The sequence below is a fragment of the Cydia amplana genome, chromosome 7, assembly GCF_948474715.1.
Source record: "Cydia amplana chromosome 7, ilCydAmpl1.1, whole genome shotgun sequence".
Lineage (NCBI taxonomy): Eukaryota > Metazoa > Arthropoda > Insecta > Lepidoptera > Tortricidae > Cydia > Cydia amplana.
The window spans coordinates 20,355,239-20,416,186 of NC_086075.1; the positions used below are offsets into that span (position 1 = coordinate 20,355,239).

The window sequence follows — 60,948 nt, forward strand, 5'->3', positions numbered from 1 at the left end:
CTACAAGGAGTTTATATTACAACATTATTTCCAAGAAATAATCTCTCATTGTTACGAAAATGTTGGTAGGGTGGCTTTAGGTTACTTTTCGTTCATATCGTCTTGGATATGGGTGAACATGGTGTTAATACACTCAGTATCAATCAACCTGTAAAGATATTGTAGCCTGGCCTTTTCTCGAAAAGTCTTCTAGAAAAATTTACGCTCATGTCGTCTCGGATATGAGTATATTTGGTATCAGTGCATTCAGTATAATATCCTGAACACAAATATATGAGATGACAAGCGCGAAAGTGGTGAGGGTAGTTGCTATGACGCAAAGTTTTTACCATTTTTCTTTTAAACATACCATGTGGGGTACCAAATGAAAGGGCCTTGTGAGTAGATCACAAATATATAACACACTGTAACACTTTTACTACTTAATCCAACAAATTATTTGAAAACGTTCAAAAATTTCACAATGAGTTGAATTCCAACTGCTCTAAATTGACTAAGATAACTTGATCCCAAGTTTCCTTGCAATTATACGTAATCGAGGGCCAGGCTCATACTAGTTCTCATGTCGCGATGCGCTAACGCTAACAAAAACTAAGCGTTACGAATTGCTGACATTTGCTTCTTTTAGTTTCACTCTACTCAAGCATCGGATGACAGGATCGTTGAAAAGGGACAAACATATCCTTTGACGTTACGTTACTCTTCTCGTGAATTGTCAAATTTTAAAATTCGAAATTAGCTTTGGAATTTGTCCGGGTGGCTATTCGAAGTATAACTTGGTGGACGGTACTTACTAACCAAATAAGCTTGAGATCCAGTATCATAGATAGTTGTAAGACTTCAAGGGTCTATTTATATCTGACTGTGCATCCTGTATTCTAAACGTTTTGTGAATAGATATAAAAATTGACACCTATCATTTTTCACATAAACACAGACACTTTATGCATTGAATTCTTAAACCTTAACGCAATGCCATAAGTCATAAGGTATATTTTCCTAATATACCTTGATGCTAATTCGAACTTTGTTATAAAAGATGTAATTTTATATCATTCGCGCGTGCATTTCACTCGTACTAGATGAAATATGTATTGGTGCGAGCGAGACGGTTGGGCGAATGATAACAAAATGATATCTTTTTGACATCTTAAACAAAGTTTGACTTGGCCTCTGTGGAAGCCTGGAAATACAGCATACTTCATTGACTTTTTATGCTGGAAATTGATTTAATAATTGCGAGAAAAATAAGTATGTTATTCTTCAATAACTTGTACAGTTACTGTCAAAAAACTAGAAGTGTCCATTAATTGTGTAGAACATTATTTGCTGTTTGTTTCCAATATCATGCTGCTATTCTGCGAATATAGCAGTTCCTCAGGCAGATAAATTAAACATGATCGAAACAAATACTATTAACCACAATAGTAAACTTTTCTCTCAGTGTGGGATATTCTCGGTCATGAAAAACTTACAAAGTTATTGTTTTTTTCATTAAATCTATAATTAATATTATTGTCGGGAGAAATTCTGACCGTGTAGTCGTGTAAGCTTCATAGCCCATTCTTCAAAAAATCTCTAGTGTGAAATTACTGTTTAGGTAGTATAAAATATAAAATAAAAAAAATGTTATTTCTCAAAAACGGGAACAGATATCAAGTTGTTAATTCGCAGCCGGGTATTCAATATGATATATAATTCACCCGTGTAGAAACATTTGACTGTGCAATTAATGTAACTTTAACTTTATATTGACTCCACTAGTTCTACTGAGCATCTCGCTGGCATTATCGAAGCGGCTGGAACAACTCCTGTAGCTTTAGTTAAGTAAGTAACTCCGTACAATGCAACACGGAAGTTTGTCTCGTTCGTTTGTTCGCGAGGGAGTGGGAACGAACATTCTAACGTTATTTTAAGTTCAACAAGTAGGATTACATTTTGGCTGCAGCCACCCGTGTACAGACTATGATTTGGATTTCAAGATTAAAAATTGCTTTGCATAACGTGCGTCACTGATATATGCGTCATAATTAGAACTTGATAGCCACGGAGCTATACTTATAGGATAAAGGGGCTAGTCCTTCAGGATGGCGTAAAAGCAGTTTTTCAAGAAATACATCATAATAGCCGGGTTCGAGATTTCTCGTGGTAGAATAGTGGTAAATAATCATTAAATATTTATCAATTTTACCTTTCTGGATGCTTTCTGGTGATAAAGGGGTATATTATCAGAAAAAGACTTGACTAATCCAGTTAGGTCATTCAACGTTCAATGAACACAAATAATTAAATGTTCTGTGATAGAATAAATTAAACGTTTTATGGAAAAAAATTGCTGCGTAAAAACTTTGCACATACATATATTTTGGAAAACTTGCGCTCGCTTGTTATTTAACGCGTTGCCAATTTCACTCAGAATTGATTCAAATTGAGATTGATTATGAATTAAATTGTCTGTCGCTGAATACAGTCTAATGAGGGTTACAAATTCAACGTTCAAAGTTAATTTACGTAGTCCTCTGTCAGTTACGGACCGAAGGTAAACAAAAACAATTGAGTTTGTTGCATGTTATGACAACTTCAGTCTCTGGCGGCTTGGAATAGTTAATCACCTCGCAGTGTACGTCAGGCAGGCTGGAACATGGATTTTGGAAGTTTTAGCAGGCATTTATAGTATTAGGTATATAAGTACTTTAATTATAAACACTCGACACTGTTCTAATTTTTTAACGAAGAAGGAACATCGCAAGCCGGAGTTTGAAACCCTTTTTTAAAACCAAAATACTATTTTATTTAACCTTTTGGACGCCAATGACCGATATAATATCCGCACCGTAGGTTCAACGCCAAAGACCGATTAATCGGTCACAGACCACAGAGCAACATAGACCTACGTGCATATGCATAAAGTTCAATTTCAGTTTTGACACTTCGGTGACGTGGCGTCAGCGCGACAGCTTTTGTGTTTGACACGGCGTCGAAAAGGTTAAAGTTATGTACCTAAAGTTATGTATGTAAAGAAAATTTCTAGAAAACAGACCAAAATGCCAACAAAGCCTAATAGGTTTTTTTATTGGCCAGGTATAAAACAATACTTTTTTATTTAAATGTGTGATAGCGTTCTTGGGAACTCTTGGGATGAGATTCTCAAGCCGACCTGGGGCTTTTAGGACGTAAACAAAAACACGGTAAGATTAGAAAATTCGTCAACTAATTATTTGTTCTTAATTTAGCTGGACCACGCAAATTAGGCGCGTTGCAGAAACCTGGGTATGCTACAATACGATACCATATGATAACTTTACCACGTTCGACCACCAAAGCATTGAAAATCCCACTTCGATCAGCCATTCCTGACGTTTACAAGTTTTACAACTCGGACGCCTCCGACCTACGCTTGTCTGACAGGCACCGAATCAAGAGCGCGAGTGAATAATTGGCACGAGAGGGTTAACTCTGTCGCGTGTCGCGTTATCGCGGCGACGCGACATGACGCGAGGTCGACAGCGGACGTAGTAGACCGAGCGCGCGCTACAACGATACGGATACATCGGGTAAGTACACAAATAATTGGAATGATCAGGATGGCGATAGCCGTACTGCAATAAAAATGTAACACGACCCTTCCATACCGTGGAAGCTAGCCAACGTATTACTTTAAATAAATATGTAAGTAAATATCGTTCACATACCTATTCTACTTTAAAATGGCAAATTCTGCCCAATGTTTCCTTATTCATAAACCCAGTGACCTAAATCACATTACGGCGATCTTTCAGACTACAAGATGTGATTTAAATGTAGAATGGAATCCTTTTGAAGTCCCTCATGAATATGCCGCCACCATTTCGCTATCGTGACCAAGAGCAAGGAGCCCTGCATGGGCTCTTGATGTTATCTTTTTGCATTTTTTATACCTGCGAAAGATGGACTTCTTTTTACCTTATTAGCAGGCACGTTAGAGAAACCTAACCTTTCACACTTGTAGCTATTTTAATAGGGTTATATTGAATTAGTTAAAACTTTGCCTTTATACGACTATTTGTAAACGTCGAGATGACGTTTTATCCTAAATGAAATGACTGTCGTATTATGCGCTTCCTGAACACATCATATGGAGTTCATAATATGGGTATAGATAAAGAAATGTATGCAACTCTACATAATTAGGCAGTATGTGACTCTATACTCTATGTAGCAGTCACATAGACTACTATTACGGTAAAATATCGACTTACCTATACAAAATTTCTGATAGTAGGTAGCAACACTCATAAACTAATCTATAAACTTTGTTTTTGCAATAAATTGTACGAACTGCTGGTTAATTATATAGACGACGGTATATACAGGAGTTTATAAATCGCTAAGCAGGATTATTTATTATATTGGTATATGATAATACTTCGTGAAAATAATTATTGAAAATAGTTGTTTAATTAAAGCAGCACTGGTTTTAATCTCAGCCGGGACTCGGCACCTACAGAATTTACTCGCACTTCGCTCTTTCTATAATGTTTTTAGTTCCAGTGCTATGGGTTTTCCAACTTTTCGCGTAATTTGCTGTTTTTCACAGAGACTGGTAAAAAAGCTGGATTAAAGTTGTAAAACTAGCACTTTTATGTGGTGGCAACTCGCACGTCGGTCGGTGGGCTTAAACAAACATTCGTTTTATAGTGTTGCGGTTTCAATTAATTCGGCTCAGTCAGCAGCTAAAGTTATCAAACAAATTAAGGTAGGTATTGAAAGTTTAATAAAATAAACCTTTTATTAAAATATTTAAAATACACTTCCTGAAGAATCGGCTCATCCGTTTGAGAGTTACGCAGAAAGGCACACTTAAATATTAACCAGTTAACCAAACCAAATTATAACCAGTTAATTTAAGTCGTGTACCATTATCATCTGACCATTTGTATCTAACCCTGATTACAGCGAGGTGGTATAGTAATTATGTTGTTAGAATTACGGGATTTTGAGCCTGTCACGCCGCTAACATTAAGCCTTAGTTAGCACTCTTGTGAAATTAAAATTTTTAGTCATTCAATCGAGCAGAACATCGAGCATTCGCAGTTTTTAAGCAAATTTGGATTCGGCGAATTGTTATACGAACGCTAGTAGGTACCTATATTGCCCATAAGTTGAACCCTTTAAGTCACGCGGAGTCCATTAGAGGCCGACTGGACGTTACACGTCGACAGGCGCTACTAATCACAAGCCTCGCCATTCCGAGGCACTAATGCGGGAGGCAAGTGATGGCTCTCGACTCATTGGCACGTTTAGTGCTACCTATTTTAGATACATATTCTACTCTACCGTCAAACTAGTTTGAAACAGTACATTTTATCCCAACAAAAACATAAATGTGAAATGAAAGCCAAGTTCAATAGGTATTAAGAATATGTGTCGTTGTTGACTCGCCGACAAAAGAATTGAGATCTATATGGGTGCCAAGTTCTGTGCTGTGTAGAAAATCCTGAAATTATAAAGGATTTGTCTTGGCTAATTTTTACGTATAGGCATATGGGTAATATATGTTATTTTTCAAAAATTTGGTTCTTTTTAAGAACGAGCCAAGACAAATCCTTTATAGAACTTGGCACCCATATAGATCTCAATTCTTTTGTCGGCGAGTCAACAACGACACATATTCTTAATACCTATTGAACTTGGCTTTCATTTCACATTTATGTTTTTGTTGGGATATCATTACTTTTTGTACAGAAATTACTAAGTATAGAAATCATGAAAGCAGTTTGCCTAAGCTGAAAAGGAAACCCTCGCTAACGCGCGGTTATTTGTCAAAAAGTTTCAGTTTTCAGATTTTTCCCTTTATATGCACCTAATAGTCTACCTTCATGCGAAATATCAACTTTCTAAGTCATCTAGAAGTGGGTTAGGTTTTTGGTCTATAAGTATTAATTATTTTTTTTCCACCGAAATATTAATAAATTCCAGTTTTCAGATTTTTCCCTCTATATGCACCGAATAGTCTACCTTGATGCCAAATATCAAGTTTCTAAGTCATCTAGAAGTAGGTTAGGTTTTTGGTCTATAAGTATTAATTTTTTTTTCCACCGAAATATCAATAAATTCCAGTTTTCAAATTTTTCCCTCTATATGCACCTAATAGTCTACCTTGATGCCAAATATCAAGTTTCTAAGTCATCTAGAAGTGGGTTAGGTTTTTGGTCTATAAGTATTAAAAAAAAATTCCATCGAAATATCAATAATTTCCAGTTTTCAGATTTTTCCCTCTATATGCACCTAATAGTCTACTTTGATGCCAAATATCAAGTTTCTAAGTCATCTAGAAGTAGGTTAGGTTTTTGGTCTATAAGTATTAATAAAAAAAAATGCATCGAAATATCAATAATTTCCAGTTTCAGATTTTTCCCTCTAAATACACCTAATAGTCTACCTTTATGCCAAATTTCAAGTTTCTAGGTCATCTGGAAGTGGGTTAGGTTTTTGATCTATATGTCAGTCAGTCACAAAAATGCCGGTTTTTAAACGTTAATTTATCAATAACTGTTTGAGCTATGTTTATGAAATTTTGTATTATGTACAAGCTAAGGGACTTGAATACATGTGCCAAATTTCATGTGTGTAGGTTAAGTAGTTTTCAAGTTGTGAAGGGGTCAAAAGTAGCTCGAAATGGTTCGTGTAATATTACACACGGTTACTGCGTCGCCAGTTCCTTTTTCTTTGAACTTGGCTGGACACGCTACCGCGTGTCTAGATTGTATGTGTGCAAAGTGTGTCATTATGTAAGTACGATTCCCGAGGTCTCTTTTATGAGCCGTAGGTCTGAGCAGCACTTCAGCATATTCTATAGTATTAACGGATGAAACAATGCGCCAAAATTATCTGCCACCATCGAATAGGTACTTTTCGGAAAAGTATTTTCCAAATAAAGATTTATCTCGACAGTTCGTGTTCAAAATTATATGTAACAGTGTAAATATTTTATTTTATAGTGACATATTTATTTTTGTTAAGATCACTGCTATCAAAGATAATGTCTGATCCGCTACATATGATGCGGACTGTTATGTGAAGTATAGGACTATAATAAACGTGACAATTTGATACATTGGGGACATCACAGGTATTTTAACATTTCAGGTCAACGCCCCAATAACTTTCGGTGGGATTTATCTTGGCTGGCCCAGAAAAACAAGTTTCTAAGTTAATTATAATGGTAGATGGCGCTGGCGCGGCGCCAGCCGCAAACATCTTCGCACCTGCAATAATAATGCCATTCCAAACTACTTAGCTTTTTGTTGCTTTTCACGAAGTTTTCTACTCAGAGGTAATGTGTTGGGATAAAACATATTAATATCACATTCTGTATTGAGGTGAGATTAGTGATATTATTCTTCTTCGAGTACCTATCTCGCCACTACGAAAGTCTTTAGTTTACTACTTTCTATTATGTTCAATGTTTAGACACAGTAAAGCACTGTGCACCAACAGCGGGCGGCACCGTGGGATGCGCCCCACCTCCCGAAACCAGACGCAATCCGAGCGCGGTCACGTTGACACACTCATTACCGATTTATTGTAATTTTCCTAAAAACGTTATTAAAAATAGTTTGTATCATCAATGGTGTTCAAATTATTGAAGAGCTCCTCGTAGAAGATTGTACATAATTTTTTGGCGACCGAAGACATGACATTGCGCGGAGGCGCAATACCTAAAGACGACGTAACCTGCAACCACGAGGTCCACGAAGAGGAGGCGTGAGGTGGAAGCAAAGCGGACTCCTGCCTGCAGTGCCTGCTGGTCTACATATTTCAGGGGAGTGCCCGTTCCTTCTTTTCCACTCATTCCATTTCCTTTCCACAGAAAGTCTCAACTGAGCAAGTACCGTTAAGGTTGCATATGACACGTGCACGTGGCCACTTAGGCAAAAAAGTAGTTTAATTCTAAATTGCGTCTCATCTCATTTATATTTAAATTTAATTTAGCTTTCCCTTATTGAAATAATTAATTCAGTTATAAAATTTAGTGAAATTTACACCTTTTTGTGCAAACGTAAGGCATAATACGTAAAGATCGAACCCCTTTAATTACTTATAGCCATTTAGCTATCAATAAAAATAAATTTGCATCGTAGTTGCATAGGTACTTATTGCACTCGCCGACTATTCCAGGTTTTGCGTAAACAAGTCGAGCGGCCGGGCTGTTGCCACGCGGAGAACAAAAGATCACGCGCATCGGCCACTCCGTCGGCGTGATTGCACATTCTTAAGACTATCAACGCTGCACGGGTTTGAATCTGAACTGCAAGGTTTGCCGGATTAAACGGTATTTATAACATTTTTATTACTAATAATTGTTCATTACAATGACTGAAGCAGAGTTAAAAGACTTATTAAAAAAGCGTAGTGTAATTAAGGGTAAAGTAACTGTGTTTAAAAATAAATATGCGGAATTTGAGAGCAAAACAGATATTACTTCCAGTCAAGTTAATGAGCTGGCATTGCGGTTGAGCAGATTTGAAATTGTTTTCAATAATTTTGATGACTTACGGGAAAAGATAGAATCGTTAACCAGCGATAACGATCAGCTGAGAGAACATATACAGATTGAAAACGATTTCTTCGATCTTATCAATTGCGCGCAAGAATTTATAGACATGCACAAACAAAGGTTCGCTGATGCTGACGATGGGAGTGTTAGTGGCCGAAATTCAAGCCAGCAAATTAATATTAAACTTCCCCAAATTAAGCTGCCGTCTTTCGATGGAAATTATAGCAAATGGCTTGAGTTTCGAGACACGTTTAAGTCTATTGTGCATAATAATAGTTCTTTAAATGAAATAAATAAGTTTTATTATCTGCGCACCTCCCTTGAGGGCAGCGCCGCGCTTGTAATTAAATCGTTGGAAATATCTGCCGCCAACTACGACGTCGCTTGGAGTTTATTGTGTGATAGGTACGACAACAAGCGTCAGTTGGTTCATAACCATTTGCAGTCCTTATTCCGCATAGAGTCTTTGACAAGAGAATCAGATAAGTCTTTGCGTAACTTAATTGATAATGTAACAAAAAATTTACGAGCTCTCGAGAGCCTCGGCGAGAAGGTAGATTGCTGGGATACGCTTATTGTTTTTCTTTGCTCCTCCAAGCTAGACCCGATCACATTAAGAAAATGGGAGGAAAAAAGAAACAGTCTAGAAGACTCGCCGAAGCTATCTGAGTTCACTGACTTTCTTCGTAGCAGGGCCGACATACTGGAGTCATTGGCTCGAAGCGGCAGTAACTTTGAAAGGCCTGAAATGAAACAGCCTCAAAAGAAATTAGATAAAACTCAGAAAACATTTGTCGCAGCCGCTTTGAACCCAACGACAACCAGCTCGCCTCAATCGTCGTGCTTGATATGCAAAGGTGACCACCGTATTTATACGTGTAATAAATTTCTCGAAATGACACCAGAAGTGAGAGGTGACGAAATATATAAGTTAAAGGTATGTCCAGTCTGTTTTCGAGGTGGTCATCGCGCATTTCAATGCCGATCGAATCCATGTAAAGTATGTGGACGTAAACATAATTCATTATTACATCGAACGTATGTACCAAACAACGCGCAGGCACCTATTAGTACCTCTCAGGCTAGTACCTCAACAACAGGTGATAGCCAAGTAAAAAATGCATTTCCGATATCATTATGTTCGTCGGTCGCAACACAGGTGTTGTTATCAACGGCCATAGTAGATATTGTGCACAAAAATAATCAATGCCATCGCGTACGTACGTTACTTGACAATGGAAGTGAATCTTCTTTTATAAAAAAGTCATTGCAGGAAAAATTAAATCTTCCTTGTGTTGAATATCAGACAGAGGTATTTGGTATTAATAAATTATCTTTTACAACGTTACGACGGTGCACAATAGAAGTGCAATCCAGGGATAGGTCTATGAAAATACCTATAAATTGCTTCGTAGTCGACGATATAGGCAACGAAGTCCCGGAAAACGAGGTCGATATTTCATCATTAAAGATACCTAAAAACGTAGATTTGGCGGATGAGTCATTCTATCGTCCCTCTGAAGTAGAATTGTTACTAGGGGGCGAAGTTTTTTGGGGTCTTCTTATACAAGAACAAATAAAGCTAGGTAAAAATAAACCGTTCTTACAGAATTCGCAGTTCGGATGGCTTGTTGTCGGTCCAACCACTTTTATCTCAAATAATAATAATAATGGGCTAGGCAATAAAGTTCATTGTAACTTCAGCCACGAAATCAGCGTCCAGTTAAGGAAGTTCTGGGAACTAGAAGAGCTGCCACAGCAGGAGAAGTGGACAGCCGAAGAAGAAGCATGCGAAACTCATTTCGCCGAAAATACCTACCAATTGCCCGACGGCAGGTTTTGCGTGAGTTTGCCTCTAAAAGAGTCACCCGAGAAATTAGGTGACTCCTATCATATTGCTAAAAAACGATTGCATTATTTAGAAAAACGTTTTGAAAGGCAACCTCACATAAAACAACAATATTGCGATTTTATCCGCGAGTATCAAGATTTAGGGCACCTTACGCCAATAGAAAAACCGGAAGTGGCCAATTTTCTTGCCCACCACCCTATTTTACGTGAAAAATCGTCCACGACACGTTGTCGTGTCGTCTTTGATGCTTCAGCAAAGACGTCGTCGGGTCTGTCGTTGAACGACATTTTAATGGTTGGACCAACAATACAAGATGACATTTTTTCAATTCTCACTCGTTTTCGTCAACATGAATATGTTTTGATCGGAGATATTGAAAAAATGTATCGCCAAATATTAGTAAACGAAAATGATAGATATTTACAGGTCATTGTATGGCGCGAAAATAGTACGGAACCCATTAAATATCTGCGCCTTGATACCGTTACCTACGGCATGTCGTCATCGCCGCATCTAAGTATAAGATGTTTATATGAAATTGCTAAGACTTGTGATGATCCACTAATAAAAACTATAATTGAGAGAGATATGTATGTAGATGACTTAGTTACGGGCTCGGAAAGTCCCGACCAGTTAAAATATATTTTAACATCGGTCTCACAAACCTTAGCAAAGGCGCAAATGAATTTACGTAAAGTTAAATCTAATTGCATTCAACTCTTTCAAGATGAGGAAAACTTTAACGAACAAACGAATGTCGACTTTAATGACGAGTGTTCTACGCTCGGAATCCGTTGGAACCCAGCGGCAGATAAGTTGTTAATCAGCTGCTCGAAGGGCGTTAAAGATGTAAACAATGTCGATACTAAGTGCACAAAACGTACTATCTTATCCACGATTGCAAGCATATTTGACCCTTTGGGTCTATTAAGTGTTTGTACAATTACATTTAAAATACTTTTAAAGAATATCTGGGCATTGCACTTGGAATGGGACGATGAAGTGCCTTCAGATATAAAGCAAACGTGGAATAAGATCGTACGCGGATTAGATATTTTGACTTCATTCCAAATTGATCGTTATGTATTGCAACCTAAGGCGGAAAATATTGAGTTGCATTTTTTCTCAGATGCTTCCTTATTGGCCTACGCCGCGTGCGCATATATTCGCTCGATAAGCGATAAGGGAGTAGTAGTTCGGTTGCTCTGTGCCAAGGCCAAGGTCATGCCTGCTCGACCAGCTGTTACTATACCACGTGCGGAGCTACTGGGCGCATTGTTAGCCAGTCGACTTTACGACAAAATAAGGAAGTCATTACGTCAGAATATTGATAAAGTATATTTTTGGGTTGATTCGAAAATCGTACTTTCGTGGTTAAATATTTACAAATCAAATAAAATGCAACTCAAGACCTTTGTATTACATCGCGTATCTGAGATAACGGAATTATCTCGCGGCGCTCAATGGAACTACGTTCCGTCTGGTCAAAACGCAGCTGATGCGGCTAGTCGCGGGTTGTTGCCCGATCAGCTGACGTCTGACGGTATGTGGTTTCAAGGGCCGTCTTTTCTAAAGTGTAACGAAAGTGACTGGCCTCCTCAAGACAATTCAATTGAATTAAATTCAAATATTCCGGAAGTTAAGTCCACTGTTCAAGCAATGAGCGCGAGCCTGAGGCTAAACGCGTCAATGGATTTCATTAAAATAGAAAACTTTTCGAACTTTAATCGCTTGAAAAGGTCAGTCGCGTACATGTTACGATTTATAAATAATTGTAAACAGCCTAAGAATAAATTTCAAGGGCCATTAAGTGTTTCAGAATTGCATGCGGCTGAAACTAAGCTTGTAAAATATTCGCAAGGGACTTCATTTCCTGACGAATTAAATGTATTAAAAAATAAGTTACCTATAAGCAAAAGGTCAAAGCTATTGTCCTTGAACCCATTCATAAATGAAGATGGTGTTATGCGAGTTGGCGGCAGATTATCCAACTCGGATTATATCTATGATAAAAAACATCCAATTAGACGGTAAACATTATTTAAGTAAGTTGATCTATGAACATTTCCATAGACAATTAAAACATACTGGGCCACAGCTGCTGCACTCAAGCGTTCGCGAAGAATATTGGATAATAGGCGGACGATTGTTAGCGCGTAAAACTTACCAATCGTGTATAACTTGCAAGCGCTTGCGAGGACCAGTTGCGACTCAACTTATGGGAAACCTACCAGCTCAGCGCGTGACGCCAGGGTACCCATTTCAATCCACGGCCATTGATTATGCTGGTCCGTTTTTAATTTTAAGTAAAAAAGGGCGTGGAGCCCAATTAATAAAATCATTTTTGTGCATAATGTGCTGTCTGAGGACAAAGGCCGTTCACCTTGAACTCGCCAGTGATCTCAGCACTCAAAGTTTCATTTTGGCTCTTAAGCGGTTTATTGCCAGGAGAGGCAAGCCTTACGAGATTTTTTCGGACAATGGCCGAAACTTTCTGGGGGCTAGCAACGAAATAGGCCAGGTTATTCATAGCTCTTGTAACTCTGTCTCAGAAACGTTTGCTAATGAACACATTCAGTTCAGATTCGCACCCGCGTATTCGCCTAACTTCTCTGGCTTAATAGAAGCCGCAGTTAAATCCGCGAAATATCATATTAAAAGAATAATTGGTAATATGCACTTCACATATGTCGAACTGGAAACGATATTTGTCCAGGTTGAGTCTATTCTAAATAGTAGACCTTTATGTCCCTTATCATCCGATCCTCACGACCTGTCCCCATTGTCCCCAGGGCACTTCCTGATCGGAAGACCGTTGACTTCGCTGCCATCGCCAAACCTCGAGGAAGCCAAACCGAGCCAGTTGCACCGATACGCACAGATGGAGCAAGTGCGCCAACACTTTTGGGCTAGATGGAGCCAGGAGTATGTCAGCCTACTGCAGCAGCGTACCAAGTGGCGCTCTCGACAGCCTAACCTTCAGCCGGGTCAGCTCGTCCTGGTGAAGCAGCCCCACGGCCCGCCATTGACATGGCCGCTCGGGCGCATCGAGAAGCTACACAAAGGCTCTGATGGACTATGCCGCGTTGCAGACGTACGAACTCGAAAGGGCCTGGTTCGACGTGGTATTTCCTGCATATGCCCTTTGCTGACGGACGGAGAGGATCCTGACCAACAACACTGTTGAAAGCAGGAGCTTTCAAGGCGCGGGAGCATGTTTAGACACAGTAAAGCACTGTGCACCAACAGCGGGCGGCACCGTGGGATGCGCCCCACCTCCCGAAACCAGACGCAATCCGAGCGCGGTCACGTTGACACACTCATTACCGATTTATTGTAATTTTCCTAAAAACGTTATTAAAAATAGTTTGTATCATCAATGGTGTTCAAATTATTGAAGAGCTCCTCGTAGAAGATTGTACATTCAATATGGAGCGCCAATAATCTAGCCAATTACTCACAACTTTTAGCCATATGCCATATTGAGCTTACTGTGAGACTGGGTCAATTTGCGAAATATTTAATAATTTTAATTAAATATATATAATAATCTGCACCACTATACTACTCCGAGCGGAAAGGATGTGATATTAGAAATGTAACGCTCACAGAAAATGTTTCGCTATTAAATATCTAAGCGCATTACAAATAGCGCAATGTCCATTAAATTGACGTGGTAGGAGATTAACACAGACAACAAATAATATGTTCGTTCATTAGTGCCACCAGCAACGCCGCGTTCATATTGCCAATCCCTACGCCTACGGAACACTCGACTAAAGTAAACCACTCTCAATCTGGAATAATTACTATGCATAATCGTGAAGTTAGTGATAACTAGGAAGGGGTCGGCAAAGAGCGGCTCTTTGAAAGGTACGATTGCGGCTTTTCGAGGCTCCCAAAATATGAACACGCTCAGACCACTGAAAACAACATTTGGAACTCTTTAAGATGCCTAAAACTGCTGATTTTTACTGCATTTGGCTTCGATGAAAAGATTGCCGACCTCTTACCAAAGAGAATTTCTCTTACATGTTACATGTCTCTTACATGTCTCTGGGCCCGATTCGGATTTTGTAATAGACATCTATTAGATATCTTTTAGACATCGCCGAGATATGATAACGATATGTTTAAGATTTAACCGAAAATAACTCATTTATTGCATAATAAGTGTTATAAAATGAATATAAAACTAAAATTAAGTACAACTAATACTAAAGCTAAAAAATTAAAAGGTGCCCATCACGCAGGCAGCGTTCCCGCGCTGGATTGCTATGGCCAATCTTTGCGCGAGAAAGCTGCCTGCGCGAGGGTCACCTGTGGCCTGCCTTAGGCGTTTGCTGAGCGCCTTGTGGAGCCCCCGAGCCCCCCTTCCCCACGGACCTAGTGTCTCGACGCCAAAGGCTACAAATTCGTAGTGTGCGCCGAGACAACTATATTTATTCGCCTTGAAAGATTTAACCTGTCTAATTTGACATTGCCGCGATTCTCGAGATACTCTTGAACGATTTCCACAAGATATTACTTAGAGATCTAATTCACATCTAATAGATATAACACGATCTATCGTAAAAGTGACATTGGTTGCCCGAATTGCGCTGCAAAAGAGAACTAGTTGAAATAACGTATCTAGAATGGATCTAGTACGTGTCGTCTCTTGTGAATATCTTGAAGTTCGAATACGGCAGTCTGTCATATTATGAGAATAAATTACTAAATCTAAATCTTACTATATAACATATTCGTAATACGTTTAATTTAGTTTGTAATTTATCCAGTTGCTCCTTTTGGATGGACCTGGGCCGTGGTTATAGATACGTATTTCAACGAAATTATAAATTGCACACAACCTCCAAGAGACAAGTTAGTAAATCTGTTAAATGTGCGGAACATATTATGCAGCCTTGTGTCGGGGAGAGATATATTATGACCAACGACGAGCACAAACAAGTTAAAGAAGAGGATTCAGAGATCACATCCATATGCCTTCCTCTTAACTCTGGGTGATTGGAAAAAGTTGTTATGGTCGACCACGCTGTGCTTCAAAGTTTGTAGTTCTGACTTGTGTTGTGCTTAGTAAGTAAATGTACGACTATAGATACATTGGCTCGGCAGAGGCGGACTTTTAAAGGTGGGTATAACAATTCTGTTCGCGGCGTGTTGCGGCCGCGTACATTACATGACCTCGTGGGCTTGGCGATTACCACGAACCATATTCACAATATTTACCAAAAAATCCTCTACGAGAACCACTGTAAAATCTGGCCTATGATTATGTATTGTTGTAGTAAAAATAGGGCTCAAGGTATGCTGGAGATGAAACAGACACAATGTTGAGACTAGGTTAGCGGGACGGGGAGTAATACTCTGCAGTTAAGCTTAAATGCATGTTGCAGCGCTTAACAAATGAACCCTCGCTTCCTTGTGATGGATTACAGGCACCCTGTATGGGCGTTTTTCAATGTCTGTTAAAATTGGGTTTAGAGAAACACAAAGGTATTGTTTGGCAGCTGGGTCAAACACATATCAGATAAGGATTACTTCACGCTTTTGTCAACTTCCTTAACAATGATTACTGTAGCACTATGGGACAGGTATAAGATGATCAGCGATATCACCTCATTTCACAAGTCACAATTGAAATGTGCACGTAAGTAGAATACAGCTCCTGTAACATACAAACGTCAGCTAAGTAATTACACGTATTCGTACTCGGAACTTTTAATGAATATTAGTGTTGGTTGTAAGACGAGTTAGCCGCTAAGCAGACAGCTAAAGTATCAGCGCTAATCCAGTTAGCTACATACCGACACTGATCTTTCGTGGTCCTTAATACCAAGACATAAGGTCTATTGTTTACTTGCCTGATGTATTTGTTTAGGCGAGCCACGGGGGGCCAGATGCCACGTTGTGTAATAAATAACCAATATATCTGTTGTTGAATGTTGTTATGAGATAAATCTAGTGAGCGGGAATCTTGTTTGTTTTCATTGTGACGAAGATAAGTTAAAGGAACAAACGGTTTCAAAGGAGATGGTCAGTTAAAAAGTACATAAATAAGCGTTTTAATTTCAGCTAAACTATGACATCATTGATGGGCAATTGTGGACATAATTATCGTGGTTTTATGAGAATTGTGAGTTTAATCTTAGTAGGTAGGTATGTAGGAAACTACAAGTAAAACCTTGGAAATCAATTTTGAACACGAGCCATAGGAAAAAAAAGCGGCCAAGTGCGAGTCGGACTCGTCCATGAAGGGTTCCGTATTTAGGGGATTTATGGCGTATTAAAACAAAACTATTTACTAGATCACGCTCAAACCAATTTTCGGTGGAAGTTTGCATGGTAATGTACATCATATATTTTTTTTAGTTTTATCATTCTCTTATTTTAGAAATTACAGGGATAGGGGGGGGGACACATCTTACCAATTTGGAAGTCTCTCACGCGCAAACTATTCAGTTTAGAAAAAAAATATAGGTAGGTATTAGAAACCTCAATATCATTTTTGAAGACCTATCCATAGATACCCCACACGTATGGGTTTGGTGAAAAAAATATTTTTGAGTTTCAGTTCTAAGTATGGGGAACCCCCAAAAATTTTTTTTTCTATTTTTGTGTGAAAACCTTAATGCGGTTCACAGAATACATCTACTTACCAAGTTTCAACAGGTTCTTATAGTTTCGGAAAAAAGTGGCTGTGACATACACGGACAGACAGACAGGCAGACAGACATGACGAATCCATAAGGGTTCCGTTTTTTGCCATTTGGCTACGGAACCCTAAAAACAATTTATCTTTCCTGTGGGTCCGTCCGCGCCTCTGTATATTGAACTATTAAATTCGTCCTCCACTTGGAACTTGGAAGTCAAAAGACCTACAATATCAAACTCATCGTCTGGCTTTCTTGAAATAATTTTGCGGTACTTCTTATTGCCGCTTGGAAATCAACTGTAAGACCTACAAGACCATCAGATAGCAACGACTTATACCGCCAAGATTCTATTCGTCAAGTAACAGTGTTCAATTGTTCATTGCTCTGGAGATTAGGTATTATAACTCCGCCAACTGAGATACCGGTGGAATGTGCCGCGCCGCCCCCGATATAAGAGCTCATAAAAATATTATCACGAGAGTTAGCGGGTAATAGCCTTTTATATAATTAATTAGATAGTGTTGTCATACATACTGATTAATCTTTATTCAAGTAATGATAGATTACTCATACAGTTACTATTATTATGTACCTACTATACCTATGCCTAACCTAGTACCCTATGCGTACCTAGGTTTTAAGTTTTTTTTCGTAGACTTGAAAATTAATACATATTCATAATCACTGAACCTTATCATCGCGTAAATGCAACCTTTGTTCGAGTAAAGGTTCCGCTCTATAGTTCGTTCATCATAAACTGCAGTGCGAAGAGTAATTTTGATTCACGAATTTTGGGAAAACGGGTTAGTTTGACGCCGAACTTTGTAAAACAACGAACACACAACTTGTCTTTAACAGATATTTGAATATATTAAATTGTTTTACAGCAGCGATAAAATCAGTTTTACGAAAATATATGTAGAATATCGTAGAAAATACAAGTTCGACAAAATATACGAAAAATAAATTTCAGAATAAACTACTTGTACAGTGAGCTGCGAAATTGCATAGAAAAATTATTAATTAATAATTCATTGATAAATTCAGTATTACTCAATGATCCATCCCTAATCTGAACGGGAACTTGCTAAGTGGAAAGTTACATGGGAGTTTTCTCATAAAAGTTTCCAGATATTGCAGACATATCGAATGTTCTGCAACTTACTCATTGCTTAGCATGTCAGCAGCGTCAGCACACTAAACATTAAGAATGATACAGTGGAACGCTTATCGCGTAAGTCATCTTCACCACGGGACAGACCCCACGCCCGCCCCCGCCCTCGCACCCGCGAGGCGGGCCCGATGGACCTTTAATTACCGCCACAGGAGATAGCGGAAATGAACCGCCGATCGCCGGCTTATCAATTAATGGGCCGTACTGGCGGCGTCTTATCACGCGATTGATAGGCGACTAACCCCTCGTTAGTGGGGGGAGGGAAAAGGATAGACTCCGATTTATTTATACCATCAGTTACTGCCTAGCAAAGCCTGCTGTTAAAAGTCAACGATTTAACTAATAATGACGTACGCCCACGATACCTTTGTTGTTTAATATACCATTCATATTTAATTTATATTTAAATTGAATCAGTGCGTCGCATTATCCGTTAAACGGCATTGTACAATTTTATGAATAACACGGTAACTAGGTAATAAAGTAGGTAACTGGGTAATACTCATAATCTATTTGGGTTTTAATTAGTATTTCCAAAAGTTCACAACATATTAAGTGAAAATGTTGATACAGGGTTATCGTAGGTATGTTGGGAGCAGTTTTGATCAATTGTTATAAGAGGAACAACCAGCACTTTGGCTCCAGTATTTACTTGTGGAAACAGAAGAGGTATTGTTCGTTTTTCTATTTCCTCGTAAGTATACTTAATCGTTCTAGGACGTTCATAGTACTCGATTCCCCCCCGGCTTGTCTAGTTTTCAAACTGACGAGCATTTTTCTTACAGCTCGTGGAATTAGCTTCTTCAGCTGAGACTTGCCGTAAAAAAAATCACACGCCGCTACTGGTAGGTAGGTATGCACCAAATAATTAACTAGGTAGTCTGTTAGTTCATGAGGATATTGGTTTTCCTTATCCCAAAGCGTTTTAGACAAAGACTCTTTATAAGATCGCAATTGAATGTAAGTTAAAAGTGTACCTCACGCGTATGATATTGAAGAGCGCTGGCGCTGCAAGGCGCGCGTTTAATATCGTTTGATTAATAGACATGCCCTTCCACTCACGTGACTTTCTGCCGTAATATACACCATATTTCAAAGCAGCAAGGTCGATGGAAAGTCAGCATAGTCTCTCAGCGTGCAGCGCTACGTCGCACGCAATTTATGAAGCTATGTGTGGATTGATTTATCTACAGAGTGTCTGCTGTCGCGAGTGTTCGTAATTTCAGTGTCTCGTCTAGATTTAGGGCTCAGCAATTTTCTGCCATCTCAGCTGCAAATAACATACCTATATCCCAGACGCACACGGCTAGACACTCGTACTATTCAACGCACTGCATCGTTACATTCGGGCAGCATTGTGTCACATTTCGAACACGGAGCTGAATCTATTCGTCATGTCTTCTTCTACGTAGAAAACCCTCAGAGTCACTCTGAAATAAACATAACATAACAAACCCCAGATGTTACAAAAGAAAGTAACAGAACCAGGAAACTCGTCTGAAAGGGCTATGCGTTATTTATACCTTAATAATACCGTGTGTTTTGCGCGCACGTCTCACCTAAATAGTGAACAAAGATACGCCAGCCCGGGATTTAACTAGAAACAATTGTCACTGAATTAAATCGTAATGAAAGTCGGGCGTCTGGCAGCGCGCGCGCGCGGGCGTACCGCACGAGTAGGAAAACCGAGCTTCAGCATTAAGGATAAAGTGATGATGTTGTTCACAAAATTAGCCAGCTGTGCTTTTAACGTCCCATCATAATAATCTGACATCCATACATACTTCATTACGATAATGTACGATGGTTTTGGGCTTGTGTTAGAGGTTATATGAAACGACAAGGGAACATGCAAGGGCGACAGGGAAGCATAGAAGAAAAAGACATGCAATATTGTGTAATGCAGTCGGATAGTGTCTCAGCGGATATCCTCTAGATTCATCTCCGGCGGGATGTGGTTGAAAGCGTGGCAACACAGGAATACCCCAGTGGTGTTCTGATACAAATACTATAATACTAAGCGACCGTATTATGCACTGCAAGTCGTGTAATAGTGTCATAACAATATCGAAACTTCAACTTAATGGATAAATCAGAACAGGTGTCGCTTTTCACAAACTTCATTGATCACAAACAACAAGCATGTGAGCGAGCTGCAACAGGGTGCACTGAGCCTGATTGATGGCTTGTCTGCATGCAAGACGGTGTTCGGAAACCCAATTCATATTAAACAACATGTTACAATATTGATCTTATTTTAAAACGACCTTGAAGATCGCTCACGCAGATTAGTACATGCGAAATGAAGTGAAAGTAGTGCGTGAGATGCGCTCCATCGCCAACCACCAAGACCGTATCCAAACCAGATCAAAACCATGACAAACTTATAAATCAGAATCTGCCTCCTGTTTTGTGTTTGATAGCTAATTTCGAGCAACTAACAAATTAATGTTTAATTTGATCTCATTTGACATCACTGCGCGTGCGAGAGGCGCGACGAGTATCAAATTCTAATAACAAATCAATAAGTAACAGGTCACACAGACAGAGACACATAGGTATTTAGGTATGTATATGTTCCTAATATTGTAGGTATTGTTGACGTGAATTATATACCTCCCAGTACCTACACTGAAATGCAATAGGTAAGTATGATACAAATATTAGTTATTTTATACATGGTTCAATATATCTGTTCTACTTGTGTTAACAGCTAAAGACAAAGGAGACCGCTTTGTCGCCATTCATCACAAAGCAGCCGGTTCCGTATGGGTTCCTCAAGAGGTGCCTCACATAATTTGTCACAGCTCAACGAGTGGCCACCTGCTGCCGGCCCACGCTCTGAGCTCGCCTTCTGCAACAGAATGCACTGAGCCTGATTGATAGCTTGTCTGCATGCAAACCGGTGTTTATGTTTGTTTCAAAGTTCGTCACATCGCCAAAGAAACGTTTACCAAGTTAGGGATAGGTATCTACATTATGTCTGACGAACAAATCTGCCATATAACACTTTAAATCTGCCATGCCAGGCAGACGATTTGACGGCTATGTCTGTGAGTTCAATCCAATTGAAGCAGTGAGTGAAACAAGGAAGGGAAAGCATTTTTATAAATAAGAAAAAGGTAGCATGTTTTTATGTTGTAGGCTCTCATAAAATATTAAAAGCTACGGGTAATAGTATGTTTTATACGAGCCATTAAGCCAAGTGTACCCTTTCCCGCGAGACCGAGCGGACACTCATCCATCAATTAGATAGTGCCGCGTCACGCGCCGACCGAATCTAGGTGCCTATACTAGTGATCTAGTGATGTATCAGTAGCCTGCCTTGACCTTTGCGTCTATTCCAGACGATTTATGGTGTAACACCGGAGAAACACCTTTTATGGTGGCTGAATAGACCGATGCGAGTCCGACATGGTCTACCACAGGCCTGACAAGAGAGTTCCGGAAAACGGCACGAGACGCCTTGTCGTCGTGTTTGCTCTTGTCAGCGAGTGCGGCGAACCAGGTCTCATCACAAAACTTGCGAGTAGAGTAGTACATAATCAGTCGCCGAGGCTGAAACCGGCCTGGACAGGATGATGATGATTGATGAGTGGTGTACCACTGGTATGTAGGTATTGTAGATACAGTTATCTGCTTGTAGGTAGCTGTTGTAGTGTACCTACTACGGCAGGAGAAGTAGCAAAGCAGAGGAGTTCAAAGTGATCTTGGTACAACTTGGCGTTTAAATTCTCTTAAAATAAAGAATAAAATCATAATTATGAAAATCATTCTGAACACCCGGTAGCAGTGCCAGTGTGAGGTGTGATAGCCGACTGACGCAATGCTGGCTATCAAGATAAAATTAACCGACTTGTATTAGGGTAACTTATACTTGAAGATTTAAAACGTTTAGATAGGTACGTAATATTGTGAATGCCTGTGGAGCACCAAAAAGCACAAATCAGTAATTGGCTCAGAAAGATCACACCTCACTCACACACCCATACTGCTGGCTACTGTAGAGCAAGTGGCAGCAGGAGGTCAACGTAAAAATATGCCTTAAACATTTATTTAAGGTTTTTTTTTATCGCAATTTTCTCGTTTATGGAATAATCCCCAACCCCAATAGGGTATATGTGTAGCGGGCAGGATAACTTAATAAACTAAGGGCCAGTTGCACCACCCACAATTAGCGGACTGATTAACGTCACTCAGCAGTGAACTATGAAACTTCCCGTACAATTAAATTTAGCGAACGCTTTAACGGTGACATACGGTTTGGCGCAACCGACCCTTAAAGATGTTAAATAAGTCATATATATATATATATATATATATATATATAAAATGATCGAAAAGGACCTAAATCTAGACTTTTACCAGCCTTGGTTGATAGATAGCGTCAACGGGAGTCAGAGGAGCCGCAGAGCCGAGCGTGACCTAAATGATAGATTAAGACAGTTAAGAGTTCCTGGGCACAAAGCGGGCCATTCCGCGCAAGCCGGGACATTCAGGGAACAAAGCGATGCCTTTGTGCACTCCTCGATTAACTGCGATGCCGAGGAGGCCGGGAATAAATGTTCGCCTTGATAGTGGCAACTTCTGCTGCTCATGCTTCAATAAATAATATATGTATGTATATACTTAACTAATATTTTGGTAAGTATTATTATTTATTTATTTATTTACATAAGGAGATCCAACAGCTAACTAAATGACAATGGAATCTTAAATAGATATATAGAGCCAATTACAGGAACTCACAAATAGATACGTAATTTTTTATTTTATTTTTATTTTATTTATTAGGCACACAAAACAGATAACATTTGTTACATGAAATAATTATTTTCAGTACAGGTTTTGGTTGGGAATGCCATCCAAAGCATGTATGCACATCATGAAAACATATTGGAGCGAAAACTACAACTATGCTAAGGCTACAGCTAACTAACTTAATAAAAACATATACTTAAGTAACACGCATCACATACACACACACGCACACACACACACATTGCATACATGAAAGAGATAAGACTCAATCCAAAACTAAACAGAACTAACAACATTCACTTACATAAGCCAAACCTACTACCGGTGACAGGACACCAATAGTGTAAAAACTAAGAACAAAATAAGGATTGGATACTACATATACAAAGCACTCGCTTACGAGATAAATACAAAATGCCTAATTGAAACACATTTCCGTCAATTTGCGCCTCACGGAGGGAATGTCGCAATTAAATATATCAATATCTAGCTCTTTTGTTAGCTTATTCAAATTACGGCTCGCATGGTTAAGAAAACTATTACGTCTGTAGTTGGACGATGTTCGCTTTAATGAGATAGGAGGAAAGTGTCTTTTTGACCGAAAAGGGGTTACGAATGAGATCTGCTGGAGCAATTCCGGGCAATCTATTTCACCAGTTATGATTTTAAGGAGGAAATTATTAATTTATATAATTATTTATCGCTATGCCGATGGACCTTCGAACGTTCAAAATTTCAGATTACCTACCCTTAGCCACTTAGCTGACTTATTTAATTTAGAATTATAATTATTGGTTCACGCCATACTAGTAAATAAACTAGTGGCTCTGTGAGCTGTAGACCTCGCGAGCATAGCTTATTGGGACCGTGCACGATGACAGCGCCACACAGCGGTTTGATCAATCAACAATACAAAGATTTTAATTTATTTAAAAAAATACGAAGTTTAAGTGAAAAAAAAAATACAGAAAGTTATGTCTTACTGGGGATCGAACCCAGACTTTCTATGTGCAAACAAAAAAAGCGCTTGTTTACAAAATGCGCCATGATAGTTCTTAGCTAAGTTGATGAAATTCGGATACTCATTCTCGAGTACAAACTAAATATCTAAATACCGCCTAAACCAGCAATACAATTTTTCTGCTTTTGCCATTTACTATGTAAATATGTCACAAAAAGAAAATACTCTTATGATATCGATACGACTATTTGTTTAAGCGCGAGGTATCACAACTCCTCCATTTTTGAACATTTCCAAAAACGGGATCGACAAAAAATTTTCATTTACTCATAGAATCTGGTCACAAAATTTCACAAGAATCGGTTGAGAATTGTGACCTGTAGAGGAGAACACCCGGACATACAAAAGCAAAATGTCCGAGTCAAAACGTAGACCTTCGCTACGCTTCGGTCAATAAATTTCAAGATATCTGTAGAACTAGTTCATCAACATCATCATATCAGCCCTTTATCGCCCACTGCTGAGCATAGGCCTCTTTTCTAGTACGCTACTTGTCCCGGTCCTGAGCTAATCTCATCCACAAGTGAACCATCTCATCTCATCCAGAACTAGTTACACAACCCGTAAGATGTGCCGTATTCGTCGTTGTCATGCAACTAGACTAGGAAATGCTATTGAGGTTAGTTTTTCTCCATGTAATCCTCCCGCCCGGCGCTGATTAAAGTTGATATAATTACTAATTAGCTCGACAAATAGTACATTTTAAAGACATCTAAGTATAGAACTTGCGGGATCACCCCTAAAGCTAGGTTTCCGTTAGATTTCATATACCATGGCGGGATTCCATTTAATTGAAACTGCACAAAGAGAACCATAATGTTGATCCATTGTTTCTATTATAACGTATTCGTCGTTGTAGGCAGCTAGACTAGGAAATGCGATTGTGTTTAGTTGTCTTGTCTCCATGTAATCCTCCCGCCCGGCGCTGATTAGCACGCGCTGATTGGTGGGAGATTGATATAATTACTAATTAGCCGCAACTAACGCCCGCATTCGACTAACTACCTAGTAATATTCATTTTAAAGACGAATTGGTTACATTTTATTGACCGAAGCGTAGCGAAGGTCTCCGTTTTGACTCGGACAATTTGCTTTTGTATGTCCGGATGTTCTCCTCTACAGGTCGCAATTCTCAACCGATTCTTGTGAAATTTTGTGACCATATTTTATAAGTAATTTTTTTTTGTCGATCCCGTTTTTGGAAAATTTCAAAAATGGAGGAGTTGTGATACCTCGCGCTTAAACAAATAGTCGTATCGATATCATAAGAGTATTTTCTTTTTGAGACATATTTACATAGTAAATGGCAAAAAATGCAGAAAAATTGTATTGCTGGTTTAGGCGGTATTTAGATATTTAGTTTGTACTAGAGAATGAGTAGCCGAATTTCGTCAGCTTAGGTAAGAACTATCATGGTGCATTTTGTAAACAATCGCTTTTTTTGTTTGCACACAGAAAGTCTGGGTTCGATCCCCAGTAAGAGATAACTTTTTGTAATTTTTTTTCACTTAAACTTCGTATTTTTTTAAATAAATTAAAATCTTTGTATTGTTGATTGATCAAACCGCTGTGTGGCGCTGTCATCGTGCACGGTCCCAATAAGCTATGCTCGCGAGGTCTACAGCTCATAGAGCCACTAGTATTACTTATATCTAGATGCCCTAAGGAAAGGATCTCCACACCTTTTGACCGCAACCGGACCTATTGTACGGAATTCGACACTTTTCGGAAACTGAACTGGCAAGATAATTGGAGGATATTTATGGAAAAGCGGTGGTTTCCAGAACAGAACTACAAACACTGTTATTAGGTAAACGTTGGTAGTATCCAATATGTATTTTTTTTTTTACTTCTATTTTATTTACAGGTCGTCAACGCTGAACGTAATTATTTCACCATATTACTGCCCAGCCAAGCATAACAGCAATAGGAAAGCTTACGTGTTTTTTTTATACGAGAATACATACTTCAATTAAATTTTCCAAAAGGTACCTACCTACCTGGTAATAGATGTTATGTCTGATGAGGCAGATCGCCTTCAGGTTCCTAGGTACTACTAACAGACAAATATGTTATTAAATTATTGAATTAAATGTTACTGTTACCTACATATTATAGTTAGAATAGCGTCTTCGAATTCCGGGCTCATTGTGAAACTGTCACTGCATAGTAATGCCACCAGGTGAGATGCATGTCTAAGGAAACACAAATTAGGTCAGGCATATCGTACCTAACTATCTGATAGTTCATTATATTGTCACCTGCAATATTATCTTGCATAAGCGCGCAAGCATAGGTACCTATTCGTAATATGGTAGGGAGCCTGATGTAGAGCTAACAATGTGTTACGGTATTGATCTCATAATGATTTTACCTAAGTTGAAGATCGCTCACGCCGATTGGTGCATGCTAAGTGATGTGAACATCGTGCGTGAGGGGCGCGCCAATCACCAAGACGACCGTCAAGGTCATATAATACAGAATATAAGTAATGCAGAAATTACATTTAGCTACATGTTTCGAATGCTTCGGGCACACATCTTTAGGTTTACTTTTGAATGTTTTAATCTGCGCGTGCGGGTATGTAGGTATGCCGCATTGACACGCTGCTAGCTTAAATGTGTCTTCAGTATTTCAGTTAAACCATTCTATTTTATATTTTTGTTAATGTCAATACAACTTACGAAAGTTTAAAGGTAATTTAATTACTCCTGAAAACTGTCAAGCTTATAGTGGTAATATCCAATTACGAAAAGGTCCGGATGCAAAAAATGATTCAGTGAGTTAATCATTCGATAAGAATCTTTTAAACCGGGCACTCGTGATATGTGGGGCACATCCCGGCGGGCCGACGGTACAGGGGGAGGTAATGGCGTAGGAAGGGGTAATAAATGTGGTCCGGTAATTGAAGAGAAGGCTTCGCGGCGCGGGAGCAGCCAGGGTGGAGACGTTTGGCTCTAAAGGCAATAAAAATTAATCAAACTCCACTTATAACACTTTAAACTCTCGCGTTTTGTACACATATTTAATTTCACAAACCACACCACACCACAGCTGACCACAGCTGGTGCAACTCAGCTGAAACGTCGGAATTTAAGGTAAAAACAATGAAAATATATCGCGTTAGACCCGTTTGTGAAATTAAATATGCAAAGTCCACTTAAGTTATAATTATACACGGAGTCTTTATTATTTCCGAAAGATGAGAGATTGATTCAGATATAAAAGTGCAGACATAGGAATCCGTGGGGCAAATTTTTTTGACAGGTAGGGACTTCCTATATCGATAAACTCAATTATCGATGCTCGTTCTATATACTAGTGATCGCCCCCAACATTTGTGTGTTTTTTGGAGCTATTGTTTTGAAGACAAGTATGAAATTCACACATAGCATACTTTAAATAATCGCTAGGTTGTATAAAGGTAGGGCGTAATACTCATTGCACTATGAAATAGTCAATATTATCTCAACCTCTTTATTGATTGATTATCAATCAAAGAGTTATTATTTTATTCGATTTTTAGACTTTTAATAAAAACATATTTTTACAAGCAAACCATTGAGTGATCACTAGTATATAGAACGAGCATCGATAATTGAGTTTATCGATATAGGAAGTCCCTACCTGTCAAGAAAATTTGCCCCACGGATTCCTATGTCTGTAAATGTGTAATATAAAAATATTCACATATTAGTACAAATCCCGCGCCAGCTCTTAAGAGGCGATCAGTCGCAGCATTTGACCTTTACAATTTCATATCTTATTTGGTTTCATTTTAACGTTATTCACAGCGCATTGGTCAAAGTGAGATCAATTTGTGATAAAATCACACAATTTAATTTCATATAATGGTACTTATTAATGTTTCAGTACTTAAAGAAAAACATCGTGAGTTTATTCCTAGAAAGCACTTAAGCGAAGAAAGAACATTACAAACTTGAATATGATTTCAGATCAGAACGCGCTGTAATCGACGCTACACGAGAGTTATATCTACTGAAATCTCATCTCAAGTTAACAACCGATCGAACGAGTAACGAGCCTCAAATCGAGTCGCATTAGGATTGTTCGTCAATCGTAAAAGAATCGGCAATAACGCGAATATGAGCGGCTATAAAACACGCGGGATCTCCGTCCGTCCGCGCGTGCCGTATCGGCGCCGTGAAACGACTAACGCGTGTCGTTCCTTGGAATATTACACTCATATTATTGTACCTACCTAGTGTCATGTTTAGTATATAAATATGTAGCGTGTATTTTAATACAAATTTAGACTTAATTAAAAAGCGGGGTTAATTTTTGCTACTACATATTTCGAGCGGCAATGTCTTGGGCAGTCATCACTCGTTAGTCGTGACGTGACAGTTATAACGTCGCGTCAGTAACTGCGACGTTTTGAACAAAAACAATAATATGTAAATAGAATAAAAGTACCTAGCGCAGTCATCCTTTCTGTAGTCAACTAAAGCCCTCAAAATTTGGCATAAAGGCGTTGTTTAAGTCTGAACCAAAAAAAGGCCAAGTTCATCGCTAAAACCTTGTAGGTACAGTCAGCATCAATAGCACAGCTTAGCGGATGAAACAACGCATCAAAAAAATCTGCCATCCTAGAATACATTTTCCCAAAAGTATTTATTACAGAATGTTACTTTTGATTATGTTATGACTGTACCAGTAGCAGCACTCTTTACATAACCATTAGACCTTAATATTTGTTTGAAATAAGTTCAACGAATTGTCAATCACCTGTGTGGACGATATGGTACTTACTCGCAGTCCTGTAAGAGCAGAGGTAGCCATCTCGCACTTGAGCAAGACTATACTAACATTGTTTAAGTTACTTATGCACCTTACAACATTGTTGGAAAGTTACTTAAAACTTACTTAATCAATATTTACATAAATAATACCAAAGGCCTCCGACCCGGATATTCGTACAACTTGGTACCTGCAATGTTTTGAGATTAAAGAATAATGTTAAAGAAGTCTTCGACAATACTTCTGCTATTCTATCAAACTTTTACTGATGCGGTAGGTTCATAAATAGGTTCCTGGGAAAGAGCGGCAAATATAAATATCACATAAAACGATACCTACCATATACAACATTTTATTGAAAGACTTTACGAGCTGTAAAACTCTAGAAGTACCTAGGTATATACATATTGGAGATGAGACTGATAGCCCTAGATCGGTTTAGTGTGCACTTTAATATTCAGCGTGAAATCGCGACAGCGCCGATCAATTTTCGGTATTTTAGATTTAAGCCGAGCGGGAATTGGGTTACTACGAGTACTACGAGTATAATAATCCAGCTTGGATTAGTTCCCTATAAATTAGGTCAAAAACTATATAAGGCCGCATATGAGCTTTTCATTTTATACTAGCTGTGATAACATAACTTAGTAGTCCAGTTGCACTAACCACAAACCAATTGACTTTGCTGCAAGAAATACTTATTAGTTTTACAAGAAGGCTAAGTTATTATTCCTCTCGTGCTAATAATATTGACACCCGCGCAAGCGAGTGACATCGCATCGGTGTTTTTGATATGAAACTGCAAACATCGCATCGGTGCTTTTTGATATGCAACTCGTCGGCTGGTTCAGGTATTCCTCGTTTGTAATAGAGCGTCGTGTGAACCGGGACGTGAACGTGAGCGAGACGTGACCGAGACGTGGTCGCTAATATTATGTTAATGCTCCACGTGCCGACTCGCGGCGACGCGGTACTATCGTATTAGGTGCCAAAATTAGAAGAGTACTTAGTTTAAACGATGTGCTGAGACACAGAAACAGTTTTAATGTAGGACTACAATGAAAATTAAGACTAGTGCATAGTGGCTCTGTGAGCTGTATACCTCGCGAGCATGAGTTAATACTTAATACTGTATCATAGACTTTGATACAGGAATTCAAACAATTGAAACCACCCATCCGGTACCTAAAACTAACAGTAGGTATGTTGAAACCCTCTATATTATTGAAGTACACCCTCCATCAGTTGTTGACACTTGCTTCATCTTGAACGCCGACACGGAGTAATATAACTGTGACGCGGGTAATGTCGTATCATGGCACAGATCACCTTTAATACTAGAAAGAGCATTATACCTAAGGGTTACATTCAGATAGCAAATGGCAACTGCGGAAAACGAGCGTTGCCAACTTGCCACTGTTAATTTTCTTGACAAATTTCAGTGCTGTTGCGATTGGATGAAAGGCTCTGCAGCATTACCGCTGCTATATTTGCAACCCGAATGTAGCCCGTGCTAATTTAGTTTAGGAGCGCGGCTGTTTTTTCGGTTCAAATGTAAATGTATTAGATAAATAGTTAAATACACTCCAACAAAACTTATATCTAGGGGTAAACATTTCAGTTGTATTCTTAAGCAAAATTCCATAACAACGTGAGTTCAGTAGTGCTACTCACGTTTGTGGCATTGTACGCGTACAATTGCCCCGACGTGCGGTGACCTGATGCTCTTCGTAAACGGTCCATAATGCTGTGTCTGTGAGCCTGTGTTGTGACTATCTTGGCACGATCAAACGCTTTGTTTGCGTCTCCGGCGGGGTTAAGGGGGGAAGGGGAGGGAGGGGGGGGGGTGTACAGCCTTCCAATAAAGGAGCGATTCGCTTTATCTTCACGTTTCGTCGCGCGGCACACATATGCCGCACCTCAGGTAATGTAGCAGATGTTTGGAGTCATTATTGATATATCTACATAGTACTTAGCGTCTGCCCGCGACTTTTTCTAAATAAAATAATCGTTTTCGTGGTAAACAAACTATCTCCAGACCAAATTGCATCTAAATCGGTTCAACCGATTAACCTTTCGTATGCTGTTGTAAAATTTTTCTTATTAAAAATATAACCTTAATGTTGACATCCGTAAGGTGAACAGTGCTACAATACATCGCAATAGAATTAGAGTAGGAAAGAGTAACTTACAATATATAGCAGGATTGTATAAGCCACCCTCTTTTCCTACTGTTATTCAAGCATGCTAGGTATAAATGCTCATAAGTTTTTTTAAAACCACGGCATTATAGACACAAGTGTTGTACAAAACGCTGATTCGAACTTAGAAATTGTTATTATTGTCACCTCATTTTGATATCAATTATTGCAGTTTAAAGTTCGAATGCCGCTCCAAAACTACTTCCAAATGGTACTCCTAAGCTTGAGTCATTAATTTTGCATTAGGTACCTACTATTTTGCAGTTACCGTGTATGTTGCAAGCGATAAGTGAATCAATTTCGGCGATACCTTTATTTTTCAATTCTAGTATATTACAGTGCACTTATGTGAACAAACTGCATTCATTCCCCGCAGCTGGTCTTCGATTTACAATGATTTAAAGTAGCACGTGCCTGTCACTCGCAAGCGTTTGCATTTCGAAGTATTTCGAAGTTCGCAGCTCTGAATGGATCGTAACGACGCTCACGCTGCTAGCTTCGCAGCGATTTGGCAAAATCATCGCGCCGATTGACCCGAGTTCGAATCATCCTTAATTACTACTACCATATCTAGCAGAATTTCTACCCAATTTAACCTGAAATAGTGTGCAATAAGGTGCACAGTTGAGTGCACGTGCAGCGCACAGTGCATGGAATCAATTTGTAGTCGTTATCAGAGTCGTCCGCGGACGGGCGCGGCGCCGGCAAAGTGGCGCATCACACACGCCGGCGAGCGGGAAATTTCGTTATTCTACAAAAGACAGAGAAAATCATAATGCAATGTAGCTACTCCCTTAGTTGTAGGAATAATTTGTTTGTGAGCAAAATAAAGTTAAAATTCTTGGAGAAGTTTCAGACAACATGTTTTGTTGGAATATAAAGAGCTCGGGTGTCATAAGTCGGGGGGCCCGCGGTTATTATTGAGTTTGCGAGCGCGGCCTAGCTGTCCGTGATCGATACAAATTTGCTAAAATTGGCTCCCATGCGAGTAAATTCACTTAGGTTTCTTTAAATAAATCTGTCATCTGGGCAGTTGAAGAAAATGTATCGATTGGCATAATCGTAAGCCGTAATAGCAAAACAATTAAAAAATTACAGCTAGAATAAAATCACCTAAAAAAATAAAAATAAAAGTAAATAGTCTACAAAACTGATTACTTAGTAAATTTCGTTTGTTTACTTACATGCAGACCTAATTATGTAATATAGACTTCAGGCTTGCCTAGCAGCAATGAAAATTAAATTGTTTACAAAATACTCATTGAATTTCTTGATTTATCAGAGAGCCGATGGTGTGCTGAAAATAAAACAAATAGTCATTTGATTTTCGATCGGGGCCGGAATTATAGACGACCACTCGGGGCGGGGCGGGGCGGGGCGGGGCGGGGACGGAAATAAACTGATCTCACAGATCTGCACCAGCGCATACATACATACATAAATACATAAAGTCACTAACAGCAACGCTTTCAGCAACTTAACCATCGGTTTACCTTATGTGTTTGCAATAAGATCTACGAACTGTCTACGATACCTATTATTATAGTAATTAGTACAATCAAAAGCAATGAATGCGGGTTGCTTTGTACAGAAATTATCTATTCATTTGTGTCGGTTGTTCATCATAACATCATTATTCATTTGTACTTAGTTATTTGTAGGTATATTTATATAATGAGCGAGGTAGCCACAGGTTTCCGACAAAGTCCAGTTACGTCCAGTACACGGTAACGTATAGTACACACCACTGAAGTGCTGGAGATTCAGCCAAAAGACAAAAGACAAGAGACTTAAGCATCGTCCACGAGGTATCGTGGGTTACATGGCACTTTTATCCTTGAAGAGGAGGTCCTCTTCAAGGATAAGCTTCAAGGAGAAGGAGCGCGTAGCCCGCTACGAGTTCGTAGCGGGCTACGCGACTCGTAGAGCTTGCTACGAACTTTGTAGAGTGTCGCCAACTTTTAAAATTATAGAAAACCAAATATAGTGTAGGTATATTACAATAACTTACTTGAGATATGAGTCATAAGTTTTTTTTTATAATATTAAAATATTATTTTAATAAGTAGGTTTATATATTAGGTACGTACAATGGAAAGAACATTGGAAAACATTTAAACTAAGTATCTATAAACTAAACAAATGAAAACTAAACTATCATTAAAATGAAACTCCTTAAAAATTAAACAACAATAGAAAACATACCCACCTATGAAAGTAGGTATATGTATATGCAAAATAGGTAGGTATATGTTTTAGTACAAAAGTTTCAGATCAGCACACAGCGCAATCGACCTCGAAAGAAATAATAGCAATAAGCCCTGCGTCAATAATTTGGCGGGTATGGTTATAAAGCTAGGCTTGATCCCTCATGACGAGGGCTCACGTAATGAGCGCGTGAACTGCTTCAAATTCACGGGCCGCGCGGCTGAGCCCCGCGCGACAGGCAGTTAATGATAGCCATCATAGCCATGTGCTCAACTTTGTGACAGCTTAGAGGTCGCTCATATTAGCCCTCCAAGATTTTACTTGCAGAATCATAGAACTGAAAGTTTTGTTTAAATTTGAATGGTTGATTGCCTCTTGTATTTTTTCCATTGCATTGTTTCAGCCAGGACATTGTCAGAGTTTGTCAGAAAAACTTAATTCGATTTTTTCATAATCTATGGTTTTAAAGAGTGACATAGTTAATAGTGGACCCATCCAAATAGCACTTCCCATTCTTATTTTTATAACACACCTACTCGTACAATGTTAATCAGCAAACTATAAGTATCGAAATTGCAACAAATGTAGGCAATAATAGATGTCACGAAGACATTATTTTTCAGAGATACTTAAGTTAAAGACATTGCATGAACAGCTCGTTTTACTCAAACGTTTTTGGTTGAAGAAATATCACGTCTGACACTGACAGATCATATCAAATCCTGATCAAATTGATAACCAGAATTAGCACTTTCATGTCACGCCTAGATTGGACGAACGAAGGCCTTAACGCCACTATATTATACTCACCTAATAAATACCATCACGTTTTAAATGTCGAATTGAGCTCCAGCTCAACGACGGAGCAAACTAGGGAAACCGGGAATTAGGCGGCCAATTATGACGTCACCGCTGTTACGTTTTTATCCGCGGTCACTAATTGGGAGTTATTTTATTCAACGCCGAGCCTTATTCGGGTCCCGAGTTACGGGTATCACGTTACTGTTGTTTACGCGTTGCTTTCTGCGATATTTTTACGTTTCTCGCGGCTTAACGCGACCATACATACCTACGCGAGATTCAAAGTAAGTAGGTATTTTAGGGTTTACATTTTAAACTTAAAAATAAGTTAAGTATTGTTGTTTTCCCAGATAAACTGTGTTTAGGTATCATAATTATCGAGAAGGCACATGTTGATATTGAATTCCGTACCGTAAATCAAAAACAACTATTAAAACTGTACAACACCAACAAATATCCTCCTAAGGCCCAACGAAAAATTGAGTATGTAGTCAGTACGGCCCGTAGTCCTACCAGTAGTACTATTGTTTTATACTCATTCAGACCCAAGTACTTAAAAGACTTTTTTTAATGTTATTGTACTTATACAGCACCTTGTACAGCACTTTGATTTTTTTTACGAACTTGTTAAAGGGCTCACAGACAAAACAAAACAGTCCTTTAGAAGTTCGTACACGCCAATTTCGATAAGCGCAAAATTTGAAATGGGTTTTCTATTAGGTCCTACTGGTAGGACCGTGGTACGCTATGACTACACAATTGTTGTAGGAGCTGGGTCTGAATAAGAAAGTCAATAACTCAATAAGTACTATGGGTAGGACCTTGGGCCTTAGGAGGCTATGGAGCTAGGAAGTAATGAGTCATACGTCATACCTATTTACATATATTTTGGAGAAAAGAATATTATACCTACTAAGAGTTACAGAAATCATTACTAATACATTTTCTTAAATCCATTATGGTAACTAATTAATTAATTATGATATAATTTTAACACAAGTTAATAGGAACTTTAATATTTAGAATAGTTTGTAATTTATAATAATAATAATAATAATAAGTGAAATTTGCGTAAGCGCGAGTTGGCACAGTGTCTGTTTACAGTCACTGGGTAGAAAGCGGTGTACACCTCTCGACACCCCTGAGCCGCTCACACCGATGTTGCTCCTGGTCGTCTTCGCGACGGCAGTTTCAGGGGCCCATCTAGTGCGCGGCAAGTCACCACCTGCCTCGATAACTTGTGTAAACCTTGTTATGGCAGGTGTCCGTACGTCTTTGCAATAGCCCAGTCTCATAGTCCACCCAAACTTCAATCCATAGACCGGTATTCTGTTCACTTTTTTTCTACAATAGTCCCAATGCCTGCTGAGACCGGTTCATGGGTGTCTATTGTTGCACCTGTAAACGGGTCCCAGCAGGCGTTCTACATGACATTAAAGCTCTCCAAAGGGCCTCTACGTGTTGGATCTATATCCCCACGCAAGCCTATCAAAAGACCGGGATTTATAGGCCCGTGATCCCAAAAAAGGAGATACAAATAATAATAATAATATGCGCGCCTATTATGGGGCTACAGAGGGGGGAACACAACTATCCGCCTATCGTTCAAGAATACTGCCTCTGTTTCAGGCTCTTGAACCCACCATCACCGTGTCGGAGCAACGATTATCGGATCAGGTGCACGTCATTCAGCGGCTAAAGCGGTTGGATGACTCGACACTTGATCGGCTTCGCCTGGAGGCTCTCTCTGCTCGCGCGGCCTCCACCTCGGCGCGGGACCCGCCCGCGACGTTGCCGGATTCGGTGCCCGCACCCGACCGGGCACCGGGGGCACCGCGGGTGGATCTCAACGCCGACGAGGAGGAGATCGCGCAGAGTGTGAGTAGTACAGCCAATGAGCATCTGAGGAGGACTCTGGATGAGGCGATTACGCAGTATCGCTCCACTCCCAACACTAGGCCACGATTACCACGTTTGCCTATGAATAGACGCAATCTAGCGCTAATGGGAGCCCTAAATGCTTTACTAGAGCCATATCTACGGACTAGTAAAGATTTAGAGGATACGCACGCGATCATGTATTGCGGAGCCATCGCGGCGTGCCGTGTTGCACGAGTCAAGTTTCCGGACTCTGAACGTGCACCTAGGACCGCCGGAGGTGTCCCCGCATGGCAAATACGGATCGAGCGACGTATCAGCTCCTTTAGGACTCTTATCGCAAAGCTGATCTGCTTCAGGGGGGGCAACAATCGCCCCCGAGTAATGCGCTTTGTAAACCAGGCGTTTGCGGGGACGGATATCAGGCCCCGCGACTACATGGCCGCGACGTTATGGAGCGCATCGACTTTCTAAAGCAGAAAGTCTATGCATGGGCAAACCGTATTCGTCGCTACAGAGAGCGTGTGGATCGATTCCAGCAGAATCGTCTTTTCCAGAGTGACCAAAGGAAGGTGTACCGAAAGTGGGAGGAAACCAATCGTCGTGAGTCCGACACGCGGCCGCCGGATCCTACTGTCATGACTGACTTCTGGCGTAGCATCTGGTCGGTGCCTGTCGGACACACCGAGGGGGGTTGGATGAATGTTGTCGAGCGTGAGTGCGAGTCCATCGAACCTATGGGGGTAGTCACTATCACCCCCGATGACGTAAGTTGTGCCATCCGCACGGCCCAGAACTGGAAAAGTCCTGGGCCGGATGGATTGCACAACTTCTGGCTAAAATGGTTCCGATGCTCACACCCGTGCTTGGCAGCACAATTTCAACAAGCCCTCGAGCTTGGTTCTCTCCCACCTTCCTTAACAACTGGTGTCACCTTCCTGCTCTATAAGTCCGGTAGTACCACGGAAGCGAAGAATTACAGGCCCATCACGTGCTTACCTACACTTTATAAGCTCCTTACATCCATTTTGAGGACAAAAATCAACGCGCACATTGTCGCTAACAATATTTTGGCCCCTGCTCAAAATGGATGTAGGGTTGGGTCCCGTGGTACTAAAGAGCTCCTCCTCATAGACATGACCATTTGCCAACAAATCCGGCGGAACAAGGAGGCCCTCTCAGCCGCTTGGATTGACTACAAGAAGGCCTATGATTCGGTGCCTCATTCATGGCTGGGGAGGGTCTTAGAGCTGTATAAAGTTGATGCAGCTTTGAGAGCCTTTCTAAGCGCGTGTATGAGACAGTGGACCACAGTCCTTCGTCAACCAGGAGGCGGGGATGACCGCCCTGGCCCGCAGGATTTCATAAGGATTGAGCGAGGAATATTTCAGGGTGATAGTCTGAGTCCCCTATGGTTCTGCCTAGCTCTGAATCCCCTCAGCACCCTGCTGAAGGATTTGGGACTAGGTTGCCGGCTTCGGAGAGAGGGTGAAGTCATTTCTCACCTTCTGTACATGGATGACCTCAAATTATTTGCACCAAATAACCAAGACTTGACGGAGCTACTGAAAACCACCGAAGTCTTCAGTAGTGCCATCAACATGGAGTTTGGTGTCGATAAATGTGCGGTTATGCATGTACAGCGGGGGAGGGTTGTAAATTCAACAAATTTACAACCTTCTGAGACAATGTCTTTCAGATCTATCTCTGAATCAGAAACCTATAAATACCTTGGTATGTCACAGTCGTTGGGTATTGAGGACGAGGGTATTAGACGGTCGGTGAAGGAGCGCTTTTTCAGTCGGCTCACAAAAGTTCTTAACAGTCTTTTGTCAGGAGGCAACAAAGTGCGCGCCTTCAACGCCTGGGTAATGCCCCTACTCACATACTCCTTTGGCATACTAAGGTGGACTCAGACCGAGCTGGACGCCCTGGATCGGAGGGTCCGATCACTGCTCACCGCGCATCGCATGCTACACCCACGCTCGTCAGTTATGAGATTGTACATCCCACGGAAATGTGGAGGCCGAGGCTTCCTAAACGCCAAGGATCTCCACAACCGCGAGGTGTACAATCTCAGGAATTATTTCCTTAACAACCAGTGTGGGATGCATCGTGATGTGGTGGCAGTAGACAGGAACCTCACGCCGCTCTCCTTGGCAAACGAGAACTGGCGCAAACCTGTGGTACTAAGTACTGCGGATCGCAAGACGGCATGGGAGAGTAAGGTGCTACACGGGCGGTTCTACAAGGCCCTCACGGGACCCGATGTGGACCTGCTCGCGTCGGTGACCTGGTTACGATTCGGGGATCTCTTCGGAGAAACCGAGGGTTTTGCCTGTGCAATTACGGACGAAGTAATGATGACGAACAACTATCGGAAATATATCCTGAAGGACGGTACGGTCGACATTTGTCGGGCATGCCGCCGTCCCGGAGAGTCACTCAGGCATATCATTTCCGGTTGTTCTCATCTTGCTAACGGCGAGTACTTGCACAGACATAATCTCGTAGCCAGGATTATTCACCAGCAGCTTGCTCTTCTATACGGTCTTGTGGACCGCGAAGTACCGTACTACAAGTATTAACCTGTGCCAGTTCTCGAGAATGGCCGTGCCACGCTCTATTGGGATCGATCTATTATCACTGACAGGACTATTGTAGCCAATAAGCCTGACATTGTGATAATAGATCGAGCGCAACGCCGGGCCGTGCTCGTTGACATCACCATCCCCCATGATGAGAATCTCGTGAAAGCCGAGAAGGACAAGTCCAGTAAGTACCTAGACTTGGCTCACGAGATAACCGCCATGTGGGATGTTGATTCGACGATCATTGTCCCGATAGTTGTATCAGCGAACGGTCTAATAGCGAAGAGTCTCGACCAACATCTTGAGAGACTCTCGCTAGGTGGTTGGATCAAGGGTCAGATGCAGAAGGCGGTGATCTTGGACACGGCGCGGATAGTCCGTCGGTTCCTCTCTCTGCAGCCCTGACCACCGGCAGCTTGGGCCTTGCCCCGCTGCTGGCGGCACCCTAGGTTAGGTTTTTTTATAATATGTTTATAAGTATTTTGTATTGTTTTTGTAAGTGTTTTTGTATTTTATTTTTATATCCATATTATAAATTAACCTAACTTAAGATGATAAATAAATAAAGAGAATAATAATATATTCTTTATTGTGCACCACATGATGAAAAAGAATACAGAGAAAGAACAGACATTACATTAGGTAACAACAGGCGGTCTTATCGCTCAAAAGCGATCTCTTCCAGACAACCATCATCCATCATCATCTTCATTTATGTTTTTATTATGTTATTTGTACTACCTATGTAAGTTGACATGTAATCAACTAATCACCTATTACCAATAAAGAATGAGTATGAGTAGTATGAACACTAGGTTAGGAACCTAAGCCAAGTGTAGGCTAAGTATAACGAATTGTTGTTACGTTATTCACTTACCTGAGCCGGACGAGTGTGTCCCGTCGCAGGCGCCGGAGTTGCGGCGCGCGGGGTGGGGGCGGGAGCGGGGGTAGGCGCGGGCGTGGCCACGGGCGCGGGGACAGGCGTGGACGCCGGCACTGCAGCGGGGGCGGAGACGCGAGCGCACGGCGTGCGGCTACGCCGCGGCGGCGTTGGCTCTGTGCACCAGACAGTCGCTCTTTGAATTGCATATTAAATTAGAAAGAGAGTATTAGTTAGATTGGATATTAATTTGGTATGGAATAGACTGACTGGTAAAACCCAACAGCCTGACCTCATATTTGAAGTAGCAGAGAAATTTACTTGTCTTTGTTCATGGAATTTATTGTTTAGTAGGTATGTGGTCTGCGGTTGCTCCAGAACGCGACAATGATCAGCGTAATGGGAAGACACCAATATTTCAATAGGACCTGACGCTTTACGTAGCATACGATTTCAAGCGGAGACCGAGGTCTTATTCCGGATTACTACAAAAAGGTATCAATCAGGAAGTAGGTACCTGTGCTCTTAGTGGGCCTGGGATCCGGCGTGCGCGCACGTCTCGGCTCGGCGGGCAGCGCCAGCAGCTGCCGATACAGTTCCAGCTCGTGGTAGAACTCCAGCGAGTCCGGCGACTGCCCCTCGCCCCCCACCACCACGCCCGCCCCCTCGCCCTCCACCTCCGCCGTGAGCCCGTTGAGCACGAGCCGGCGCGCCGCCATCGCCGCTTGCGCCGCATAAACTCACACGCATAAACACTGCACTACTACACAGCACGATTCAAGACGTCCTCATAACACTCATGGTGAAAACTACCGGACTGTGGCCTGAATTTCAGTTTCCCAGTGGGATCACAGCTGAGGATTTTTGGCTAGCATTTAATCGTAGGTAGCTAATATATAATTTGTAATAACTTACTTTCGCTACCTTTCTTACAGTATCACTTTACTATATCTGTGCTAAAAACTAGGCTTTGCCACGTACCTGTTTCCTAATAAGAGATCCTAAGTCAATTCACTACCCTAAAGTGAAAAGGGTCGACCTTGTTTACTCTGCCTATTTCCAAAATGTTTACTCTTATGGCATACTGATCGGGAAAAGCGGATTTCTAAATATAGTAACGGTTTACAGCCTACGGTCTACAATTAGCGCGCTAAGTTTACTTAACCTAACTCAGGCTTGATTGACGCGAGCTAATTATAGGTACATGTTCATTAGTATGTTTGTATTATACATGGGTACCGAGCATTAAACTGCGTTATCTGTGACTGTCGTATTGTAAGTTAGAAACCCACAAAGTCGTATTGTTTACCCGCCACCTAACCGACCATCAAAACAAACATATAAACCTTTAATCTTTCGTTTACTCCACTTTCGCGAACTTTACAAAAGTCGTAACACCCACGGCCACGCTTCAACGCGCGAAAATGCGCACCGGTGTAGTCGTTGCGAAGTTTATGAAAGTTTAGTGACGAGGTAATAGTAAGCGTGTAACTGTAGCAGGGTGTGGGCAGGCGTGAAGCGTGAGACGACCGCCGCGCGACGCCGCGCCGACAGACTGGCGAGAGACGGGCCGACGGCGGCGGCGGCGGCGGCGGGCCCGCCTCGGGATACTGCTCCGTGAAGCTTATTTCATTTCTCTACAGGTGCAGCACTCGTGTAGGAGTGGCATTTGAACTATGAAAACCTGTTAATATTGTTGTTAATACTTGCAAGTAGCTCGCACCAGTAGGTAGGTATAATATCTACCTACCTACCTGCGAGATTAAACCTACGATTAAACATGTTGAGCGATATTTAATAAATTAGGTATTTACGTGAGTGTCCCATTTTAAATATTGTTATTTAGTTTCACGTGAGTTTTATAGTTAAGAAACATTTTAGACTTGGCAATTAGATGTAAATGAATCTTACACAGATCGACCTACGAGTAGGCTCAAGCAACGCAAAGCTTTGACTGATTCACGGTTAGTATCACTAGACTTACATCTCTGTTGTAGGTAATCTGTGTTGTGTACAATAAAGTGATTACTACTACTACATACTATCTTTTGGGAGATCGAAAACAATACAAAAGGTATAATCACGGTTCATAATATCCCGGTCGATACAAAGTCTAGTGTAAGCAAAGCTTGTACTTTAGGTACTAGGCGACGATATACATATACCTATATAGATAAATAAATACTTATACCAGTTATACCTATATATACATAGAATAGAAAACACCCATACCTCAGGAACAAATATCCGTGCTCATCACACAAATAAGTAAATGGCCTTACCGGGATTCGAACCCAAGACCATCGGCTTCATAGGCAGGGTTACTAATGTACCTCACTACAGTCACTACCCACTAACCTGTCAAAATGTTTATACAGTGTCCCATAAAATTATCCTTTTATTGTCTGTTTATTACCGAGTTTGCTTTCTGTACATAGATGGTACATAGGTAAGTGTACAAATTATGTACCTATGTATATTACCAAAGAGAATAGAGAAATTTCAAATTCTCTTTGATATTACTTAAAGTATAGCTGATCAAGCAAATCTTGTCAGTAAAAAAAGTCGCGAAATTCTAATTTTCTATGGGACGATATCCCTTCGCGCCTACATTTTTCAAATTTGCCGCCTATTTCTACTGACAAGATCTGCTTGACCAGCTTTAGGTACTTTATCTAAGGAACAAGGGAAAATATAAATAACAAATATATTATGAACAAATTCATTTATTAAAATTGGCATTACAATACATGTAATTACATATCAGATCGAATAGGTAAAGACTTCACTAAAAGACTTGTCAGATCTTAGTTTTGTACATCTGCCACTGTGTGGGATTTTTCCTCAATTTTGTTCATCATGTGTTTATCGTTTTAATCGTTGCTTCATTCTATAAGAAAGCCAATACGGAAACTCCCAGTCGTCTATCATGTTTACATTTCAAGAAAAAAATGTTAAAGATTAGATCAATGACGTCATCAAAACATGTTTTTATTTTTATTTTCTCAAGTAATGTCAATAATGCCCCAATATTTTTCCTGTGACTTAAGGGAACAATGTTTAGCAACGTCAAAAAATCACAGGACTGTAAAATTAATAATTCCGAAGATAATAAATGTTATTGTTTTTTTACATATAATAAAATATTTTTTGACGGTTATTGACGGTCGCATTTTATTTTAGCTCTAAAGGACGTAATACGAGTGTATCTACCTTGTCTCAAATTTTCACAATTTTATAATGTAGGATTTGGGATTTATAGCGTTTCTGTTTTTATTCCATTTCTATGGAAATAGGGTTGTCACAAATAATATGAAAAGTGAAGTTTCTGTTCCGCTTACTTGACTGCCATGATTCCTTTAGGTGTGCTAAGGTATGTGGGATAAATTTATAATAAATTCTACGTCTCATCTTCATTTGAATATTAAAGACGTTCGACAACTGTGAGTGACAAGTTCTCGTCTTCATTGGTTTCGGACGTTATTGCAGTATGTGAGTCAATATGATTTAAAAGTGACACAACTTTATCTGGTATAGGTAGAAGTTTTTGTTTATTACGTCGGTCTTTTGGAGACAAATCCAAAATATAAGGGTCCGAAGATTCAAGGGCACGCCGATAAAGATCTAATATTGTTGTTTTTCGGTCCACCTTTCGAGAGTGGTGCGTCACGAACTCACGAATCACGATACTCACGATCATAACGCCAAAATTTGTTTCAGGATTCACCGGCTTGCTCTGACAGCATTCCTATTGGCAAAGGACTTACTCTATGATTTTCCAACCGTGAATTAGGATGTTGTGCATTGTGACAGATATATTATACCAGCCATATGATTTTAGATACTTTTCAGCCACAGATACACGAAATGGGCTAGTATTGATTGGCAAACCACTCGAGAGAGCCACTAAAATGGTGTGTAAATCGTCGACAAGCCACTCCTCTACACCGAGTATTTCGGCAAAAGTCTTACGACGCTCCTCCAGATATCATATCCTGGCATTGGGTTTCAGCAATCGCTTAAAGAGGGCGGATCCCTTCCCAATGCCACATGATATCCTTCATCAGAGATTTAACATATTATGCTGATTGCTGACACAATCGTTCGGAGTACTTATCGTATGTTACCTAACTCATGTACGTTGCACTCAAAGCGTGCGCAACCGAATGGCTACATGGTTATTACGGCCGAATAGAATAGTCTCAGTTAAACCGTACAGCTATGCCCATGACCAACAATCAATTGGGACTCAGCCTACAGGAAATCAAATAAAGTACAATAGTTTTAATTCGAAAAAAGAAAATAACACTTCATAATTAAACTTGAAATTGTATATTAAAAGGTATACTTAAAAAGTGACAACCCTAACTTAATTACTTGAAAATTCATATCTCGCAAATCCTGCAATATTTTAATTTAATTTTTTTCTTAGTAGTAGTGCTTCTTATATACTATTCGTTAGTTTTAAAATAAAATGCGACCCTTGTGGGATTGTCAAGAAAAAAATATTTTTTTAATTATGAGAAAATTGGTGATACCATCCTCTAGCTAGAGTCATCAATTTCAACTTCTACTTAAATGATATCGGTGTATTAAAACTACCTTACATAAATATATAAGAATGATTTTTAAAAAGAGGCAGGAAATGTGAGTAATTACAGTTTTCAGGTTTCTATGGACTTCTATGGAGGTTTCTCTATTTTTCGAAAATATCCAAAACTATGATACCTACATAGGACTACGGGAGTTTCAATGTTCGCAATCATAATGTGATTTTTAGTGTTTAGTTTTTATTTTTTCATAATAATATAATTATGTATGCTAGTTTTAAGGTATTTATGTATGGGCCACTAGTTGCCTGAAATAAAAGATTTCATTCATTCATTCATTTGATATGGCAGACAAATTAAACACAGAGTTTCGCAAAATTGAGGAAAAATCCCACACTGTGATCTGACTGAGTTTACAAGGAATACACATAGGTATATTTGAGTTTCATTGTAATATTTTAAAACTACAGTAATAAATAACGTACTAATTAAAATTACATATGTATATCTAACTTAGATTTACAATGACTTTAACACTTTAACTGCCCGTCTTTCCGGCGAATTCATGTCTAAAGTAAGAACGCTAAGCACAAAGAATTTCGTACATTGATCCACCATTTCCTATTCCTATCGCACGCACAATTATTTTGCTGTCTCGCTCGCACAGTGACATTAAACCGCCGGCATCATCAGTGATAACAAAACCAGCCTGTATATTTGTGTCCTCAGGGTATTTTTGGTAGTAGAATATTAAGTAACTAATAATTTAAGTCATACAGTACATTAAAAGGGGCTACTCATTTTTTTGAAGCCGAAAATGGCTTAAGGTTCAACTGATTGAATTATGTAACTTGAGCAATATTCGACTTAAAAATGGTTTTATTAAATACGTTTGAGTGTCACGAGATTTACGCATAACAAAGAGTCATAAGGTCATTCATAACCACACTTGATAAAAATTATAGTAGTACTATATTATTTGCGATTAGTGAAATAAAATCAAACAGTGAAATTTATTAAAATAAAATAAGAGAGTACCTATTTCATACGTCGGAGCGAGATCACGGCAGGATCTAGTAGATTTATGACAGCACTTACCTTATTGTGATACTTTTGAATGTTAAATGTGAATGCATATATTTAATTATTTCGGTAGTTCAAATACTTTTCCAGTCAAACAACATACATCATACAGTTTCAATAATCGCCAGAGAGCGAAACTCTGGTGCTGGTGACGTCATTATGATGTTAAATCGCATATAGGATGTTTTTAGGGTTCCGTAGCCAAATGGCAAAAAACGGAACCCTTATAGATTCGTCATGTCTGTCTGTCTGTCTGTCCGTCTGTCCGTCCGTATGTCACAGCCACTTTTCTCCGAAACTATAAGAACTATACTGTTGAAACTTGGTAAGTAGATGTATTCTGTGAACCGCATTAAGATTTTCATACAAAAATAGAAAAAAAACAATAAATTTTTGGGGTTCCCCATACTTTGAACTGAAACTCAAAAATTTTTTTTTCATCAAACCCATACGTGTGGGGTATCTATGGATAGGTCTTCAAAAATGATATTGAGGTTTCTAATATCATTTTTTTCTAAACTGAATAGTTTGCGCGAGAGACACTTCCAAAGTGGTAAAATGTGTGTCCCCCCCCCCCTGTAACTTCTAAAATAAGAGAATGATAAAACTAAAAAAAAATATATGATGTACATTACCATGTAAACTTCCACCGAAAATTGGTTTGAACGAGATCTAGTAAGTAGTTTTTTTTTATACGCCATAAATCGCCTAAATACGGAACCCTTCATGGGCGAGTCCGACTCGCACTTGGCCGCTTTTTTTAAAACAACATTGTAACACCTCAATAGTGGTTTTGGCCGAATACCGAAAATTGGGCCCCTCTGTCGGCCGAATACCGAATATTCGGCGACCGAATATTAGGCATGACATGCGAACATTTTGAGTCACAATTATTGTGAAAACTGATCGCTAACAAAGCTCAACGTTAGATGACGTCAGCTAAGATATATTTTTGTTCGACAGCATTAATGAATAGAGTCAAACAAAACAGACATGATAAAAATAAAATGTTTTTTAATCAACAAATGCTCATAAAAGGGTCTTCGTATTTAACAACTTTCCAAGAACACGTTTTAAATATACCTACATAGTTTTTGGTTACCTATTTTTATTGTGCAATTTTTCTTTTTAAGTAGGTGCAACCGATATTCGGTATTCGGCCGATCAGTGGGCAACATTCGGCCGAATACCGAATATTCGGCAAAGCGGCCGAAGAGGTCAAATTCCGAATAGTCGCCGAATATTCGCGGCATCTCCAATAACGACAGTCCGTATTTAGCTCGACGTCACACGTCCGTCGTCGGCGCCAAAGTTTCGCTCTCCGATAATCGCGATATCGTTCGACCGGCCCGCTCGACGGGCGCGCGTCCTTAAGGTCGGGTCGCACCATACACGTAATCGCTGACAGACCAGATAGTTCCATCCCGTGCACTCGGGTCAAAGTTATTAATTGATAAGTTATCGCCGTATTTTAATATTTTTATTTTAGGACATTTGTTTATTTCTATTTGTACTTTTGACATGAAATCATTATTTATATGTATAACAATGTCGTGACATTCTTAAATTCAATTCTAGTCAATTTTATTTTACTTATTTATTACACATTCATGATTCCATATAATTTTAATTTTATTATAAATCTCGATCTCATTGTCAAAATGTTGTGTTATGTTAATGATTAATTTTATCGTACTCACTAACATGTAGCTGTAATGTATCACTAACAATATTGTATGGAATTTTTAATTTTCTGAAATAAAGATATTTTATTTTTATTTAAAATGTCGGCCGAACTCGTCCGGCCGCCGTCGACCTCGCGTGACTCGGCGCGCGGCGCGCGGGCGGCTACACGGCGTGCAGCAGGCGCAGCAGGTGATCGGGCGCCAGCGCGGCGGCGGCGTGCGGCCAGCGCGCGGCGCACAGCGCCAGCCCCGCGCCGCCCGCCGCCGCGCACGCGCACAGCGCGCCCAGCAGGGGCAGGAGGGGCCGCGCGCGCCGCGCCGCGCCCGCGTGGTGCGCCGGCAGCAGCTCGCGGTCCAGGCAGGGCGCGCGCGGCGGCGCCGGCCCCGCCTCGTGCGCCGCGCGCAGCAGCCGCAGCGCGCCCTCGCAGGCCCGCCAGTGCGCCAGGTGGCAGAACGCGTACGCGAGCGCCTCGCTGTCGCCGCGCCGCAGCACGTGCTCGGGGGGCAGCGTGAGCGGCCGCAGCTCGAGCAGGTAGGCCGGCACGTGCGGGTTGAACTCGACGGCGCGCCGGATCGCCTGCGACAATAGTTATTTTCGATACAAGTGCGAAAAAGAGGAAATTCGAAACGAGTGGCGATAAATTAAAACACGACCGAAGGGAGTGTTTTAAATCGACACGAGTTGCGAATTACCTATTCGCACGTGTATCGAACAACGTTTTACAGTACATATGGCACTTTAAAGTTTCGACATACGCACGTAAAGTGCTATTTTACGCACTAGTGCGGAAAAGTAGCCCCATATGTACTGTAATAGTACATTATTGTCGAGGTTCGGAAGTAGCCACTTGCAGGCCGAGGATTCGTTTTAAACGGACGACCTTGGGAGTCCGTTTGATTGAATCCGAAGCCAGCAAGTAGCCTTCCAGCCGAGTCATATATAGTGCTTTTCTCAAAAATGGTGCAAGAAATAGAAATATTTTACAGAACTTCCAGAAGCAACGTTCTAATGTTCACAGAAAAAAATACAACTATTAAAAAAATTGGATTGCCGCCTTTAAAAAAAAAAGAAGTGTATTTTTCTGCTGAAAATACGCCAACCTATTTGAGACACCTAAATATGCGCGGTACCAACATTAAGCCTGTAACAGACTATCGCACCGCACCGCGACCTTGGAACGTCGCACCCATAAGTGAGAGCGAGAAAGAGATATCTGTTTTTCGCTCTCACTTATGGGTGCGACGCTCCAAAGTCGCGGTGCGGTGCGATAGTCTGTTATAGACTTTATAATCATAAGTGTTGATCATCTGTTTGGCTGTTTAAGGGACCTATACCTTCATATGGTCATTTAAAGTTTTAAAAAGTTTGGAACTCGTTAAATAATGGAATTTGTATGCGACATTGCAGTCCCGAAATCGAGACTGCAATGTTTTTAACTTTTTAATTTTTTAAATGACCATAAACTACGCACTTCGCAACCTATTTTTTAACCGGCAACGTCGACTTTGCCGTCCATTTTTGAGAAAAGTTTATTAACGAGATGCGGGGGCGGCGCGGTTCCGTGTAATAGAGGAGACCGCCCGGGGGCGGGGGAGCGTCGATCTCGGCCCCCGGACGATCGTTTCGCCCGAGGTCCAGTATTAAGCCCTCGCTACACGGTCGCCGACAAGCCCCCAGACCGCGTGGCCTTGGTCTGTCCCGGACCCTGTAGACAGTTGTTTCCAACAAAACTTGACCAAAACTGACCAAGGTCAGACGGTTAGTAGGCTTGTCGGCGACCGTATAGCAAGGGCTTTACATGTGATCGGATCGTCGGTACCTCGACGGCCTGCAGCTCCGCGTGCGGCCGCGGCGCCAGCGCGGCGGCGCGCGCGCGCAGCAGCGCCGCCGTGTACAGCACGGCGGCCGAGGGCGGCAGCGACGGGTCGTCGTAGCGCGCCACCACCGCCTGGAAATATCCATAACGAGCTCGAGTTTAACTCGCGATGTACCTCTATACAGGGTGGATTTTCTTTTTGGGTCAGTGAGGACAGCTACCGGATCCCGTGCCGCTACGAAAAAACGGTCTAAGAAGACCTTCCCTCGGTTCCATACAAGCTATTGATCCTCAATAGGAATGGGATCGATTGGCATCAAAAAAAAATTGTCAAAAATGACCTTTTTCTTGCACCCTGTATGTTTTTTCCGAAATCTGTAAAAGCCAATCTTCATTAATTTGAAATCGAGGGAAGGTCTTCTTAGACCGTTTTCTCGTAGCAGCACGGGATCTGGTAGCTGCCCTCACTGAACCAAAAAGAAAATCCACCCTGTATATTCGGATCTTGCGAGCTAATTATAGTTATTTTCGATACAAGTGCGAAAAAAAAGAAATTCGAAACGAGTGGCGATAAATTAAAACACGACCGAAGGGGGTGTTTTAAATCGACACGAGTTGCGAATTACCTATTCGCACGTGTATCGAACAACGTTTTACAGTACATATGGCATTTTAAAGTTTCGACATACGCACGAAAAGTGCTATTTTACGCACTAGTGCGGAAAAGTAGCCCCATATATACTGTAAAAATACTAAACGCTTTTTTGTTTGTGTTTGTTTGTTTAATAATAATATTTGAATTTTGTACTTATGAGTCACCGTTACTTGAAATAAATGAATTTTATTATATTTTTTTAAATGTCCGACCGTCCCCACGGCGCCCGCCCCCAGCGAGGCGCCGCTCTGACGCCACCTCTCGTGAGTTCCGGGGGGCGCGTAGGTGCAGGTCCGTGTCAGTGCCACCGACCTGCGCGTCCAGGTACAGGCGCTGCTCGAGCAGCACCTCGAGCAGGTTCTCGTGCGCGTGCAGCGGCGCGGGCCCGTCGCGCGCCAGCTCGTCCGTGTCGTAGGTGCAGGTCCGTGTCAGTGCCACCGACCTGCGCGTCCAGGTACAGGCGCTGCTCGAGCAGCACCTCGAGCAGGTTCTCGTGCGCGTGCAGCGGCGCGGGCCCGTCGCGCGCCAGCTCGTCCGTGTCGTAGGTGCAGGTCCGTGTCAGTGCCACCGACCTGCGCGTCCAGGTACAGGCGCTGCTCGAGCAGCACCTCGAGCAGGTTCTCGTGCGCGTGCAGCGGCGCGGGCCCGTCGCGCGCCAGCTCGTCCGTGTCGTAGGTGCAGGTCCGTGTCAGTGCCACCGACCTGCGCGTCCAGGTACAGGCGCTGCTCGAGCAGCACCTCGAGCAGGTTCTCGTGCGCGTGCAGCGGCGCGGGCCCGTCGCGCGCCAGCTCGTCCGTGTCGTAGGTGCAGGTCCGTGTCAGTGCCACCGACCTGCGCGTCCAGGTACAGGCGCTGCTCGAGCAGCACCTCGAGCAGGTTCTCGTGCGCGTGCAGCGGCGCGGGCCCGTCGCGCGCCAGCTCGTCCGTGTCGTAGGTGCAGGTCCGTGTCAGTGCCACCGACCTGCGCGTCCAGGTACAGGCGCTGCTCGAGCAGCACCTCGAGCAGGTTCTCGTGCGCGTGCAGCGGCGCGGGCCCGTCGCGCGCCAGCTCGTCCGTGTCGTAGGTGCAGGTCCGTGTCAGTGCCACCGACCTGCGCGTCCAGGTACAGGCGCTGCTCGAGCAGCACCTCGAGCAGGTTCTCGTGCGCGTGCAGCGGCGCGGGCCCGTCGCGCGCCAGCTCGTCCGTGTCGTAGGTGCAGGTCCGTGTCAGTGCCACCGACCTGCGCGTCCAGGTACAGGCGCTGCTCGAGCAGCACCTCGAGCAGGTTCTCGTGCGCGTGCAGCGGCGCGGGCCCGTCGCGCGCCAGCTCGTCCGTGTCGTAGGTGCAGGTCCGTGTCAGTGCCACCGACCTGCGCGTCCAGGTACAGGCGCTGCTCGAGCAGCACCTCGAGCAGGTTCTCGTGCGCGTGCAGCGGCGCGGGCCCGTCGCGCGCCAGCTCGTCCGTGTCGTAGGTGCAGGTCCGTGTCAGTGCCACCGACCTGCGCGTCCAGGTACAGGCGCTGCTCGAGCAGCACCTCGAGCAGGTTCTCGTGCGCGTGCAGCGGCGCGGGCCCGTCGCGCGCCAGCTCGTCCGTGTCGTAGGTGCAGGTCCGTGTCAGTGCCACCGACCTGCGCGTCCAGGTACAGGCGCTGCTCGAGCAGCACCTCGAGCAGGTTCTCGTGCGCGTGCAGCGGCGCGGGCCCGTCGCGCGCCAGCTCGTCCGTGTCGTAGGTGCAGGTCCGTGTCAGTGCCACCGACCTGCGCGTCCAGGTACAGGCGCTGCTCGAGCAGCACCTCGAGCAGGTTCTCGTGCGCGTGCAGCGGCGCGGGCCCGTCGCGCGCCAGCTCGTCCGTGTCGTAGGTGCAGGTCCGTGTCAGTGCCACCGACCTGCGCGTCCAGGTACAGGCGCTGCTCGAGCAGCACCTCGAGCAGGTTCTCGTGCGCGTGCAGCGGCGCGGGCCCGTCGCGCGCCAGCTCGTCCGTGTCGTAGGTGCAGGTCCGTGTCAGTGCCACCGACCTGCGCGTCCAGGTACAGGCGCTGCTCGAGCAGCACCTCGAGCAGGTTCTCGTGCGCGTGCAGCGGCGCGGGCCCGTCGCGCGCCAGCTCGTCCGTGTCGTAGGTGCAGGTCCGTGTCAGTGCCACCGACCTGCGCGTCCAGGTACAGGCGCTGCTCGAGCAGCACCTCGAGCAGGTTCTCGTGCGCGTGCAGCGGCGCGGGCCCGTCGCGCGCCAGCTCGTCCGTGTCGTAGGTGCAGGTCCGTGTCAGTGCCACCGACCTGCGCGTCCAGGTACAGGCGCTGCTCGAGCAGCACCTCGAGCAGGTTCTCGTGCGCGTGCAGCGGCGCGGGCCCGTCGCGCGCCAGCTCGTCCGTGTCGTAGGTGCAGGTCCGTGTCAGTGCCACCGACCTGCGCGTCCAGGTACAGGCGCTGCTCGAGCAGCACCTCGAGCAGGTTCTCGTGCGCGTGCAGCGGCGCGGGCCCGTCGCGCGCCAGCTCGTCCGTGTCGTAGGTGCAGGTCCGTGTCAGTGCCACCGACCTGCGCGTCCAGGTACAGGCGCTGCTCGAGCAGCACCTCGAGCAGGTTCTCGTGCGCGTGCAGCGGCGCGGGCCCGTCGCGCGCCAGCTCGTCCGTGTCGTAGGTGCAGGTCCGTGTCAGTGCCACCGACCTGCGCGTCCAGGTACAGGCGCTGCTCGAGCAGCACCTCGAGCAGGTTCTCGTGCGCGTGCAGCGGCGCGGGCCCGTCGCGCGCCAGCTCGCGGAACACGCGCGCGGCGTCGCGCAGCCGGCCCAGGCGCCGCAGGCACATGCCCGAGCGCCGCTTCACGTGCGCCAGCACCAGCAAGTCCCTGCGACCTTCCCCATTTTAATCTACCTATTTCAAGATTTCGAACGAACGTTCACCGATCTCTCCATGTCTGGGACGATTTGGATTATACGGTTCTGATATCATCAGACGGTGAAGTGAAGGTATCTGAGAGCATTATCAGAAAAAAGCGGCCGAGTGCGAGTCGGACTCGCCCATGAAGGGTTCCGTATTTAGGGGGTTTATGACGTATTAAAAAAAACTACTTACTAGATCTCGTTCAAACCAATTTTCGGTGGAAGTTTGCATGGTAATGTACATTATATTTTTTTTTAGTTTTATCATTCTCTTATTTTAGAAGTTACAGGGGGGGGGACACATTTTACCACTTTGGAGGTCTCTCTCACGCAAACTATTCAGTTTAGAAAAAATTATATTAGAAACCTCAATATCATTTTTGAAGACCTATCCATAGATACCCCACACGTATGGGTTTAATGAAAAAAAAATTTTTTGAGTTTCAGTTCTAAGTAGGTATGGGGAACCCCCAAAATTTATTGTTTTTTTTCTATTTTTGTGTGAATATCTTAATGCGGTTTATAGAATACATCTACTTGCCACGTTTCAACAGTATAGTTCTTATAGTTTCAGAAAAACAAGCACACACTGAGCTGAGCTAACTTGGGATAGGTAAATAAAAGAATTATTTACAAAAATTGCTAACTCCAGAAACATAGGCCAGTTACGTAAAAGTAAAGTAAGTCCTTGTCCGAAGCTAGTTACGCACGAGTAAAACAAAGTGCGTGACCGAAGCTAGTTACGGAGGAGTAAAAAAAAAGCTTCGATCGTAACCAGGTTACGAAACCCCGGTTACGTAGACGGCCGAAGGGGCCGTGACATACGAACGGACAGACAGACAGACATGACGAATCCATAAGGGTTCCGTTTTTTGCCATTTGGCTCCGGAACCCTAAAACGGGATTTCTTCAGCTGTAACGATTTCTACATTTCGTGCATTTTATTTTATTGGAAGAAAACGACAAGCGACGATATTGGCAGGTACCGGCCGCCTCGTTTTCGTTAGCTAACCGCTCACCTGCGAGCCCGGGCCGCCGAGCCGGCCGCGCTGGCCGCCCCGGCGCCGCTGGACACGCGCCACGCCGCCTCCGCGCAGCGCCACGCGCGCTTCAGCACCCGCTCCGCCTCCGCCACAGTGGGCGCGTCCTCCTCCGCCAGCAGCAGCAGCGCGGCCGCGCAGTCGGGCCGGATGGCGAGCGCGGCGCGCGCGGCCGCCACCCGCGCCGAGGGCTCGCGCTCGCGCCACGCCAGCGCTAGCGCCGCCTTTAATCGGAACGATACCGCGCGGGACATTCAGGTACAGATTTACAGATAAAATACAATAGAATATCCGATACGATCAGGAGGGAGGATCATGACGCCGATCCTCACCCGGCTCACCCCATTGTACCATCTACGACAGCATTTAGCCGGCAGGCTCTGGGTGGTCTTTGTGAGTTGGTTTTTATTTCTAAGTAAAATCTTGCTAACTTTATCTTTGGTTTTGTGCAGACGAAATCAAATGTATGCATTACAAATGAATTCTTGTTTAATGTCTCTTTAAAGTGTCATTCTATGGAACTTACTATGTAAACAAAAGTCACCAGTAAATACATCATTCAGAGGCAATTTCAATATGGCGATTTGTTTATATGGTTAGCAAGTTCCATAGAATGACACTTTAAAGATTAGATAGAGGTAGTTTATTTTAAAAAGTTGCTCCAGTTCGCACAGAACCGTAACGAGAGGCGAAAAATGAAGGAGGCCTACACCTGAAGTTCTACCCTTATATTTAAATATTTATATGGAATTTAAAAAATTTATATGGAATTAAAAAAAACTTAAATAACATACAGTTAGTAAGTACTAAAAGAAAGTTCTTTTGTATACATAATATACACCGTGTTTTTATTGAATTCCGTTAACTTCGGGGTATGGTTAAGTATGTTTAAGATAACTAAATGGCATAGTCAATTTTCAAAAAAAAAATATTTTTTTTTGCTTTTTTACAAAAAAAAATAAGTTTAATAAGTAATTAAATGTAGCATATAGCGTTGTTGTAACATGGGCATTACATTTAACTCAACCAAACAATTGAAATCTGTGACATATCAATGTCATTTCGAACATCGATTGACCGAGATTGTACTAAGTTTAGTAGCAAATGTATGAACTCATTCTAAACACTAATCAATATGTAAACCGGCCCCAAGGGAAGTGTACACGCTTGTAGAGGCCTTATGGGAAATAAATAAATTATTGATTATCTCCGAAATGGAGTTAAAAAGAATATCGGTGTCTTTGAGAAAGTTACTTGATTTAAGCTCAGGAATGCACCCTAGAAATTAACGGAAATAAAAAAAAAACACGGTGTATATGAGATATCCATCTAGTGGTAATAAAGGAGGCATTTAGCAAATGCCACATACCTCGCAGGGCGAGTCAGCCCCGGCCACACCAAACCAAGCTTGATGCTCCTGGGCGGACAGGTTCATGTCGTAGTAGGTGAGCGGGGCGCGCCGCGCGGCCGCCCACAGGCGCGCGTACTCCGCGCCGCGGAGCAATGCCATGGGGTTGCGCCACACCTACCACACATATTTTATGAATAATTGATTACTGGCCCGTACCAAACTGGAACTTAAACACCAGGATTAAAGACATTAAAATTTTGTTGGATTAGGTTCCTACCTACTGACTCAACCTGAAGCATTGTTGGTAAAGCAATCTATGTTTTACATTTGTATAAAACATAGATCATAATTTAAGAATGTTAGCCCTAACTTCAACATCAAAGTTGCTCAGTTGATTTTCAAGATACTGTTTTCAAATCTGACTGAACATACAGTCACCTGTCCCAACTAACTGTTAAAAAGCGGCCAAGTGCGAGTCGGACTCGCCCATGAAGGGTTCCGTATTTAGGCGATTTATGACGTATAAAAAAAACTACTTACTAGATCTCGTTCAAACCAATTTTCGGTGGAAGTTTACATGGTAATGTACATCATATATTTTTTTTAGTTTTATCATTCTCTTATTTTAGAAGTTACAGGGGGGGGGGACACACATTTTACCACTTTGGAAGTGTCTCTCGCGCAAACTATTCAGTTTAGAAAAAAATGATATTAGAAACCTCAATATCATTTTTGAAGACCTATCCATAGATACCCCACACGTATGGGTTTGATGAAAAAAAAATTTTTGAGTTTCAGTTCCAAGTATGGGGAACCCCAAATATTTATTGTTTTTTTTCTATTTTTGTGTGAAAATCTTAATGCGGTTCACAGAATACATCTACTTACCAAGTTTCAACAGTATAGTTCTTATAGTTTCGGAGAAAAGTGGCTGTGACATACGGACGGACAGACAGACGGACAGACAGACAGACAGACATGACGAATCTGTAAGGGTTCCGTTTTTTGCCATTTGGCTACGGAACCCTAAAAACAGTCCTATTGGTCCTACACCTGGGCTATTTGATTTTGTTTAGAAAATTTTTAATTAATGAGAATGAGAGAGGACAGTGTTCAAATACGTATGTCTATCCAATTTCATTTTAATATGAAGTTCATGTTAAAAATTGTTTGTGTGTTGTCATACTTATTACTTATTACATGATTACCTCTCTTGTTTGAGGCTCTTCTACTATAATTTCCTACAATCTTTCATAACAGAGCATTCATACAACTAGATTCCCAATGGCCTGCCTCAGTTTCAACCAGTTGAGTACCTTAAGAATGACTCATGAAGAAGAGGAAATGTACTGCGACTCTAGCTTAGCAATAATCCATTAAACTTGAATCATAGTTACTAGTGTATGTTGATACAAGGCGTGGGCAGTGTACCTTGCACTCCTGCGGCATGGGCGGCGGCGCGCCGGGCGGCTCTTCGGCCGCGAACCACGGCCCCAGGTGCGCCAGAGACACTTGCTCAATGAACGACGCGCCGTACTTGCGGTAGTACCACCACTCGAAGATCAGGATCAGCCCCGAGATCAGCGACGACGTGCCCGTCAGCGCCACGTAGAACTTCGGCGTCAGCGCCGACAGAAACGTCGACGAGTCCCACATCTTGATGCAGCACAGACTCCGTCGGTCAACGAAACACCCGCGGCACTTGGGCAACTATCACCCGCTGATATATCAACTTGACACTAGCAACTTAATTTATCAGTTCATCACATATCATATTTTCATGAATTTCATGTTATTCATAATATAAAACAAATAAATAAACTCTTTAGAGCTTGTCAATACTGAACACTGAACTAGTGTTTTCCTTTCCTTGTTGCAGACTGCACTGCACTACTATGGCCTATGGCACTACTGCAGTCAATGTACTTATTTCAATGTAATATCCAACCACAAGCGCGTATTCTTGTAGTGATTTAATTTGCTCGACGGCGATTGGTCAATGTTATAGATTTTTCGATAGAGAGAAAAATACTCTTTTCAAAATGCTTCAAACAGCTTCAAACCATGAATCTAGTATTATAACTGGATAAGGCATAATGGGTGGGGGAAATGAGTGAACGGGATAGTCTTATGTATACTGGGTCAACCAAATCTTGTCAGTAAATAGGAACAAAAAAAACTATACTCATCCTTTTCTTTTGGGTGCTAGTACTAGTGTAAGACAAAGATAGTATGATTCTCTCTGTCTATGTTTGAAATCAAACACACCTTTGACACACTATATCTTTCAGTATCCACAGTGGCGTAACTAGGGGGGGGCTGGGGGCACATGCTCCGGGCGCCGTCCAAGGGGGGGCGCCAAAATGGGCAAAAGACCTCCCATAGAAAATGGACCAGCCAAAATGTAGGAAACAGTCAAATTTTTTTTTTCGCGACTTAGGGGTTGATCTCATAGTAAAAATTGCTCAGTATAATCCCAAAACCTCCCTGGCAACGGAAATGCAGTTATTTTTCAGCTACCTTGTATACAGGATGGTCCAAACCTTGACGTCCAAAAAATTTTTTTAGAATCCTCGTCGTTGGTTATCAGAATATACCCCATGTATGTTAGCCTATTTTTCGTAGTTTTCGAGTTTAACTTTTAACTTTTGTTAAGAAATTCCGTGGTGAAGCTTTGCGTTGCTTTTATGCCTTCTAATAATTGTTCGTGGTATTTGCACTGATAACATGAAATATTGATGGGGAAGCGACCCCATAAAATAATATGTAGTAGAAATAATAAAAGAGTATCACTTTTTTGACCTTTTAAAAAAAACGTAAGGTCTAGCAGTTTCTAAAATAACCAAAAGTCCTTGAAATCGCTTGTATTTTTTATTTATTTAGGTAAGGGCAACATCTAAGCTTGACATGCTTGAACGTCGAGGGCATGGCATGAGTGGTGGGGATAACTGACAGAACGGGATAGTCTTATGTATCTTTCACTAGAAGTAGCAGAGAAAGCGCTATTATTGTTTGTCTTTGTCACAGTCTCATATTTTTTTATTCCCCACCGTAGTATATGGTGGGATACAAACAATGCGTAAACGTCAAATTGGTGTGAAACATATGAACAGTGCAAAGATTATCAGGAAAAATATTGAAATCAGTGTTTCGTGTGCATGTAGTAGTACTTAACAATTCAACAAATATGGTGAATTGCTCAGTTTTGCGCTGTACAAGTGACTGCCGGCAAAAACAGGACAACGTAACATTTCATAGGTAAATACAGTATTTTATACTTCGGTCACATTATCATGCTTAGTAACAGCATCCTACAATCTATATCAATTAAAATCTGAGTAGAAAAAGCATTTACAGTAAATAATAACTCGGGTAAAAAAATTAACCTATAAATATTTCCTGATAAATTAACCGACCAAATTACGTACGCATATTGACAGTAAGCCGTCACCCTTTTAATAACGTGTATTAAATTTAGTCGCCTTGCTATTATTCGAGGGATACCAGCCCGTGATGCATACAATTACCCCAAAATTCGGGTATTTTCTATTTTAATAACATTTTTATAAATAATTTTGCTACAGAACTGGACATATACGAACAATAAGATTGAACTGTGTTTAAATTAGAATGTAAATTATATTTATTTAAGCATTACGGATTCTTTCTAACGTTATAGGGGGTTTTGCCACGAGTGCCACGACTCAGAGAATCTAATTGATATGCTGCAGGCACTAATTCTTAATTTTGCAATAAGAGTGACAGATTACAAAATGAATATTTCGTTTATTACCTCCAGATTTCCACAAGATGCAGGCACGCGTGTTAAATGTATTTTAGCAACCGGAAGGAGAAACTGGGCACCGACGCAAAACTGCCGAATAAGTATGCTCAAAGCATATTACGAAAACCTACCTTTTCTATTTCTTCCTGTGGCACACAGTATGCTAAAAATTCTTTCTTTATGCGTACTTGTAATATGTATAATGAATCGCTTAATGATATAGACATTTTTGTTCATAGTTTGTCCGTTTTCAAGAACAAAGTTCGTCATATTTTGTTTACTAGTAATTGAAAAATTGTTTCAAGTAAATATTTTGCATTGTTTTCTTACTTTATTTGCGTGTTGTACTCACAACTATACCTACGGGTAATTTATAATTAAGTAACCTATTTACTTTTCATTGTAATAGTCAACTTAGTAACGTATGAAACTAGGCCTATTTTTAGTCATTTTTGTAAGACTTATTTGTAAAAGGCTGTTTGTTTACTAAATAAAATAAAAAAAAATTGGCCCATTTATATTTTATTTATCGCTGCGTCTTACGTAGGCGAACAACTCGCGAACGTGATTAAAATTACCCCAATATTTGATAATATTGGGGTAATTTTTACCTATATGGTATCCCCGGGTTTGTGACGTCATCTATGTCTATCCCTTACGGGGGCACGCGGTAGGCCACATCTATAGAAATACTACCATCTATGTTGAACGTAAAAGTTTGTCTTTTTTTTCCAACTCAGCCAAGTGAGGATGCTGATTTTTTTTTAGCAACTGCGCTGTTTGTGAAGAATTATGTTATAAAAAGAAATATATAGTGTGTCAAAGGACTGTTCCATTTCAAACATAGACAGAGAGATTCATACTATCTTTGTCTTACACTAGTACTAGCACCCAAAAGAAAAGGATGAATATAGTTTTTTGGTTCCTATTTACTGACAAGATTTGGTTGACCAGCTATACAAAAAAGTTCAATAGTTTTTTTTTTATAAATAATTGCTTCACCCCGGAATTTCTCAACAAAAGTTAAAAGTAATAATAATAAAAATCATAATTCGAAAACTACGAAAAGTCGGCTAACATAAGTACATATTCTGCAATGATAGCCCACAGCGTGAGGAATCTAAAAAAAAATTTTGGACGGCAAGGTTTGGACCAACTTGCATGTGGCCGTGCCAATGAGACAGTCCTTTGACAAAGTATATTAAAATTTTATATTTCTATCTATTTTCTTCTTTTCTCCTAGTGAGTATTGTATTCTATTCTTTGCTCTTAAGTTGCTCAAAACACTAGCGTTCAGAGCAACATGCCAATGACATCTGATTATTGAAAAAAAAAACGAAGACATTGACGTTTGACGAATTTGACGTTTACGTAACCCACTACTTCTCATCCCTCGTATCGGGTCTCCCTAAATCCTTTGAAAAAAAGCAAAAAGATGCTGGGACGGCTGGGCAAGAGGCACGCCGAGATGGCGGCGTCGTTCGCGACGTCGGGCGCCGGCTTCGGCGGCGCGGCGTTCCTCGGGCTGCTCTACATGACGGATTGGCGCGTGTTCGTCACCTACATCCCCTTCTACGGCGGCAAGTTCGCGAACGAGAAGCAGGAGTAACCAACAACCTTACGATCCTAATTTATTGTCTAGTGTCCTGTAAATTGTAATTATAAGAATTAGCATTCGCTAACTCCTTTGTTTCATTTACAGACCTTATGTAAGTACCTTGAACTTGAAGGCAGCGCAATGCGCACTTTTACAGCATCGAACCCTGCGTATAAGACACTGCTGCTACATTTTTCTCCTACTATTGTTAAAGTACTTTTCTTTCACCAGCCTCAGCTGTCATTTTATGAAGGTAGAGGTGAACCTCAGTCGTCTTATATTTGTTGGTGGTTGATGGACTGGTTGATGGTCACCAGTAGTCACTCTGTACAAGACTGCAGATCCCTTAGCATGACATGCGCGTTCGCACGCGACTACAAATTTGAAAAATAGAGTTGTGAGTGACAACATTAGTCATGACATTAGTGACAAATATCTCTTTATGATGTAAATAATCAAGTACAAACATCCTACTTACATATTTTTTTAAGAAGTTGCATTGAATAGATAATCATTGTATAGATCAAGCTGTAATGTAAGTATGATGACGCTATTGTAAAAATTAGTTGTTCATTGTTCAATCTTTCTTTTTATGTAAGCAATTTTTTGTGACTTAGCACTATACATATTCTTAGCACTATTATACTTAAGTTAAGTATTATGTTGCATAATTATCATAGAGTAAAACTCTTGAGGTTCTGCAGTACCTACATGGTTATTTATTATTTAACACACAGTTTGTTATAGGGAGATGGAATAGGGGAAAAGCAAACAAGCATTTTGTTATTAAGTACCATACAGGCTAAATTTTATTTATTTTGTTACATTACATACAGTGAGATTTAAAAAAGTGCAAAGAATTGTCTACCTAATGTGACTTTGTTACTGAGGCCCTTCTCGCCCCGGCCATGGAGCGGGCTTCACTATAGTAATATCAAACGTTCATAAGCTTATTCTATCTTTATTATTATTATTACCTACATGTTTAGTTTACACACAGACCCTCTAGTCTGACACTTCACACTCCAAAACATTTAATGGGTCAACAACTCAACATTAACATATTATCCTATAAATATATTTTATTAAGCGGTAAGTACATAGCCCGTTACGTTACGTTGCTTAAATCAGCCTGTTAATACAATGTTTAAATTTGACACTATTCTATGAAAGCTTCCTACACGGAGAGGAAA

At 41.5% G+C, this 60,948-nt stretch overlaps 3 protein-coding genes across 3 annotated transcripts; 1 reads left to right on the forward strand and 2 right to left on the reverse strand.

Moving 5' to 3' along the window:
- Positions 1-31,641: 31,641 nt before the first annotated feature.
- On the reverse strand, positions 31,642-40,145 carry LOC134649795 (skin secretory protein xP2-like). The gene is made up of 3 exons (XM_063504623.1): positions 39,844-40,145; positions 39,324-39,502; positions 31,642-31,719 (listed from the first exon to the last, which is right to left on the reverse strand). The coding sequence occupies exons 1-3, from the start codon at positions 40,043-40,045 to the stop codon at positions 31,642-31,644; spliced, it is 459 nt and encodes a 152-aa protein (XP_063360693.1). The 5' UTR covers positions 40,046-40,145.
- A 6,662-nt stretch (positions 40,146-46,807) lies between these two features.
- LOC134649797 (protein ST7 homolog) lies at positions 46,808-56,123 on the reverse strand. The gene is made up of 6 exons (XM_063504624.1): positions 55,806-56,123; positions 54,393-54,548; positions 53,003-53,247; positions 51,769-51,949; positions 48,465-48,593; positions 46,808-47,221 (listed from the first exon to the last, which is right to left on the reverse strand). Exons 1-6 carry the CDS (start codon positions 56,028-56,030, stop codon positions 46,808-46,810), a joined length of 1,350 nt encoding a protein of 449 aa, XP_063360694.1. The 5' UTR covers positions 56,031-56,123.
- Positions 56,124-59,522: 3,399 nt separating this feature from the next.
- LOC134649902 (uncharacterized) lies at positions 59,523-59,840 on the forward strand. The gene has a single exon (XM_063504735.1). The coding sequence runs from the start codon at positions 59,594-59,596 to the stop codon at positions 59,765-59,767; it is 174 nt and encodes a 57-aa protein (XP_063360805.1). The 5' UTR covers positions 59,523-59,593; the 3' UTR covers positions 59,768-59,840.
- The last annotated feature ends 1,108 nt before the right edge of the window (positions 59,841-60,948 follow it).

What these genes read in the sequence shown, in the direction of transcription:
- LOC134649795 (XM_063504623.1), bottom strand. Translation starts at nt 40,045, where the DNA reads ATGGCGGCGCGCCGGCTCGTGCTCAACGGGCTCACGGCGGAGGTGGAG. An exon ending in CAGGCCCACTAAGAGCACAG is followed by an intron (nt 39,503 to 39,843) that starts GTACCTACTTCC and finishes TCTGGTGCACAG; the next exon opens with AGCCAACGCCGCCGCGGCGT. An exon ending in GACACACTCGTCCGGCTCAG is followed by an intron (nt 31,720 to 39,323) that starts GTAAGTGAATAA and finishes TGTCTTTTGTAG; the next exon opens with AATAACGAAATTTCCCGCTC.
- LOC134649797 (XM_063504624.1), bottom strand. Translation starts at nt 56,030, where the DNA reads ATGTGGGACTCGTCGACGTTTCTGTCGGCGCTGACGCCGAAGTTCTAC. An exon ending in GGGCTGACTCGCCCTGCGAG is followed by an intron (nt 53,248 to 54,392) that starts GTATGTGGCATT and finishes TTCCGATTAAAG; the next exon opens with GCGGCGCTAGCGCTGGCGTG. An exon ending in GCCTGTACCTGGACGCGCAG is followed by an intron (nt 48,594 to 51,768) that starts GTCGGTGGCACT and finishes GGATATTTCCAG; the next exon opens with GCGGTGGTGGCGCGCTACGA.
- LOC134649902 (XM_063504735.1), top strand. Translation starts at nt 59,594, where the DNA reads ATGCTGGGACGGCTGGGCAAGAGGCACGCCGAGATGGCGGCGTCGTTC.